Source organism: Papio anubis, chromosome 4 (assembly GCF_008728515.1).
Source record: "Papio anubis isolate 15944 chromosome 4, Panubis1.0, whole genome shotgun sequence".
Lineage (NCBI taxonomy): Eukaryota > Metazoa > Chordata > Mammalia > Primates > Cercopithecidae > Papio > Papio anubis.
In genome coordinates, this window is record NC_044979.1 from 140,175,635 (window position 1) to 140,247,723 (window position 72,089).

General features: G+C 40.5%; 1 protein-coding gene across 2 annotated transcripts; it reads left to right on the forward strand.

Moving 5' to 3' along the window:
* Nucleotides 1–28,504: 28,504 nt before the first annotated feature.
* On the forward strand, nt 28,505–58,870 carry LOC101026757 (cytochrome P450 3A8). 2 transcript variants are annotated; one of them, XM_003895756.3, is made up of 13 exons: nt 28,505–28,790; nt 33,029–33,122; nt 35,034–35,086; nt 43,120–43,219; nt 45,604–45,717; nt 45,983–46,071; nt 47,342–47,490; nt 48,607–48,734; nt 49,420–49,486; nt 52,416–52,576; nt 54,644–54,870; nt 55,929–56,091; nt 58,304–58,870. In XM_003895756.3, exons 1-13 carry the CDS (start codon nt 28,720–28,722, stop codon nt 58,397–58,399), a joined length of 1,512 nt encoding a protein of 503 aa, XP_003895805.1. In that variant the 5' UTR covers nt 28,505–28,719; the 3' UTR covers nt 58,400–58,870. The 2 variants fall into 2 exon arrangements, with proteins under 2 accessions (XP_003895805.1, XP_021790870.1); XM_021935178.1 differs by lacking the exons at nt 45,604–45,717; nt 45,983–46,071; nt 47,342–47,490; ... (4 more) ...; nt 55,929–56,091; nt 58,304–58,870 and adding an exon at nt 43,584–44,644.
* Nucleotides 58,871–72,089: the final 13,219 nt, after the last annotated feature.

Here is a 72,089-nt window from a genome sequence, read left to right on the forward strand (position 1 = left end):
TCCAGCACTTTGGGAGGCCGAGGCCAGGAGTTCGAGACCAGTCTGGCCAACATAGTAGAAACCCCGCTTTTACTAAAAATACAAAAATTATCCAGGCATGGTAGCATGCACCTGTAGTCCCAGCTACTTGGAAGGCTGAGGCAGGAGAATGGCTTGAACCTGGGAGGCAGAGGTTACAGTGAGCTGAGATCATGCCATTACATTCCAGCCTGAGCAACAGAGCCAGATTTTGCCTCAAAAAAAAAAAAAAAAAAAAAAAAAAAAGTCTCACTTTCACTGTTCTTCATGTCTCCAAGTCCATTCTTTGGGTTTGGACAGGTGAATGTGTTTACCACAAACTTGTGGACCCACCTGGTATCTCTGTGCCTGTGTGGAGTGGGACTCTGGCAGAGGTAGGAGACACATCTCACCTGATTTAAATGGCCCGCTCTGTTTAGGCATCCCGGCAGAATATGGTTGGATCATGTTTTAATCCATTCCACCAATCTATGTATTTTAAGTGGAACATTTAATCTATTTACATTAAATGTTAATGTTGAAATGTGAGGTTTTGTTCCTAATTTAATAGCAGTTTTCACCTAGTTGCTTTTTAGTCTCAACTGTGTAACTATAAGATCTCTGAGCAATATGGTTTGGATCTGTGTTCCACTTAAATTTCATGTGCAATTATAATCTCCAATGTTGGAGGTGTGGCTTGTTGGGAGGTGATTTGATCATGGGGGTGATTTCTCATGGTGTAGCACCATCTGCTTTGGTCCTGTTATTGTAATAGTAAGTTATCAGGAGATCTGGTTGCTTAAAAGTGTGTGACACCTCCCCCTTCTCTCTGTTTTTCCTGCTCCAGTCAGGTGAAGTGCCAGCTCCAATTTACCTTCCATCATTATTGTAAGTTGCCTGAGGCCTCCCCAGAAGCTGAGCAGATGCCTGCATCATGCTTCCTGTAAAGTTTGTAGAACTGTGAGCCAATTAAACCTCTTTTCTTTATAAATTACCCAGTCTCAGTTGTTTCTTTATAACTGTACAAGAATGGACTAATACAGTGAAATTTATATTTTTTTTGTGTTTTTATGATGGTGAGGATATACCTTACATGTCCATGTTTAGAACTTCTTTGAGTATTCCTTGTAGGGAAAGTCTAGTGGTGATAAATTCTTTTAGTGTTTGCATGTCTAGGAAAGACATTACTTCTTCATTTATGAACTCAGTTTAATAGAATACTAAATTCATTTTTTGACAATTTTTTTTTTTTTAAGAAATCAGAAAATAGGACCCTAATCTATTTTGCCTTGTAAGGCTTCTCCTGAGAAGTTCACTGTTAGTCTGGAGGGACTTCCTTTATAGGTAATTAGACATTCTTCTGTTGGTGATTTTAAGACTTATCCTTTATTGTGACTTCAGGTAGTCAGATGACCACAGGTCTTAGTGACATTTGTTCTGCATTATATCTCCCTTGAGTTCTGTGATTCTATTGCATCTGGATTTCTAAGTCTCTAGGAAGACTAGAGACATTTTCCCTAATTATTTCCTCAAATCGAATAGGTTTTCCAAACTTTCAATTTTTAATTGTCTCTCAGGAACACTTATGAGTGACAGGTTTGGACATTGTACATAACACCATACTTCTCAACAGCTTTGTCCAGTTATAAAAATTATTTTGCTTTATTTTTGCCTGACTTGATAAATTCAAAAAATCTGTCTTCATGCTCTGAGATTCTTTCTTCTGCCTGGTCTCGTCTATTGTTAGAGCTTTCAACTTATTTTGTATTTGCTTCAATAAATTTTTTATCTCTAGATTTTTTTTATACCCTAAGTTCTGGGATACATGTGCAGAATGTCCAGATTTGTTGTGTAGGTATACATGTGCCATGGTGGCTTGCTGCACCCATCAAACCATCATCTATATTAGGTATTTCTCCTAATGCTATCCCTCCCCTAGTTCCCACCCCTGACAGGCCCTGGTGTGTGATGTTCCCATCCCTGTGTCTATGTGTCCTCATTTTTCAACTCCCACTTATGAGTGAGAACATGCGGTGTTTCATTTTCTGTTCCTGTGTTTATTTGCTGAGAATGATTGTTTCCAGCTTCATCCATGTCCCTACAAAAGACACAAACTCATCCTTTCTTATGGCTGCATAGTATTCCATGGTGTATATGTGCCACATTTTCTTTATCCAGTCTATTATTGATGGGCATTTGGATTGGTTCCAAGTCTTTCCTATTGTGAAGAGTGCTGCAATAAACATATGTGTGCATGTGTCTTTATAGTAGCATGATTTATAATCCTTTGGGTATACCCAGTAATGGGATTGCTGGGTCAAATGTTATTTCTGGTTCTAGATCCTTGAGGAATCACCACACTGTTTTCCACAATGGTTGAACTAATTGACACTCCCACCAATAGTGTAAAAGTGTTTCTATTTCTCCACATCTTCTCCAGCATCTATTGCTTCCTGACTTTTTGATGATTGCCATTCTAACTGGCATGAGATGATATCTCATTGTGGTTTTGATTTTCATTTCTTTAATGACCAGTGATGATGAGGTTTTGTTCATATGTTTGTTGGCCATATACATGTCTTCTTTTGCAAAGTGTCTGTTCGTATCCTTTGCCCACTTTTTGATGGGGTTGTCTGTTTGTCTTTTGTAAATTTGTTTAAGTTCCTTGTAGATTCTGGATATTGATATTACCCCTTCGTCAGATGAATAGACTGTAAAAATTTTCTCCCATTCTGTAGGATGCTTGTTCACTGTGATTTTTTTTTTTTCTTTGCAGAAGCTGTTTAGTTTAAGATCCAGTTTGTCAATTTTGGCTTTTGTTGCTTTATTCGTAAAGTCGTTGCCCATACCTATGTCCTGAATGGTATTGCCTAGGTTTTCTTCTAGGGTTTTTATGGTTTTAGGTCTTACATTTAAGTCTTTAATTCATCTTGAGTTAATTTTTTTATAAGGTGTAAGGAAGGGTCATTTCAGTTTTCCACTTATGGCTAGCCAGTTTTCCCAACACCATTTATTAAGTAGGGAATCCTTTCCCCATTGCTTGTTTTTGTCAGGTTTGTCAAAGATCAAATGGTTGTAGATGTGTGGTGTTATTTCTGAGGGCTCTGATCTGTTCCACTGGTCTATATATCTGTTTTGCTACCAGTACCATGCTGTTTTGGTTGCTGTAGCCCTGTAGAATAGTTTTAAGTCAGGTAGCGTGATGCCTCCAGCTTTGTTCTTTTTGCTTCGGATTGTCTTAGCTATATGGGCTCTTTTTTGGTTCCATATTACATTTAAAGTAGTTTTTTCTAATTCTTTGAAGAAAGTCAATGGTAACTTGATGGGAAGAGCGTTGAATCTATAAATTACTTTTGGCAGTATGGCCATTTTCACGATATTGATTCTTCCTATCCATGAGCATGGAATGTGTTTCCATTTGTTTGTGTCCGCTCTTATTTCCTTGAGCAGCAGTTTGTAGTTCTCCTTGAAGAGGTCCTTCACATTCCCTGTAAGTTGGATTCCTAGGTATTTTATTCTCCTTGTAGCAATTGTGAATGAGAGTTTGCTCATGATTTGGCTCCGTTTGTCTATTATTGGTGTATAGGAATGCTTGTGATTTTTGTACATTGATTTTTATCCTGAGACTATGCTGAAGTTGCGTATCAGCTTAAGGAGTTTTGGGCTGAGAGATGGGGTTTTCTAAATTCATAATCATATCATCTGCAAATAGAAACAATTTGACTTCCTCTCTTCCTGTTTGAATACCCTTTATTTCTTTCTCTTGCCTGATTGCCCTGGCCAGAACTTCCAATAGTATGTTGAATTGGAGTGATGAGAGAGTCATGTGCTGGTTTTCAAAGGGAGTGCTTCCAGCTTTTGCCTGTTCAGTATCATATTAGCTGTGGATTTGTTATAAAGAGCTCTTATTATTTTGAGATATGTTCCATCAATACCTAGTTTATTGAGTGTTTTAGCATGAAGCAGTGTTGAATTTTATCAAAGGCCTTTTCTGCATCTATTGAGATAATCATGTGGTTTTTGTCATTGGTTCTGTTTATGTGATGGATTATGTTTATTGATTTGCATATATTGAACCAGCCTTGCATCCCAGGGATGAAGCCGACTTGATTGTGGTGGATAAGCTTTTTAATGTGCTGCTGGATTTGGTTTGGCAGTATTTTATTGAGGATTTTCGCATTGGTGTTCATCAGGGATATTGGCCTGAAATTTTCTTTTTTTGTTGTGTCTCTGCCAGGTTTTGGTATCATGATGATGCTAGCCTCATAAAATGAGTTAGGGAGGAGTCCCTCTTTTTCTATTTTTTGGAATAGTTTCAGAAGGAATAATACCAGCTCTTCTTTGTACCTCTGGTAGAAATCAGCTGTGAATTTGTCTGGTCCTGGACTTTTTTTTTGTTGTTGGTAGGCTATTAATTACTGCCTCAATTTCAGAACTTGTTATTGGTCTATTCAGGGATTTGAGTTCTTCCTGGTTTAGTCTTGGGAGGGTGTATGTGTCCAGGAATTTGTCTATTTCTTCTATATTTTCTAGTTTATTTGCATAGAGGTGTTTATAGTATTCTCTAATGGTAGCTTGTTTTTCTGTGGGATCAGTGGTGATATCCCTTTTATCATTTTTTATTGTGTCTATTTGATTCTTTGCTCTTTTTTTCTTTATTATTCTGGCTAGCAGTCTATCTATTTTGTTAATCCTTTCAAAAAACCAGCTCCTGGATTCATTGATGTTTTTGATGAGTTTTTTTGTGTCTCTATCTCCTTCATTTCTGCTCTGATCTGAGTTATTTCTTGTCTTTTGCTAGTTTTTGAACTTGTTTGCTCTTGCTTCTCTAGTTCTTTTAATCATGATGTTAGGGTGTCAATTTTAGATCTTTCCTGTTTTCTACCATGGGCATTTAGTGCTATACATTTCCCTCTAAACACCGCTTTAGCTGTGTCCCAGAGATCCTGGTACGTTGTGTCTTTGTTCTCATAAGTTTCAAAGAACATCTTTGTTTCTGCCTTCATTTTGTTATTTACCCAGTAGTCATTCAGGAGCTGGTTGTTCACTTTCCATGTAGTTGTGTGGTTTTGAGTGAGTTTCTTAATCCTGAGTTCTAATTTGATTGCACTGTGGTCTGAGAGACTGTTTATTATGATTTCTGTTCTTTTGCTTTTGCTGAGAAATGTTTTACTTCCATTTATGTGGTCGATTTTTGAGTAAGTGTGATGAGGTGCTGAGAAGAATGTATATTCTATTGATTTGGGGTGGAGAGTTCTGTAGATATTTATTAAAATCTCTTGGTCCAGAGCAGAGTTCAAGTCATGAATATCTTTATTTATTTTCTGTCTCATTGATCTGTCTAATATTGACAGTGGGGTGTAAAAGTCTCCCACTATTATTGTGTTGGAGTTTAAGTCTCTTTGTAGGTCTCTAAGAACTTGCTTTATGAATGTGAGTGCTCCTGTATTGGGTGCATATATATTTAGGGTAGTTAGCTCTTCTTGTTGCATTGATCCCTTTACCATTATGTAATGCCCTTCCTTGTCTTTTTTGATCTTTGTTGGTTTCAAGTATGTTTTATCAGAGACTAGGATTGCAACCCCTGCTTTTTTTTTTGTTTTCCATTTACTTGGTAAATCTTCCATTCCTTTATTTTGAGCCTTTGTGTGTCTTTGCACGTGAGATGGGTCTCCTGAATACAGCACACTGATGGATCTTGACTCTTTATCCAATGTACCAGTCTGTGTCTTTTAATTGGGAGATTTAGCCCATTTACATTTAATATCAATATTGTCATGTGTGAATTTGATCCTATTATTATGATTCTAGCTGGTTATTTTCCCCATTAGTTGATGTGGTTTTTTCATACTGTTGATGTTCTTTACATTTTGGTTTGTTTTTCAGTGGCTGGTACCAGTTTTTCCTTTCCATATTTAGTGCTTCCTTCAGGAGCTCTTGTAAGGCAGGCCTGGTGGTGACAAAATCCCTCAGCATTTCCTTGTCTATGAAGGATTTTATTTCTCCTTCACTTGTGAAGCTTAGTTTGGCTGGATATGAAGTTCTTGGTTGATGTGTAAAACATTCTAATTAAAATTTAAATTTTAGTTTCAATTTTAAAACATAAAATACGTTTTAATTTTTAATTTTTTGGGGCACATACGTTGGGTAAATACTTATGGCATAAATGAGACGTTTCAGTATGGGGATGCAATGCATAATAATCGCATCATGGAAAATGGGGCATCTACCCCCTTAAGCATTTATCCTTTGTGTTACAAATTATCCAATAATATGGTTTTAGTTATTTTTAAATGTGTGATTGAATTAATATTGATTATAATCACCCTGTGTGCTATCAATTTTTTTGTGCCCAGTAACTATTCCTACTTTACTCTCAACTATGTTTCTGAGTCTCTGTTTATCATCTTTCTACTCTCTATCTCTATGGGTTCGATTGCTTTTACTTTTAATAAATGTACACATTAGAACAGACACTGTGCTATTTCAGTATTAGTTATAAAATTCTACCCCAAACCATATAGGTGGGTACTCTCATCTTACTTAGAAAGGCTTACAGAGATGAAATAAATTTATACAAATGTAGGAATTTTATGTTTGAAATCACACAGAAGGAAACAAATCATATGGAAAAAGATAAATTGGTTCAAAGTTGTTTATTGAGACACCATCTTTAAATTTAAAAAACGTTGAGACACCCAAGTGTCCAAAATAATGGGAGAACTGCTTGCAAACTATGACATATCAATGATATGGAACACTATACAGAGAGTAAAAATGAAATACCGTGTCGATGTCTAGATATGTGCCTAGGATGTAGATTTTCACAACAGAATGCGTAATAGCCTTTACATACAGATGACATATTTGTCAGAATGTTTGTGCACATGTCAACAAACATAAGATGTTAATTTGGAGGACGATGAGAACACTTTGAGGTTTAACTTCCACCAGACTTTTCCCTGATAAGTGGCTTACATTCTTCACGATGTGACAATGAGGCCATTGCAGTAGTCACCTGCTCTGCTTCTGGGCCTGTCTTTGCACCAGCAAACATTTTCTGATGTCTCTGCACAGATTAAACATTAGAAGGGGCTGGAATTGATGGGCAATGAAATTGCTGAAGAATACCTCATTGTAGGGATGAGATCAGGGACTGAGAGAGGTTGTCCAGGAATTTAATCCTGTGTGGTGTGGCAAGTCTGTACTCTGCTAAAATAATGAGGTTGGATCCCTAGATGGTTTCCAGGGTCCCTTCAGGGTCAGGTTCCGCTAGCCTTTGAGAAGTGAAGGAGAAAGAGATGTCTTTGGCTAAGGCATTTAGGGACTTTGGGAAGGAGTGTCTCTTCCTTCTCCTATATGGGCAGTGTCCTGTCCAGTTGATTTGATTTCTGTTAGCCCTACATGAGGCCTCTGCCTCCTCTTGAGTGGCTTCTCTCTTAAGAGGGTGGAAAGATCACAAGCAGCCTGGGACCTGGGACATAAGCCTGGGCTCCATGGAAAGCAAGATGAGAAAGAAGGTTGTGGGAGGCAGGGAGAGGAAGGTGGCTGGGGACAGCAGAGCCTCATTCCCTGGTGGGCAGGCCAAGGAGAGGTGACTGGGCTCACCCTCGGCTTATTTGCAGGGCTGCTCTTGGACTCTATGGAGTAACCTCCAGTGGGCATCATTAGAAATAACCGTGCAGTAATTGCTTGGGGTCCTGCTGGGCCCGTTTCTCCTGGGCTCCAGACATACCATCCCCTTAGGTTTTCCCCCATCTACAGCCTTCAGAGGTTTGATTTGCTACTTTTGTCTCCAGGGGAAATCTCCACAATTTCCTGCTTTTTTCTTCAGTCCTGGGAATTCATCTTGTTGATTGTATGAGATCAGAACTCCAAAGTTCATGTTGATGGCCCCTTTTTAAATTGAGGTAAAAATACACAAAGCATAAAATTCACCATCTTAACCATTTTTAAGTGGGATAGTAAACGCTGTTAAGTACATTCACATTGTTGTGCATTGTGTTCCATCTCTATAATTTTGACTTCTCTATGTACCTCATATGAGTGGAATCATACAGTATTTGTCCTTTTGTGTCTGGCTTATTTCACTTAACATAATGTCTTCAAAATTCATCAATTTGTATCAGATATCAGACTTGTCTTTCTTTTAAGGCTGAATAACCTTCCTTTGTGTGTATGTATCACATTTCTTTTACCCATTCATATGTCAATGGACACTTGGGCTGTGTCCACCTCTTGGATGTTGTGAATAATGCTACTATGAACATGGCTTTAAAAATATCTTTTTGGATCCCAGTTTCAGTTATTTTAGGTATATATCCAGAAATAATATCACTGGATCATACAGTAATTGTATTCTTAATTTTCTGAGGAACCACTACACCTTTCCATAGTAGCTGCACCATTTTATATTCCCAACAAGAAGCCACAAATGTTCTAATTCTTCCATATCTTCACCAACATTTGCTATTTTTTAGTTGTTTTTAAATAGTAGCTATCCTAATGGGTGTGAGGAAATATCTCATCATGGTTTTGATTAGCATTTCCCTAATGATTTGTGATACTAAGCATTTTTTTCATGTGCTTTTTGGCTATTTGTATATCTTCATTGGAGAAATCTCTGTTGAAGTCCTTTGCCTATTTTTAAAGTCAGGTTATTTGTTTTTGTTGTTGCTGAATTACAGGAATTCTTTATATATTCTTGATATTAACCTTTTTTCAGATATTTAACTTGAAAATATTTTCTTATATTCTATAGATTGCTTTTTCACTTAGTTGATTGTGTCTTTTGTCACACAGATTTTAATTTCAGTGTAGTCCACATTATCTATATTTTCTTTTGTCGCCTGTTCTTTTGGTGTCATATTCAATAACTCATTGCCATATCCAATGTCATAAACATTTCCCCCTATGTTTCTTTCTAAGAGTTTTATAGCTTTAGTTCTTTTACTTAGGTCTTTGATCCATTTCAGTGTTTTTTTGTATATGGTGTAAACTAAGTTTCATTCCTTTGCAAGTAGATGTCAGTTTTCCCAACACTATTTGTTGAAAAGACTATCCATTCCCAATTGGTCTTGGCACCCTTGTCAAAAAGCATTTGACCATGTATACAAAGTTGATTTCTGGGCTCTCTGTTTTGATCCATTGATCTCTGCATCTGTCTTTATGCCAGCACCATACTATTTTGATTACTGTAGCTTTGTAGTAAGTTTTGAAGTCAGGAACTATAAGACCTCCAGCTTTGTTCTTTTTTCAAGATTATTTTGGCTATTTGGGGTTCCTCGAGATTCCACATGAATTTTTTTATTTCTAACAAAAAACCCACCATTTGGATTTGGACAGAAACTGCATTAAATTTACAAATATCTTTGAGTAGTATTGACATTGTAAGTATATTAAGTCTTCCAATTCATAAACATGAAATGCCTTTCCATTTATTGGTGTCTTTAATTTCTTTAAGCAATGTTTTGTAGTTTTCAATGTATGTCTCTTCCCTTCTTGGTTAAGTTTATTCCTAAGTATTTTATTCTTTTCGATGTTATAGTAAATGGATTTTTTTTCTTAATTTCCTTTTCAGACTGCTCATGGTTAGTGTATAGAAACACAACTGATTTTTGTGTGTTGATTTTGCATCTTGCAACTTTGCTAAACTTGTCTTGAACTCCTAATCTCAGGCAATCCTCCCAGCTCAGCCTCCCAAAGTGCTTGGGATTATAGGCATGAGCCACCATGCTCAGCCATGCCAAATTTGCTTATTAGTTCTAGCAGCTTTTCTTGTGGAATCTTCAGTGGTTGTTACATATAAAATAATGCCATTTGTGAACAGGGATACTTTTACTTCTTCCACTCTAACTTGGATGCCTTTTATTTATGTTTCTTAGTTAATTGATTTGGCTAGTGCTTCCAGTATTATGTTGAATAGAAGTGGTAAAGTAGATATCCTTGTCTTGTGCCTGATCAAGCAGAAAAAGTTTTCAGTCTTTCATCAATGGAAATGATGTTATATGTGGCTTTTTCATATGTGGCTTTTATTATGTTGAGCTAATTTCCTTCTATTCTTAATTTATTGAGTGTTTTCATCATGGAATGGTGTTAAATTTTGTCAAATACTTTTTTCTGCATCAATTGAAATCATCAATGATGTAGTCTTTTTTTTCCTCTTCATTCTGTTAATATGGTATACATTGGTTGATTGTCATCTGCTGAATCGCCCTTGCGTTCCAGGAGTAAATCTCATTAGTTTGTTCAGAATGATGGTTTCCAGCTTCATCCATGTCCCTACAAAGGACACGAACTTTTTAATGGCTGCATAGTATTCCCTGGTATATATGTGTCACATTTTCTTAATCCAGTCTATCATTGATGGACATTTGCATTGGTTCCAAGTCTTTGCTATTGTGAATAGTGCTGCAATAAACATACGTGTGCATGTGTCTTTATAGTGGCATGATTTATAATCCTTTGGGTGTATACCTAGTAATGGGATGGCTGGGTCAAATGGTATTTCTAGTTCTAGATCCTTGAGGAATCGCCACACTGTCTTCCATAATGGTTGAACTAGTTTGCACTCCCACCAACAGTGTAAAAGATTTCCTATTTCTCCACATCCTCTCCAGTGCCCTTTTTTTCCTGACTTTTTAATGATTGCTATTCTAATTGGTGTGAGATGGTATCTCATTGTGATTTTGATTTGTATTTCTCTGATGACCAGTGATGATGAACATTTTCTCTTGTGTCTGTTGGCTGCAAAAATGTCTTCTTTTGAGAAGTGTCTGTTCATATCCTTTGCCTACTTTTTGATGGGGTTGTTTGATTTTTTTCTCATAAATTTGTTTAAATTCTTTGTAGATTCCGGATATTAGTCCTTTGTCAGAAGGGTAGATTGCAAAAATTTTCCTCCATTCTGTAGATTGTTTGTTCACTCTGATGGTAGTTTATTTTGCTGTGCAGAAGCTCTTTAGTTTAATTATATCCCATTTGTTTATTTCGGCTTTTATTGCCATTGCTTTTGGTGTTTTAGTCATGAAGTCCTTGCCCATGCCTATGTGTTGAATGGTATTTGCCTAGGTTTTTTTCAGGGGTTTTTATGGTTTTAGGTCTAATATTTAAGTCTTTAATCCATCTTGAATTAATTTTTGTATAAGGTGTGAGGAAGGGATCCAGTTTCAGCTTTCTACATATGGCTAGCAAGTTTTCCCAGCACCATTTATCAAATAGGGAATCCTTTCCCCATTTTTTGTTTTTGTCAGGTTCATCAAAGATCAGATAGTTGTAGATGTGTGGTGTTATTTCTGAGGCCTCTGTTCTGTTCCATTGGTCTATATCTCTGTTTTGGTACCAGTACCATGCTGTTTTGGTTACTGTAGACTTGTAGTATGGTTTGAAGTCAGGTAGCATGATACCTCCAGCTTTGCTCTTTTTGCTTAGGATTGTCTTGGCAATGCGGGCTTTTTTTTTGTTTCATATGAACTTTAAATTTTTTTTTTCCAATTCTGCAACACAGGCTTTTATAAGCAGTTTTTAATCCATAAGTACACTAGGCATTTTGATACTGAGATGTCTCACTTCTGTAGATTCAATTCAATGTATTTAAGGTTACCTAAAGTTGACATTGAAATTTTAAAAATAGGCCAAAAAATCACAATAAAAACCTACATATTTTTATATGGAGTAACAGTAGACAACCTGATTCCAGAAATTAAAAATTATTTCACAGCCTGTGGCTTCAGCTTGGCAAGTGGCCTAGGTTCCAACACTGTTTTGATTCTATCAAAATGTAAGTACCAATAAAAAGAATGTGTCTGTGTATACATGGACATATCTTTTAAAGAAATTGGATAATCTATGAAGCCTCCTTAGTGCTTCCTTTAAATTTGCTTGAAAATGACCATTGTGGCCGGGCGCGGTGGCTCAAGCCTGTAATCCCAGCACTTTGGGAGGCCGAGATGGGCGGATCACGAGGTCAGGAGATCGAGACCATTCTGGCTAACACAGTGAAACCCCGTCTCTACTAAAAAATACAAAAAACTAGCCAGGCGAGGTGGTGGGCGCCTGTAGTCCCAGCTACTCGGGAGGCTGAGGCAGGAGAATGGCGTAAACCCGGGAGGCGGAGCTTGCAGTGAGCTGAGATCCAGCCACTGCACTCCAGCCTGGGCGACAGAGTAAGACTCCGTCTCAAAAAAAAAAAAAAAAAAAAAAGAAAATGACCATTGCATTAGCTTCATGGAAAGAACTAGCCAGCTTCTTGTTGTAAAGCTAACAAGGTCATCATTTGTCTAAGGCTACAAAAGTACCCACAAGATGTAAACTGTAGGGAGAGAAGGAGGAGATGAGGCCTTTCCTTGGCATTTGGTAGATAAAACTCAAGAGATTCTAGAAAAATGACATGATGTCAGCCCTTCTTGCCTTTTTCTTCCTATGTTGGTTCCAGTGAAAGAAGACATTTTGCTCTTGAAATTTCCTTATAATCCAGACATGTTCATAGAAAGCTTGAGACCAGTCATGGTGGCTCATGCCAGTAATCTCAGCACCTTGGGAGACCAAGACAGGAGGATCACTTGTGCCCAGGAGTTCAAGACCAGCCAGGGCAACATAGAAAGACTCCATCCCTTAGAAAGACAAATAAGTTGGGCCTGGTAGTCTGTGGTTCCAGCTACACTAGAAGCTGAGGCGAGAGGATCACTTAAGCCCAAAAATTCAAAGCTGCAGTGAGCTGTGATCACACCACTGCACTGCACTCCAGCCTGGGTGTCAGAGCAAGATCTTGTCTCAAAAAAAAAAAAAAAAAAGGCACCCTCTGCATTCATCCTAATCTTTGCTGATACCTCCATGTATATTACCTTACCTTGCTGTGCTAAATGTTGTTTTTCCTGTGTTTCTTGTCTTTCATGATCCAGAGCTGCTTTATTACCCATAAAAATCATTGGAAACTCACCATGCTCCTTCACTCTGAGGAGAATCTGTCTTTGGAATTTATAGGTTTCTTCAAAACCGCCTCATCTGTGCCTGAAAAGATCAATAGGAAACCCTCACCAGTCCTCATACACTGTTCCTTCATGGCTCCAAACTCTTCTTGCTCTGTTGTCTACAAAACACCTAGCCAGGCTGCTCTACCATCTGGGACACACTGCTTTGTGTTGGTATCTTCAATGGGTGTGGATCATAATCCATTAAAAAATAGGACTGGAAGAACTGTGTGCATCAACTTACAGCAGGGGAGGGGGTCTTGGGTGCCAGGAGTTGTCAGAAGGTCTGGTCCTAGGGCAGCATGGTGCCTGGGGCTGGCTGGGTCTTGCCCCAGGCACAGAGAAGTGGGGTGATTACAAGGGTCCGGGGCAGTGGGTGAGGGTGGGGGTGCTCCTCTATGCCTCTCTGCAGCACAGCTACATATGGCCATCTGGGAGCACTGTTTTCTTAAGTTTTAGCTTAGATTCAGGGGTACATGAGCCTAAAGTTTGTTATATAGGTAAATTATATAACAGATTTGTTATATAAGTAAATTACATGTCCCAGGTGTTTGTTGTGCAGACAATTTTGTCACTGGGACAATAAACATAGCATAGGATAGGTAGTTTTTTTTTACCCTGACCCTTCTCCTACCCTCTACCCCCAAGTAGGCCCCAGTGTCTGTTGTTTTCTTCTTTGTGTCCATATATACTTGATGTTTAGCTATCACTCATAAGTGAGAACATGTGGTATTTAGTTTTCTGTTCCTGTGTTAGTTAACTTAGAATAATGGCCTCCAGCTCCACCCATGTTCCTGCAAAGGACATGATCACATTCTTTTTTAATGGCTGCATAGTATTCCATGGTGTATGTGTGCCACATTTTTTTTTTTTACCCAGTCTGTCATTGATGGGCATTTAGGTTGATTCCATGTCTTTTCTATTGTAAGTAAAGCCACTGTGGAAAGGAGTTTGGCAATTTCTGAAATAACTTAAAACAGAATTGCCATTTGACTCAGCAATCACATTATTGGGTATTTACCCAAAGGAATGTAAATATTCTGCCATAAAGACACACGCACACAATATATTCATTGGGGAACTTCTTTTTTAATGGAAATGTTTATAACTACAAGTTTCCCTTTTAGCATTGTTTTGCTGCATCTCATCAGTTGGTTTTTTTTGTTTTCATAATAATTTGTCTCGAGATATTTTCTAATTTCTCTTGTGATTTATTCTTTGACCCATTGGTTGTTTAAGAGTGTGTTGTTTAATTTTCATATATTTGTGAATTTTCCAGTTTTCCTTCTGCTGTTGATGTCTAGTTTTACTTAATTGTGATTGGAAAAGATACATTACATGATTTCAATCTTTTTAAATTTATTAAGGCTTGTTTTGTGGCCTAATGCATGGTATATCCTGAACAATGTTTTATATGCACTTGAGAAAAATGTGTCTTCTACTATTGTTGGGTGGAATGTTCTGTATATGTCTGTTGGGTCTAATTGGCCTACAGTGTTGTTCTTGTCCCCTATTTCCCTATTATCCTCTGTCTAGTTGTTCTGTTTAATATTGAAAGTTGACTATTGAAGTCTCTTACTATTATTGTAGAGCTATTTATTTTCTCATTCAATTCTATCAATGTTTGTGTCATATACTTAGGAGCTCTGATGTTCAGTACATATATGTTTATAATTATTGTATCTTTTAGGTTAATTCACCCTTTTGTCATTATGCAATGTTCTTTGTTTCTTGTAACAGTTTTTGAACTAAAGTCAATCTTGTATGATATTAGTGTTAGTATAGCCACTCCTTCTATCTTTTGATTATTATTTGCAGGGAATATCTTTTTCTATTCTTTCACTTTCAACCTATGCATGTTTTTAGATCTAAAGTGAGTCACTTGTAGACAGAATATAGTTGGATCCCATTTGTTTTATTCCCTCTGGCAATCTGTGTCTTTAGAGGGGTCTAATATATTTAATATATTTACATTTAAAACATACTGATAGAAGGACTTACTATTGTGATTTTGTTGTTTGTCCTCTGCATATCTTACAGCTTTTTTGTCCCTCATTTTCTTATTGCCTTTCTTTGTGTTTGGTTGATATTTTACAGTGACATGTTTTGATTACCTTCTCATTTTCTATTGTGTATATTCTGTAGATACTTTCTTTGTGGTTACCATGGTGATTACATAAAACCTCTTAAGGTCATAACAATGTATTTTAAATTGATAACAATTTAACTTCAATTTCATTAAAAACCACTACTCCTTTACAGCTCTGCACTCCCTCCTTTATGTTATTTATGTCACAAATTACATCTTTATATATCATGTACCCATTTACATAGACATAGTCTTTTGTTATGCTTTGGTCTTTTATATCCTATAAAAGTATTAGAAGAGGAGCTGCAAGGCTAAGTTTCAATAATCCAGGTTTTACATTTGTACATATATTTACTTTTACCAAAGAACTTTATATTTTCATATTTTTATATGGTGTCAAGTCACTTTCTAGCAAAAAAAATGAAAAATAAAAAAAGGAGAATCCGTCTCTACCAGGCTGTCACAGTACTAAAAGAATACCACACAGTCCCCGCCTCTTTCCTAAAAATATTTTTTAAATTTTGGCTTTTGTTGTTATAACTTTACCAAAATTATTTAAGGTAACTTTACCAGCATTGAGTTTTATTGACTAAAGTCCCCTGGATTATTTCATGGGTATAAATCCATTTTGTTTCAGCCAGTTTGCATGGGGCCTTTTCTTTGGAAAACATAATTTCTGGACTGCTGGCAAGATGGACGAATAGAAACAGCTCCAGTCTGCAACTCCCAGTGAGATTGACACAGAAGGCAGGTGATTTCTGCACCTGAGGTACCTGGTTCCAACCGAGGTACCTGGTTTATCTCATTGGGACTGGTTGGACAGAGGGTGCAGCTCAGGGAGCGTGAGCCGAAGCAGGGTGGGGTGTCGCCTCACCCAGGAAGCATAAGGGACTAAGCCTGAGGAACCGTGCTCTCTGGCCCAGATACTGCGCTTTTCCCGTGGTCTTCGCAACCCACAGACCAGGAGATTCCCTCTGGTGCCCATGCCACCAGGGCCCTGGGTTTCAAGCACAAAACTGGGCAGCCATTTGGGCAGACACTGAACTAGCTGCAGGAGTGTTTTTTTTTCCATACCCCATTGGCACCTGGAATGCCAGTGAGATAGAACCATTCACTCTCCTGGAAAGGGGGCTGAAGCCAGGGAGCCAAGTGGTCTGGTTCGGCGGGCGCCACTCCCTTGGAACCCAGCAAACAAAGATCCACTGGGCTTGAAATTCTGGCTGCCAGCACAGCAGCAGTCTGAGATTGACCTGGGACACTCGAGCTTGGTGGGGGGAGGGGCATCTTCCATTGCTGAGGCTTGAGTAGGCGATTTTACCCTCACAGTGTAAACAAAGCGGCTGGGAAGTTTGCACTGGGTGGAGCTCACCACAGCTCAGTAAGGCCACTGTAGCCATATTGCCTCTGTAGATTTCTCCTCTCTGGGCAGGACATCTCTGAAAAAAGGCAGCAGCCCCAGTCAGGGACTTATAGATAAAACCCCTGTCTCCCTGGGACAGAGCTCCTCTGTGCAGTGTGGCAATTCCTCACGGATTTAGAACTAGAAATATCATTTGACCCAGCCGTTCCATTACTGGGTATATACCCATAGGATTATAAATCATTCTACTATAAAGACACATGCACACGTATGTTTATTGTAGCACTATTTACAATAGCAAAGACCTGGAACCAACCCAAAAGCCCATCAATGATAGACTGGATAAAGAAAATGTGGCACATATACACTGTGGAATACTATGCAGCCATAAAAAAGGATGAGTTCATGTCCTTTGCAGGGACATGGATGAAGCTGGAAACCACTATTCTCAGCAAACTAACACAATAGCAGAAAACCAAACACTGCGTGTTGTCACTCATAAGTGGGAGTTGAACAATGAGAACACATGGACACAGGGAGGGGAATGTCACACACTGGGGCGTGTTGGGGAGTGGGGGCCTAGGGGAGGGATAGCATTAGGAGAAATATCTAATGTAGGTGACGGGTTGATGGGTGCAGCAAACGACCATGGCACATGTATACCTACGTAATAAAACTGCACGTTCTGCACGTGTACCCCAGAACTTAAAGTATAATTAATAATAATAATAATAATTTCTGGGCATGGAAGTGGCTGTCTTTCAGGTTCTACTTCGATGTACATATTCTGAGAGAATTAAACCTGTCAAATAAACCTTGACTTTCAATGGCAGTCACTGGAATTGACCCTAATAATGTGTTTTGGGGTAAGCCTACTTCATATTCTCAACCTGTCTGCAGTAGTCATTATCATCTGAACTTCCTAAGGTTCATGTGCAAAGTTGAGTTCATTGTTTAATATTCAACAAAGATTACGCCAGTAAGACAGTGCTGTAGGAAAATATCAGATATGTGTCATCACTGGTGGTATTACTTAAATTGCAACATATTTTAGCTGGCTGCTGATTTCAGCCACAATGACTGCATTTTATTTCTGTCTCGTGATCTGCAGCCTCGGAAGCTTTGAACTCAGCTCACAGAATCTTGGACATCAAGAACATGTGGTTCTAATGGCTAGATAGGGAATGAGAGTAAAAGGATTTTGCCCATGGTCAAGTGAGTAAACAACAGATTTGGAGGGGTCTGGACTCCTGTGATGACTTCATTCTGACAATACTGTTCTAATTGTCCCTTCATTTCCTCCTAATCCTACATGTCTGGTCTGATCTGGCTGTTTCCCACCTTCCAATTCGTGCCTTCTCCAATGCTCCCTTCCATAGGTCACTCTGTGGCTCAGAGACCCTGCTTAACAAATGCCCAACCTTTTAATTATTTGTTCAGTAAAATTTGAACTCATGTCTCCCCTTCTGATAAAAAGAAAATACATTGTGTAATGTAGGGTTACTCTATAACTTTTGTCCTCTCTCTCGGCAACTACTGAACTGTTTTCATATTGAGCAAACGTTTATGGAAAGACTGCCAAGAATCAGGTACCAGGCTTGGTAATATCCTCCGTTCTCTCTAGTCAAAGCCAGCACCAGCCAGACTCACAGATCTAGGTCCCAAGCCCACTGCAGATCACAGGCCAGGGTCTGGTCTCCTCTGGGCTCCTTTGGGAGGGAAAGACAGAATCATTAACACCCATTTTATAGATTAGGCAACTGAGGCTGAGGAAGTTTAAATAACTCATACAGGGCCTGCAAGTCAGTTATATTCCAAGGATCCCTACTCGCTGTCTTCTCTCTACAGAATGAGATGTCTCTGGAGTCCATAGAAAGTCCAGGAACCTGGCTGGGCTTGGTGGTCCATGCCTGTAATCCCAGCACTTTGGGAGGCTGAGGCAGGCAGATCACCTGAGCTCAGGAGTTCAAGATCAGTCTGGGCAACATGGCAAAATCCCATTGCTTCTGAAAATACAAAAAATTAGCTAGGCATGGTGGTGCATGCCTCTAATCTCAGCTACTTGGGAGGCTGAGGCACAAGAACTGCTTGAGCCCAAGAGGCAGAGGTTACAGTGAGCCAAGATTGTGCCAGTGCACTCCAGCCTGGGCAACAGAACAAGACTCCATCTCGAAAACAGAAACAAACACAAACAAACAAAAATAGAAAGCTCAGGGGCCACCTTTGTCAGCTTCCCAGCCACACCTTTTTCTTGTCCTCCTCTGTCTCTGGCATCTTCTCGCAGGTTCTTAATTCTTTGTGGTTGCACAAAGTCAAAATCCCAGAAAAGTTACCACTTCACAGCCACTCAGATGGCTATTTTTTTTAAAAAGGAAGATAGGAAGTGTTGGCAAGAACGTGGAAAAACTGGAATTCTCACCTACTGCGGATGAGAACGTAATATGGTGCTGCCACTATGGAAAACAGCTTGGAGGTTTCTCAAAAAGTTAAACAGAATTTCTATGTGACCCGGCAATTCCTCTCCAAGTTATACATCTAAGAGGATTAAAAACGGTTACTTAAATATATGGACTCACATATTCCTAACAGTCCAATTCACAATAGCCAAAAGGTGCAGATAGTCCACATGTCCATTGATGGATGGATAAATAAATTGTGGTCTATCCATTCAATGGAATATTATTCAGCCATAAACGCAATGAAATATTGACACATGCTACAGAACAGATGAACCTCAAAAATATTCTATGAAGTGAAGGCCGGAAACAAAAGTCCATATATTGCATCATATAAAATATCCAGAAGAGGGAAGCCCAGAGAGACAGAATGTGCCACCGTGGATGCCAGGGTCTGGGGAGAGGCGAGACTGGGGAGAAACTGCTCAACTGGTACAGGCCTTATTTTGGAATGATGGGAATGTTTTGCAACTAGATAAAGGTAGTGGTTGCAGAACACAGAATGTACTGAATCCCACTGATTTTTTTCACCTTAAAATGGTTAATTTTCAGTCCTCAGATTGGACAATCATTAAAAAATGGTTAATTTTATGTTATGTGAATTTCACCTCTATACATGTTTTACATCTCAGAAATATACACTAACAGGCATGGGACAGGTCACTATGGTGCCTGCCAAACCCAGCGATGTTGTCTGGGGTCTCCGCTCAGCCTCAAGCCTCTTGCTGACCGGTGGAGGGCAGAACCTTTGCCCTGCAATATAAGATCCACATGCTGGCATGATGCCTGGCCAGATAGCTTCTTTATTAGCAGTAATTAAAATTGCCTCAATACAGACACTGTACCTTGCAACCAGGAAATGACAACAATGATAATAAGGGTTAAGCTGGGCCATTCTCTCTTTGCCAGTTAAATTATATTTATTATAGCTTGACATGAAAAACAAAGCAATTCCAACAGGTATCACAAGGGCAAAGGACATGAACATTTTATCAAAGAAGGAACACAGCTATCAAAAATACAGAAATATTCAACCTTGTTAATAATAAAGTGGCTGAGCTCAGCAGTTCATGCCTGCAATCCCCGTGCTTTGCAAGGTTGAGACAGGAGGATCATTTGAGGCCAGAAATTCAAGACCATTCTACCAAGTCAGTTCAAGATCAGACTTCGTCTACAAAACATCAAAAAATTTGCCACACATGGTGATACATGCCCATCGCAGGAGGCTGAAGCAGGAGGATTGCTTGAGCCTGGGAGGTTGAGGTGGTAGTGAGCCAAGATTGTCCCATTGCAATCCAGCCTGGGCAATGCAGCAAGACTCTGTCTAAACAACAATAATAATAATAAAGAAAAAGGGTTGGGATGCCATTTCTTGCTTATTCAATACACAAAGTTAAAAGCAATTTCTACTTTTTCTATTTTTTTATTACTAAAAAAAGCTGGAGCATTCTCACAGCCTGAAATGCTTCTCACCTTCCCTTCTTCTGTCCAAACACTTCTCTGTCTATGATAATGCAAACAGTCACTCCTTTAGGAAGACTTCACCCCAGGTTGTTCCAGGTCCCCTTATCTCTGCCTTCCCAGAACTCCTGGTGTCTCTCCAGTTCCCTCCATGTGGTGAAGTACCCCCACCTAGGGTTTTCGTATGGCTCTGTCTGCAAAGGTCTTGTTCACACCTTCCCTTACAGTTCTGTTCCCCGGTGTTGTGTCATAGCACTGGGCAGAGTGGAGACCCATTCACACTGATAGAGAGGGCCCATGGTTCTGGAGATAACCATGTAACTGATCAGAATAGGGCATTGAGGGCTGGGTGTCAGGCATGGGCTGCACTTGGGTGGGCAGGCCCCCTGGAAAGTCACTGGGTTTGGCAAACTTCCTAGTAACATGTCTCCCTGGGGTCCCCTTGGAACTGCATGCAAAAATGCTGGATGCTGGTTTATCCTGGGCACACGGTTCATTCCTTTCATTTGATAATCAAAGAAACTCATGTCCCAACTAAAGGTCATAAACTCAGTTTGTAAACTGAGGTTATCTCAGCTAAATGAATTTGCTGACCCTCTGCTTTCCCCCAGCCTCTCGGTGCCCTTGAAATCATGTCAGTTCAAGCAGTCTCATGAGTCATTACAATGTTTAATTATTTCAGTGATTATTAAACCTTGTCCTGTGTTGACCCCAGGTGAATCACAAGCTGGACTTCTGACAAGGACAAGCTGTCATATTCTTTTCAATTACAGAAAAAAGTAAGTTAATTGATAGGTTTTTTTTGTTTAAAAAATGTTACTAGTTTTGAAAAGGTAATATGTGCACATGGTAAACATTAAGAAGGTGTAACAGGATAATTCTTTTATACTCCTAAGAATAATGTTTTATCTAAGTTTTTTTGGTAGATGCTTTCATCAGATTAAGAAAATTTCCTGCTATTAGTTGTTGAAGGTTTTTTATATCATAAATGAGAGTTGAATATTATTATCACATGTCATTAATATATTATTATTGAACTATCGAGGGCTTTTCCTAAAACCATTGAGATGGTCTTATAACCATTCTCCTTTAACCTGTTGACGAGATCATTGGTATTTATACTTTTCTCTGTTAATGATTCTTGAGTCGTTAACTCAAGAATCTTGAGTCGTTGAAACAACTTGGTCATGGTGTATCATCTTTGATCACTGCTGTCTCTGGCTTGCTACTATTTTGTTCAGGATTTTTGCACTGATGCTCATGAATGAGACTGGCATGCCATCTTCCTTTGTGGTCCTGATTTTTTTCTGATTTGGATCAGTTGCCCTCATGGAATGAGTTGGGCATGATGCGTTCTTTTTCATGTCTCTGGATTGAGGGGACACTTTGGATTCTCTCCAGATGGCCCTCAATGGTCCCTGCCTCCTCATTGTTAGGCCCCTGGGCAACTCCTTCTCATTTCTGTTAGGCCCAGGAACCTGTCGGAGTTTTGTTTGTTTGTTTGTTTTTTGAGTCGGAGTCTCGCTCTGTCACCCAGGCTGGAGTTGGAGTGCAATGGCCCGATCTCGGCTCACTGCAACCTCCACCTCCTGGGTTCAAGCGATTCTCCTGCCTCAGCCTCCTGAGTAGCTGGGATTACAGGCACCCACCAACATGCCTGGCTAATTTTTGTATTTTTAGTAGAGATGGGGTCTTACAATATTGGCCAGGCTTGTCTCTTGGCCAGGCTGGTCTCGAACTCCTGACCTCATGATCTGCCCACCTTGGCCTCCCAAAGTGCTGAGATTACAGACATGAGCCACCACACCCAGTGGACCTGAGGTTTTTAGAAGCTCCCCAGGCATGTGAATGTTGTGAGCATCCCAGGATGACAGTCACTGTGAGTCTGGCTGTTAAAACTGTGAGAAAGCACCAGTGGGACCCTCTCCAGCACTTGCCTGCTGAGGTCATGGAAGAGGCTTGTTGGGGAGATGATGCGCTGGTTGACTCCTGAAGGATGGTTAGGAATGCACCAGATGGAAGCTGGGTTGGACCCACTCTATGCTAAAGAACAACGTGTGGACACAAGGAGACACGGACATGTCATATTTGTAGAGCCTGGAGACTGGCCAATCACACCATTTGCTTAAAACATCATGTACATTTGGAGAAGTGGACTGAGACAGACTGAAGAAGCTAACAGTGGCCAGATGAGAAAGGGTCTTGTGTTACTTCCTAGAGATACTTAGATTTTATCCTGTGTGTGACAGGAGCAGTTGGAGGGACTGAAGCAAGGAAACATGTTTCAAGATCTATATTTTTTGAGATGCTGTCTGGTGACTGAGTAGGAAATTCCCTGGATAAGGCCTGCCCAGGGTCAGGCAAAACAAGTTAGGAGGTTACTGAAATAAGGAGTATGAGAAACAGTGTAGGTTTTGCCGACGTTTTGTAACACATCTCGTGATGATCTTCATTTCCTTCACCAATTTCCTGTTTCATTAATTCCCTTCCACGTGCTCTTCTGAAATTTGCCTCACAATCTTTGAATTCTCTTTTACATGTTGGTTTCCTCACCTTTTACTTTTTACTTTCCTGCAAACACAAATGATTCTGATTGCGACATGTCGGAATTATTTGCAACATTATCCTTTCTGCTGAAACCATGAGTTCACTGAATACGCAATTTAGTAGGATGCACATGTTGTTTTCATGGTCACGACCAGCTCTGTAGCATTTTATAACTACATTGGCAGTGTACTGGGAGGTGTAGAGGGAAATATTTATCTCATGTGTGGCTGACACAACCTGCCATGTTGTTTTAGGAGCCTCCTTGGAATCCCAGCAAGAATGCCACTGGCACAATTTGTAATCCCAATGTCCTTCTCCATGCCCTGGCTTCATGGCTTAGTCGCTTCTGAAGTCTCTTTCTCACTGTCTGTTTCCACATCTATAAAGTGTGAGTTAAATCATCCTAACACTACTCATCTTACAAGGTTTTCTTGCTGATCATTAAAAGAGTTGGGAAAGAACTGTGTAAATTGTGAATTTCCATGGAGATGTTAGTTGTTACTTCATCAAGAAATAGAGACTCTAGAATGGAGTAGAAAGCAAACGGTCATGGTTAAGTTCTCCTCCTCTTCTTCTTTTTATTAATTTTTAAAGAAAAGACGTTTAATTGACTCACAGTTCCATATGGTTGGGGTGGCCTCAGGAAACTCTCAATCATGGCAGGAGGCAAAGGGGAAGAAGGCACCTTCTTCACAAGGCGGCAGGAGAGAGAGAGCCCCTCTTCTTTTTTGTCATAAAGTCTACAGACGTGCTTATGCTTCAGGGAAGGGTGGGAAGAGAGAAGGAAGGACATTGCTTCACTGCAGCCCTCACTGATGAGTTTGCTAAGGCACCTCACTTTGTCCCAGCGTATGGGCAGAGCTCTGGCCACTACCTGTTCAGAAGGCCGGGACTGCATTGCTAGTTCCCCACTAACTCTGTGTGACCTTGGGCAAGGCTGGGCCTGTGTCAAAAGATTATGACCCTGGGCTCTCAGGCTAGAGGATCTAAATATGAATCCTGGCTCTGCTAGAGCAAATTAGTGATGTAACTTTGGATGGGTCAGTTAACCTTCCTGTGGCTTAGTTTGCTCATCTGTAAAATAAGGATCATAACAATATCAATACCATGAGGCTGTTGGACAGATTGAATCAGTTAATGCAGGGCAAGTACTTAGCATGACACATATTCATTATTGTTTCCTGGAGTAAGAGCTGTGTGTGAGTGGGTGTGAGCATGTGTGAAACCCTTTCTCTGCAATCTCAGTTAAGAAACCAATCCAGAATTTAAAGTTCAGGGCCTAAGTGGGTGGTTATCTTCTCCCAGTTCCATGCTACCCTACCTTTGTTCTTTCTCCTGCCCATAGGTGGAGCCTAAGCGATCGATAAGAGAAGGAGAATAGAGGACAGGGAATGCCTTCGAAAATCCTAGAGGGACACAGAGGCTGAGAGGCAGGCAGTCCTGAAAGGGTCTTCTAATTTGGACAAGGAGAACCTTGGTCTTCATAAGCCAATTCTGGTCAGTTTCCCCATGGACAGATGAGGAAACAGGCCCAGGAATATCCAAGGTCTCACACTTCCCATCCGTCAAGTCTTGTTGATTCAGTTGCATTCATATCTTTCAAAGAGAGATGGAGTTTAGGGAAAGAAAGAAGGATCAACTGTGTCTGATACCGCTGGGAGCTTAAGTAAAGGATTCTTTTACTTCATAGCATTTATCCTAATTTGTAATTCAGTATTATTTGTGTGGCTGTTTGGTGTCTCTTTCTCTTATATGGGTGCTAGCTTCATAAGGGCAAAGATTCCGATTCTTTAATATTTAGTGCTTGCCACATGCTCTGAACACAGTAGGCATACAGGCTAACCAACATACAGAGGCATCAAAGTGAGACACCTACCTCCTCCAGTGCCAAGAGAGCATGTCCATGCACCTGTCACTCTCCTCAACACCACCCCCAAGCATGAGGCCCAAAAGCATTAGCTATGCCCCTCTTCCAGCCACCAATATTTAAAGGCCAGGTATGGTGGCTCCCATCTGAAATCCAAGAACTTTAGGAGACAGCAGCAGGAGGTCACTTGAGACCAGGAGTTTGAGACCAGCCTGGGCAACATAGCTAGACCCCATCTGTACTACAAATTAGCTGGCCATGGTTGCATGTCTGTATTCCCAACTACTAAGGAGGCTGAGGTGGGAGGATCACTTGTGCCCAGGACGTGGAAGCTACAGTGAGCTATAATCACAGCAGTGAACTCCAGCCTGAGCAACAGAGTGAGACCCTGCCTCAAAACAATTTTAAAAATAAATAAATAAAAACAAAACTTAGATACCACCTGGTCACCCCGACCTGCAAAATCAAGTTTTCCCCTACTGAGAAGAATGGGGACCTGAGAGCTGAGTTACAGAGAGAGAATTGTTCCTTTTTTTTTTTTTTTTTTTTGGTTTACATCCTCAAGATCATGACCTGTGAAATTTGAATATAATACACATATAATTCCAGAGCAGTGTTGCCTCCCCTTACCACTAGCAATTCACTTGGCCACTGGAGGTCAGGACAAGCTTCCCAGAAGAGAGGTACCACTTGGGCTACCAATATAAAAGGATGAAAACATTGGAGTGATGGTGTTCCTTGCATCATTGAGTCCCTGGACAGCCTGTCCACTGATGCTGATATCTGAGACTAATGCTTCTCTGAATGTTGAGATTAAACTTTGATCCAATGAAACCAGACTGAGAAAGAAGATAAGTCTTTCATTGTTGATAAGGACCTTGTATTTCTTATAATTGTATGATTATTTTTCCTTAGCTGTACTATAATTATCCGCTTGTTTGTCTCTGCTCTATGTGCTTAGGGTACAAAGTTGACGAAGACCAACTTTGGTTGGGAGCACAGTACTGAGAGCACAGTACTGAGAGCTTTAAAAAACATGATGAATGCTTTAATACAGGAAAAGAGTAGGGGAGAGGCACGTGGTGGTTGGGTGTATTTTCCTTGACACATTCAGTGCAGTTGTCAGTAGTCAAGTTCCTGCATGTTAGAAGATGTTACCTTCTGTGGAATTAAGTGGCAGAACATGCCTTCGATTATCTTCCTTTGCAGAGTAACACCAATTGCATTAGTTAGGACACAGTGCCGGCTGCATTTGAGTCCCAAGCAATGATTAGTCTATCACCGTTGGTATAGATTCCAACCAGTCAGACCACCTCCTGAAGTTTGTAAGGCAGGTAAATCTTCATTTTAAAATAAAAATCATCTTAGCCTAGTATGTGTTTTAGAGGAAAGAAGAAAACATATTTATTTCCATAAGAGTTTTGTTTCTAAAAAATCAAATAAGAAAGGCTCTGGGTTTAGGTCAGCTAATGAAGTTGTTGATAATCATCAGATGACACTGGAATCTTTACTTGTCTGAGTGTGTTCTGTGCACCTCTCAGTGTGGGAACATAGGGAGATCCTCCAGCAATGCTACTGATATGGTCAGAAAATGCATCTTTCCTCCTCCCTGCTGAGAGGAGATGGAGTCCTTTGTTCTAGAAGACCCATGGGGGTGCCGCTGGGAGTAACCCTTGAGACAGGAACACACATCTCAACCAATTTGTGGTTGCAGCCTTGAGTCTCACTATTTCCCATGGTGACGCTTAGTAGGGAATGGCAGGTGCACCAGAGCAGCAGAGGACCTTCTATCTCCCTTCCTGTTAGCTTTTAATAATGTTTTATTGTGATCAGTAGCAGCTGGGAAGCTACTTGCAATCACTGAGCCTCAGTTTCTACATCTGTAAACTGGGGATAGTAGCATGGCCCTATGTCATGTGCTCAGTGAAGTCACTGAAAGGAGATAGATATGTATCAGAATTCCCTGGACTTTAATCCTACTTCTCCTGGGGATTGTCACCCACCTTCCCATGTCTGTCCTTTGTTGACACTTGCTGTCACTTCTTTTCTTAGGTACCTCTCTGTAGGGCTCCATCATTCTAGGGATTCCAGAGTTATGGCACATGCATACCTCCATCCAAACATGTTTATGTGTCTCCTGCTTCACTAGGCTGTCCCCAAGGAAGATGTGGCTCCCAGCATACACCTGGCGCAACACTGCACATGACATTCGCCCACTTTGCCTTGAGTCTGACATGGAATCTGGTGTGAATGTCACCCACTCAGGCCAGGTGCTGAGCAGCCCTGGAGGTTTAGGGGCCACAGGGATGGGAAAACGTGCCTTTCTGGGGTGAGTATCAGTTTCTGCAGGAGGGCTGAACGTGAGAAAGAATAAAGAGAGGAGAAAGTGCACAAGCACAGCTTAAACATCATCTATTTCTATTGAGTTTTAAGAACTCTGAGATTTTGTTTGTAATGTAATCCATTCATCAGGCCAAGCAGACACAGAACTTGGGTCTGAGTGATGATAATGAGCTGATATGATTTTCACACCCTCATCACTGAGATCTCTCCCATCAGGAATGGGTCAGGGGGCTCACAGGTGGCAGCAACTGCTGTTACAGGCCTCATCTCTAGCAGCTCCTGGGACCTGCTCTCCTCGCATTAGGAAATGCCCCGCTTGTTAAAAAGGAAGCCATTTGCTTTGAATTCCAATTCCACCTGCAAGAGGTTGGGACCATCTTATTGGAGTCCTTGATGCTTTGTGAGGCTGCAGTGACTGCTGCCCCATTATTGCTGGCTGAGGTGGTTGGGGTTCACTTGACCATCTGGGCAGCTGTTCTCTTCTCTCCTTTCTCTCCTACTGTTTCCAGACATGCAGCATATCCAGAAAGTAGGGACCACTCTTTGGTAAAGAACCTGTCTGACTTGCTGTCTATGGCAGGACTTTTGAAAGGTTCACAGGAAGCAGCACAAATTGATACTGTTCCACGAAGCCATCAGCTCCATCTCATCCACGCCCTGTCTCTTTTGTAGGGGTCCTCTTGCCAACAGAATCACAGAGGGCAAGCCTGAAAGTGCAGAGACAGCAGCTGAGGCACAGCTAAGAGATCTGGCTGTATTAATGACCTAAGAAGATGGAGTGGTCACTGGAAGTCAGAGGGGATGACACACAGGGGTACAGCAATCTCAGCCAAGTCAACTCCACCAGTCTTTCTGGTTGCCCACTGTGTGTACAGCACCCTGATAGGGACCGGAGCCATGACAGTGAATAAGACCAGACTATGCCCTTGAGGAACTCACCTCTGCTAAGGGAAACAGGCGTGGAAACACACAATGGTGGTGAAGAGGAAAGAGGACAATAGGACTGCAAGAAGGGGATGGAAAGTACCCAGGGGAGGAAATGGTTACATATGTGTGAGGAGGTTGGTGAGGAAAGACTCTAAGAGAAGGCTTTGTCTGGCTGGGTTTGGAAGGATGCGTAGGAGTCTTCTAGGGAGTGCAGGCACACTCTAGGCATAGGTAAAGATCTGTAGGTGTGGCTTGTTGGGATGGATTTCAAGTATTGTGGAATGAGGACAGCTATGAAGACAAAGGCAGGAGAGAGGATATTTAATAGATTTCATGCCAATGGCTCCATCTGAGTTTCTGATAAGGACCCAGAACCCTTGGACTCCCCAGTAACATTGATTGAGTTGTTTATGATTCCTCATAGAATATGAACTCAAAGGAGGTCAGTGAGGGGTGTGTGTGTGTGTGATTCTTTGCCAACTGCCAAGGTGGAGAAGCCTTTTCCAACTGCAGGCGGAGCACAGGTGGCCCTGCTACTGGCTGCCACTCCAGCCCTGCCTCCTTCTCCAGCATATAAACAATCCAGCAGCCTCAGTGAATCACTGCTGTGCAGGGAAGGAAAGCTCCACGCACACAGCCCAGCAAACAGCAGCACACAGCTGAAAGGAAGACTCAGAGGAGAGAGATAAGGAAGGAAAGTAGTGATGGATCTCATCCCAGACTTGGCTGTGGAAACCTGGCTTCTCTTGGCTGTCACCCTGGTGCTCCTCTATTTGTGAGTAACTGTCCAGGCTCTTCACCTCTGTTTTCTTGAACTTGGGGTGCTAATCAGGCTTCTATTTCCCTTATCTGTTTTGAAGATCAAAAAAGATGGTCAGGCTGGGCATGGTGGCTCACACCTGTAATCCCAGCACTTTGGGAGGCTGAGGCAGGTAGAATGCCTGAGGTCAGGAGTTCGACCAGCCTGTCTAACATGGTGGAACTCTGTCTCTACTAAAAATACAAAAATTAGCTGGGACATGATGGTGCATGCTTATATTCCCAGCTACTCGGGAGGCTGAGGCAGGAGAATCGCTTGAACCCAGGAGGCAGAGGTTGCAGTGAGCTGAGATCATGCCACTGCACTTCAGCCTGGGTAACAGAGTGAGACTCTGTCTAAAAAAAAAAAAAAGAAAAAAAAGATGTTCAAAGAGAAGTAGCTTAAGTGTTGGATGCTACAAACACATAGAGGTTATTATAGATCTTATGCAGATGTATAAAGGAATAAATAAGCATCTCCCCTGTCCATCTTTAGTGGCAAGAAGGGTTTAGGGACAGCATTGATTAAGGATGATCTACTTGACAATAGTTTGGACCGAAGGAAGGGTAAGGAAGGAAAGAGTGATGGATCTCATCCCAAACTTGGCCGTGGAAACCTGACTTTTCCTTACTAAACCAGAATTTGGATTTTACATTTTCCCCTTTACACTGCAGGAGAAGAGGATGAATCTTCTCACCGGTGGGATCCTGGCATCCTAGAGCAGGTGGAGGGAAGAGTCACTCCCCACTGTGGGTAGTGAGGCTTCTTGCCTGTCACATTGCACTTCCACCTCAATTTCACACTTACTAAGATTCGGGAATCATGATGACAGGAACATAGAAAATATAGACGTCATTTTAATTCTTTCACAGAAACGTTAGAAATTCGGTGAGTTGTGGCAACGTATTTTCCATCTTCTGACATTTTAACACGAATTGATACGGCTTAAATTCATTCTATTTAAAATCAGATTTTTTTGGAGATAGCCTATTTCCAGCATGTTCCTCCTAGGTGATAAATGAGGGCTGTTAGTTCAGTATTTGTTACAATAAATGTGTGTAAAATAATCTCACCATTCCAGAATAATGTCAGGAATATGAATCTAATGCACAAATGTGTAACTCTATGACAAGATTGCATATGTCTTTTAAAATATATCTTCCCAACAGTTTATTTTAATACCCCTATTTCAAATAAACCTGCTTAACAGGTTATCTTAAACTGTCAGGGCAGGGGAGTAAGCAAGACTGTGAGCCAGTGATGACAGCAAAAGCATCCAGGTAGGATCAAGGTGAAGTGAGAATATTCCTCATCCTTCACGGTAGAACTCCAAAGAGATATTCATAGGTCCTGGCCCCCTAGTGGAGGTCACTCAAAGGACAAACATGTTCGCATCTCATCTGCTTCAAGCCTGGACACAGGGGCACCATCTGTGTCAATCTGTTTGTGGTCGGCCATGTTGTGGGGCTGTCACTACAGATTTGGGCAGCCAGGCAGACAATACCTTAGCCTTAGATGATGCTGGTGCAGCCCAGGAGTCAGAAGCTGTAGTGTAGACCATGCCCTCCTTAGGCCAACACAATTAAGTGCACTAGATGACTGGCTTTTCTGTTAGCCTCTTCACTGGAACCAAAAGCAGCATTACTCTACCAAACAGAGGGAGCTGGAAAGAAACTGAACAGTTTGCCCAGCCTAGCCTCTGCCTTGACATGGAACCATGTGAGTCTAGACATTCACCTAGATCTTTCCTCGGGGGCCAATGCTGCTGACACATTAACTCAATAGTTTGTCCTGGCCTGAGAGACCATGTAACTTGTAGAAAGTTTAGAAGCAGACATTAGTGTCACTGATTTGTCATGGCTGTGACAACAAAGGAAGGAACTGGAGTGGGAAAACCAAAGGCCACCCTGGTTTTGGCAGATGGTGCACACACTTCCACTAACTGTTCTGGGGGCAAGGATCCAAAAAATGCACTATTGGGCCTGGCTATGCTGCCTCTGCTGGGTCCTCCAAACATAAGCCTCCATGCCATTTCTCAGTTGTATTTTACCGTATATCATCAGAGTCACTGGGTTTGCACAGAATGTTTGGAACCTATACTGTCTTAAGGGCTACCCTTTAAATAAGAGAAAGCAAGGTCTTAATTCAACTGTCTGGAACATTTTATGTTTACTTATGTGGAATACTACATCTTTTGCTATCATCAGGAGGGTACGTGGACATTAGAAGGCCCTTGCCTTTCAGCTGAAAGCACATATGAGGCATATGGATCCATTTATATACACTATGCTTTTCAGCCACATTTTCCTAATTTGTCTCTCTGGGGTCAACGTTGTGGGACTAGCAGATTTGTGGTTGAATTGATGGATGGTAACCTCTTCCATCAGCTTTTCTTTTTCTTTTTTGAGGCAGAGTCTTGCTCTGCCACCTAGGCTGGAGTGCAGTGGCACGATTTGGGCTCACTGCAAGCTCCGTCTCCCGGGTTCACGCCATTCTCCTGTCTCAGTCTCCCAAGAAGCTGGGATTACAGGCGCCCGCCACCACACCCGGCTGATTTTTTGTATTTTTAGTAGAAACGGGGTTTCACCATGTTAGCCAGGATGGTCTCAATCTCCAGACCTTGTGATCTGCACACCTCGGCCTCCCAAAGTGCTGAGATTACAGGCGTGAGCCACGGCGCCCGGCCTCCATCAGCTTTTCTTCTTCCTCCAGTTTCCACTCTTCAGTTACGTCAGACGGGGAAGGTCTTCAGACATCCAGAACCCCTGGTTGGGGGAGTCCATACATGACCCATCAAAGATGAGTTGCAAGCAGGCCTGCCATAGGGAGCAGCAGCCTTAACGGGTTTTCCTACAGAGACAGTTGATGTGCAGAGGCAATAAACTGACTGCTTTGTGATTGATCACCTTGAGAAAAATGAGCATGTCTGGCTGTATTAGTCCTTTCTTGCATTGCTATAAAGAAATACCTGAGGCTGGGTATTTATAAAGAAAAGAGATTTAATTGTCTCATGGTTCTGCAGGCTGTACAGGAAGCATAGTGACTTCTGCCTCTAGGGAGGCCTCAGGAAATTTACAATCATGACAGAAGGTGAAGGAGAAGCAGGCAGATCTTTACACGGCTGGAGTAGAAGCAAGAGAGAGTGGGGAGGAGGTGCCACACACATTTAAACCACCAGATCTCATAAAAACTCATTGTCATGAGGACAACACCCAAGGCAGGATGGTGCGAAATCATGAGAAACTGCCCCTAGGATCCAATCACCTTCTACCAGGCCCAACCTCCAGCATTGGGGACTACACTTCAACATGAGATTTGGGTAGGGGTACAGATTCAGACCATGTTGCTGACACTGTGCTTATCAAATGAATATCACCAGTTGGAAGGCTAGATTCCACAAGAGGAGGAATGACCTGGAAATTGGTTCTTTAGTTGTGATTCTTCTGCACACTGTCATTCAGTGACCTATGAGTCAATCATCTTTACCAATAGGTCAAATCAACCAGATCATCTGACCACAGAGACTGAGTTGTAGCTGAAAGCTGCTCACATTTCTATGAGGCCAATGGAAGCCTTGAGCACAGTTGTCAGTCTGTAGAAATAAGGACTCTGTGACTCCTCCAAGACTTCTCTGTGAATGATGGTTTAAGAAGGGCCAGATCCTAAAACAGGGTCAGAACTTCGAGGGAAGGGAAAGCATAAAAGCCTCTAGGCAAATTCTAAAGACAGGGTCACCATAGGCTCTCAGTGACCCTCTGTGACCGAGTGGATGCAGTGATGCAAAATCTCATCATCACGGCTGAAGACAAAAGAAAAGTCACCCTTTCTACCTAGGATGAGACTCCCCAAATTTGGGAAGAGGCCACTTACTAAACAGACATAAGGGAATAAAGAGACCTGGAAGAATTCCTACCTGAACCTTTCAGGAGCACTCACGTTTGAGGACATTTTTCAAGTATTTGCTTCAGGATTGGGACCTTGAAGGCTTCAGCTGCTTTTAGCTAATCAATTGTAACTTTTTGGGATCTCACAGTGGGGGTGGGAAAGGACCTGATGAAGAAATATAATTATTGCCATCAGAGTTACTGTTATTATTTATTGCCTTAATGTTACCTCCTTCTCTTGAGCATTCCAGTTCCTCTGTCAGTGACTCATCAACCCCTATATCTATAAAGTCACAATCCCTGTGACCTGATTTCTGTTTCACTTTGTAGATATGGAACCCATTCACATGGACTTTTTAAGAAGCTTGGAATTCCAGGGCCCACACCTTTGCCTTTATTGGGAAATGTTTTGTCCTACCGTAAGGTGAGTGTTTTTGAGCTCCCTCTTTTGCTTCTCATGATTGCAAAGAGCAGCTTAGTTCCATCAGTGAAAATGCTTCTCCTCAGGAGGAAAGTCTGAGGTTTTACACTTTCAGAAACAGTGTGTAGGCATCACCCAGAGCATGGCAAGGTTTACACCGGGACTCTCTTGCTAACTCTCAGGAACCTCAGGTTTGCTTCAGTTGAGCAGCCCAAATCTCAGGTAGATCAGCAACCTGATGTTGAGAACTTGATGTGCAGACTTTGTGAGCAACATAAAGAAGATTTTCTTTTTGCTCCATGCAGGTTCCCAGGAAGGTACAGTCATACTTAGTTAGTATTAAAAGTAGGAAAAGGACCTCCTGATTGTGGCTTGTAATCTGTGTACATGAGAGTCAAACTTTCCTCTCTGTAGCAAGGGCTCTTGAGTAACCTTTTTTCCCTTCCTTCTGGACAGGTTTGAAACTCAGTTTGTTAGGGAGCCCAAGTATTTACCACTGGTCATTTGCACCTGCTTCAATCCTCTCCAAAAAATGCTAAATTCCCCAAGGGTATCTCCATGGTTCTACCCCAGCTCTTACTCCCCATGACATCTTTTGCAGCTTTGAGGGTCAGAACAAAGGGGTTCTGCTTTACTTCTTTTCCTTCAAAGGCTGCACCCTAGGGGTAAGTCTGATCAAGGAGTGGATATAACTGAGATGAGATAGTGGTTGTCTATGAAACTCAGATATTTAAGCACCAAATGAATGTGTGGGGTTTTGTTTTACATGAAGATGGAATCACATTCAAAATCACTAGAAAGGGGATGATTTGATGAAATTATTAAATATTTAATTTTGCTGAATAGAATATCATATGTGCCACGTGGACCGTGAACTTTGGCCGAGCCTCTGTGCCTAACCTGGTCTGATGCTCTGCCCAGGGCCTGGGCCCTGGATGGAAAATTAGGAGCCCATGTCCACATGGCCAGCAGCAGCAGTCAGCTCTCTGGCTTACATCATCTTTCCCGCATACCTGAGACTTGTTTCTCAGATTCTGATTCTCTCAGGTGAGGGCTTTGTTGTCTAATTACTACCCAGGAATTTCATATTTTTTCCCTGTGCAAAAAAATAATTTCCCCACCACCTTCTCCAGGTCAGCTCTTTAGTAGATGTACCCCCAAGATACACATTCCTGGGACCTTTGTTTGCACAGTGAAAATGTCACCCCTGAAATGTAGATACAGGAAGATTTGTTTTTAAGTTTCAGTGAAAACTCCGAGCAAGTGTTGTAATTGGCTGTGTACGATGTGTAGAGGGGACATTTTCTCAGAACTTCCATGTTAAGCTGGAAAACTGGAAAGCAAGTCCACTTTGTCATTCTGTCACTCACTCATTTCTCATTCAACAACATGCCTCATATTTATCTAAATCTACTAGACTAAAAGAGGTCCCTGGTGTCTGTAACTTTCTAATTCTGCTAGAACTCTAGAGTGAGCTCATGAAATAAAAGAAAAGGATGACGAACAAGGAGATGAAAGACTGCGCATTCTCTTCTGATGCTCATTCACTTTCCCTCAGCCTCAGTTTCCCCACATGCCCCTGGAGGTGATCATTCACGGATTCATGAGATTTTAGAGACAACACATGAAAAAGCAAAAAGACATCAGAAAGACAAGGAGGTACTTAGTATTTATACACAAGGATAAGTCATTCAGTATCCACAACACTTGGAGAAAATTCAAGAGTGATTTTAAGTTTCCCATTTCAAATACTTCCTCTGTTTTCTCTTATTTCCTTTTTGATGTCTCTAAATAAGCTTCCTGTAACTGCCAGCAAGTCTGATTTCTTTGGATTCAACTGTTTTCATCTCAATTAGAGGCAGGGTTAAGTACATTTAAAATAATAATCAAATATCATTTTGTTTCTCCTCCCAGGGCTTTTGGACGTTTGATATGGAATGTTATAAAAAGTATGGAAAAGTGTGGGGGTGAGTATTCTGGAAACTTCCATTGGATAGACTTGCTCATATGATGAGGTTACCCCACTGCACAGAGGACAGTCTCAGCCCAAAGCCTCTTGGGATGAAGCTCTTGTCAACATGACTACAAAGAGAGTTCTCTAGAAGAACAGGATATTTACTTGGGAGTAGAGTATTGCCATGGGAATCTGCATGCCATTATAAACTATGTGCAAACTCACGGAAGTAAAGCAAGACAAAGAGTCTCCAAGGAAAATATGAGGAGGATTTCATATCAGTTTTGAAATAATTATCCTTCGCTACAAAGATCAATAGCAAGGGTGGCACCATACCAAGGTTGGACAGGCAGTTGCTGATTAGATGCCCTTGTAGAAATCTTTTTGTTTAATGTTGGGATGGCCTTTGTGCAAGCTTGTAGTTTTGCAAAGTCTTTTGTGATAGTTTTGTTATCAGGCATACAAGCATGAGAATCCTCTCTTCATAGCCTTCTTTGATTTATTTGTCAGAATTTTTAAACACACACACACACACACACACACAAAAAACATCATTTTGCTTCTGACAACATTCACACTCGCTATTGTAAAACTTTTCAAAGCTTGTCCTACCAAGGATCCCATGTGTCACCAGGTGTCCAGTTCTACAGTCTGAACTAGACTGGGAGCATTGTGGTTACCACTTTTCTCCAGACTTTGGTGGCCCAGGGACTCACAGCATCACGCTCTGTCCAGTGTCTGCCTATTTCCCTCTTCTTTTTTTCTTCCTTAGGTGCCCTCTTATTACATGCATTGTCTCAAATACTTCTAATACGTGCTCATAAACGCATGGCATCATCTCCTTCCCACGTCGATTCACTTTCAATTAAAAACCAAAACCCTTTCATTTACACTTTGGATTTAAAGTGCTTTTGAATGAAGGGTGAGAGACAATAGAGAAACAGATTGGCAAATCACTTATGCTCTGCTGTTGTTGTTTTTGTAATTTTCTCTGCAAGTGTGGAACTTTTCATTCTGTTTTGTTATTAAATTTAAGTCAAGACTTTTTAATAGAAGGGTATATAAGCATTTCTTTGTCTATACCTTTCTGCTGAATTTGAAGAAATGCTGAATATTCTTAATCACTGTGTTCCCTGGCAGGCTGATGGACTGTGATTTTATTTTTTTATTTTTATTTTTATTTTTTAAATTATACTTTAAGTTCTGGGTTACATGCATACAATGTGTAGTTTTGTTACATAGGTATATACGTGCCATGATGATTTGCTGCACCCATCAACCCTTCACCCACATTAGGTATTTCTCCTAATGTTATCCCTCCCCTAGCCCCCCACCCAACAACAGGCCCCAATGTGTGATGTTCCCCTGTGTCCATGTGTTCTCATCATTCAACTCCCACTTATGAGTGAGAACACGTGGCGTTTGGTTTTCTGATCTTGTGATAGTTTGCTGAGAATGATGGTTTCCAGCTTAATCCATGTCCCCGCAAAGGACATGAACTCATTCTTTTTTATGGCTGCATAGTATTCCATGGTGTATACGTGCCACATTTTCTTTATCCAGTCTGTCACTGATGGACATTTGGGTTGGTTCCAAGTCTTTGCTATTGTGAATAGTTCCGCAATAAACATACGTGTGCATGTGTCTTTATTGTAGAATAATTTATAATGCTTTGGGTATATTCCTGGTAATGGGATTGCTGGGTCAAATGGTATTTCTAGTTCTAGATACTTGAGGAATCGCCACGCTGTTTTCCGCAATGGTTGAACTAATTTACACTCCCACCAACAGTGTAAAAGTGTTCCTATTTTTCCACAACCTGTCCAGCATCTGTTGTTTCCTGACTTTTTAATGATCACCATACTAACTGGCATGAGATGCTTTCTCATTGTGGTTTTGATTCGCATTTCTCTAATGACCAGTGATGATGAGCATTTTTTCACATGTCTGTTGGCTGCATAAAAGTCTTCTTTTGAGAAGTGTCTGTTCATATCCTTTGCCCATTTTTTGATGGGGTTGTTTGCTTTTTTTCTTGTAAATTTGTTTAAGTTCTTTGTAAATTCTGGATATTAGCCCTTTGTCAGATGAATAGATTGCAAAAATTTTCTCCCATTCTGTAGGTTGCCTGTTCCCTCTGATGATAGTTTCTTTTGCTGTGTAGAAGCTCTTTAGTTTAATCAGATCCCATTAGTCAATTTTAGTTTTTGTTGTCATTGCTTTTGGTGTTATATACATGAAGTCTTTGCCCATGCCTATGTCCTGAATGGTATTGCCTAGGTTTTCTTCTAGGATTTTTATGGTCCTAGGTGTTACACTTAAGTCTTTAATCCATCTTGAGTTAATTTTTGTATAAGGTGTAAGGAAGGGGTCCAGTTTCAATTTTCTGCATATGGCTAGGCAGTTTCACCAACACCATTTATTAAATAGGAAATCTTTTCCCCATTGCTTGTGTGTGTCAGGTTTGTCAAACATCAGGTGGTGGTAGATGCGTGGTGGTAGATGCATGGTTTTATTTCTGAGGCCTCTGCTATGTTCCATTGGTATATATATCTGTGTTGGTACCTGTACCATGCTGTTTTGGTTACTGTATCCTTGAAGTATAGTTTGAAGTCAGGTAGCGTGATGCCTCCAGTTTTGTTATTTTTGCTTAGGATTGTCTTGGCTATGTGGGCTCTTTTTTGGTTTCATATGAACTTTAAACTAGTTTTTTCCAATTCTGTCAGGAAAGTCAGTGGTAGCTTAATTGGCATAGCATTGAAACTATAAATTACCTTGGGCAGTATGGCCATTTTCATGATATGGTGTCTTCTTATCCATGAGCATGGAATGTTCTTCCGTTTGTTTGTGTCCTCTTTATTTTGTTAAGCAGTGGTTTGTAGTTCTCCTTGAAGAGGTCCTTCACTTCCCTTGTAAGTTGGATTCCTAGATATTTTCTTCTCTTTGTAGTAATTGTGAATGGGAGTTCACTCATGATTTGGCTCTCTGTTTGTCTATTGTTTGTGTATAGGAATGTTTGTGATTTTTGCACATTGATTTTGTATCTTGAGACTTTCCTGAAGTTGCTTATCAGCTTAAGGAGTTTTTGGGCTGAGATGATGGGGTTTTCTAAATATACAATCATGTCATCTAATTTTCCTAATTGAATATCCTTTATTTCTTTCTCTTGCCTGATTGCCCTATTCAGAACTTCCAACACTGTGTTGAATAGGAGTGGTGAGAGACGGCATCCTTGTCTTGTGCCAGTTTTCAGAGGGAATGCTTCCAGTTTTTGCCCATTCAGTATGATATTGGCTGTGGGTTTGTCATAAATAGCTCTTACTATTTTGAGATATGTTTCATCGATACCTAGTTTATTGAGAGTTTTTAGAATGAAAGGCTGTTGAATTTTGTCAAAGGCCTTTTCTGCATCTGTTGAGAAATTATGTGGTTTTTGTCATTGGTTCTGTTTATGTGATGGATTACCTTTATTGATTTGGTATGTTGAACCAGCCTTGCATCCCAGGGATGACGCTGAGTTGATCCTGGTGGATAAGCTTTTTGATGTTTTGCTGGATTTGATTTGCCAGTATTTTATTGAGGATTTTTGCATCGATGTTCATCAGGGATATTGGACTAAAATTCCCTTTTTTGTTATGTCTCTGCCAGGCTTTGGTATCAGGAGACACTGGCCTCATAAAATGAGTTAGGGAGGATTCCCTCTTTTTCTATTGTTCAGAATAGTTTCAGAAGGAATGATAACAGCTCCTCTTTGTACCTCTGGTAGAATTCGGCTGTGAATTCATCTGGTCCTGGACTTCTTTTGGTTGGTAGCCTATTAATTATTGGCTCAATTTCAGAACCTGTTATTGGTCTATTCAGAGAGTCAGCTTCTTCCCTGTTTAGTCTTATGAGGGGGTATGGGTCCAGGAATTTATCCATTTCTTCTGGATTTTCTCGTTTATTTGCGTAGAGGTGTTTATAGTATTCTCTGATGGTAATCTGCATTTCTGCAGGACCAGTGGTGATATCCTTTTCATCATTATTTATCGCATCTATTTGATTCTTCTCTCTTTTTTCTTTATTAGTCTTGCTAGCGGTCTATGTATTTTGTTGCTCTTTTCAAAAAAACAGCTCCTTGATTCATTGATTTTTTGAAGGGTTTGTTGTGTCTCTATCGCCTTCTGTTCTGCTCTGATCTTAGTTATTTCTTGTCTCCTGCTAGCTTTTGAATTTGTTTACTCTTGCTTCTCTAGTTCTGTTAATTGTGATGTTACTGTGTTGATTTTCGATCTCTCCTGCTTTCTCTAGTGGGCATTTAGTGCTATAAATTTCCCCCTACACACTGCTTTAAATGTGTCCCAGAGATTCTGGTACGTTGTATCTTTGTTCTCATTGATTTCAGAGAACATCTTTATTTCTGCCTTCACTTCCTTATTTACCCAGTAGTCATTCAGGAGCAGGTTGTTCAGTTTCCATATAGTTGTGCAATTGAGTCACTTTCTTAATCGTGAGTTGTAATTTGATTTCACTGTAGTCTGAGAGACAGCTTGTTGTGATTTCTGTTCTTTTACATTTGCTGAGGAGTGTATTACTTCCAATTATGTGGTCAATTTTAGAATAAGTGTGATGTGGTGCTGAGAAGTATATTCTATTGATTTGGGGTGGAGAGTTCTGTAGATGTTTATTAGCTCTTCTTGGTCCAGAGCTGAGTTCAAGTGCTGAATATCCTTGTTAATGTTCTGTTTTGTTGATCTGTCAATATCAACAGTGGAGTATTAAAATCTCCCATTATTATTGTGTGGGGAGTCTAAGTCTCTTTGTAGGTCTCTAAGAACTTGCTTTATGAATCTGGGTGCTCCTGTATTTGGGTGCATACTTATTTAGGATATTTAGCTTTTCTTGTTGAATTGATCCCGTCACCATTATAAATCCCTTCTTTGTGTCTTTTGGTCTTTGTCAGTTTAAAGTCTGTTTTACCAGAGACCAGGATTGCAACCCCTGCATTTTTTTTTTTTTTGGTTTCCATTTGCTTGGTAGATCTTCCTCCATACCTTTATTTTGAGCCTATGTATGTCTTTGCATGTGAGGTGGGTTGTCTGAATACAGCACACAACAGGTCTTGACTTTTTATCCAATTTGCCAGTGTGTGTCTTTTAATTGGGGCATTTCTCCCATTTACATTTAAGGTTAATAGTGTTATGTTTGAGTTTGATCCTGTCATTATGATATTAGCTGGTTATTTTCCTTATTAATTGATGCAGTTTCTTCATAGCGTTGATGGTCTTTACAATTTGGCATGTGTTTGCAGTAGCTGGTACGGGTTGTTCCTTTCCATGTTTAGTGCTTCCTTCAGGAACTCTTGTAAGGCAGGGCTGGTGGTGACAAAAATCTCTCAGCATTTGCTTGTCTGTAAAGGATTTTATTTCTCCTTCTTTTATGAAGGTTAGTTTGGCTGGGTAGGAAATTATAGGTTGGAATTTTTTTCTTTAAGAATGTTGAATATTGGCCTCCATTGTCTTCTGGCTCATAGGGTTTCTGCCAAGAGATCTGCTGTTAGTCTGATGAGTTCCCTTTGTGGGGAACCTGACCTTTCTCTCTGGCTGCCCTTAACATTTTTTCCTTCATTTCAACCTTGGTGAATCTGATGATTATGTGTCTTGGGGTTGTTCTTCTCAAGGAGTATCTTTGTGGTGTTCTCCGTATTTCCTGAATTTGAATGTTGGCCTGCCTTGCTAGGTCGGGAAGTTCTCCTGGATAATATCTTGAAGAGTGTTTTTTAACTTGGTTCCATTGTCCCCATCACTTTCAGGTACACCAATCAAACATAGATTTGGTCTTTTCACATAGTCCCATATTTCTTGGAGGCTTTGTTCATTTCTCTTCTGTCTTTTTTCTCTAATCTTGTCTTCTCACTTTTATTTCATTAATTTGATCTTCAGTCACTGATATCCTTTATTCCACTTGATCAGATTGGCTACTGAAGCTCATGTATGCTTCACGAAGTTCTCTAACTGGTTTTCAGCTTCACTAGGTCATTTAAGCTCTTCTGTACACTGGTTATTCTAGTTAGCCATTCGTCTAACCTTTCTCCAAGGTCTTTATCTTCCTTGCGACTGGTTAGAACATGCTCCTTTAGCTTGGAGAAGATTGTTATTACCATCCTTCTGAAGCCTACTTCTGTCAACTTGTCAAACTCATTCTCCATCCAGTTTTGTTCCTTTGCTGCCAAGGAGTTGTGTTCCTTTGGAGGAGAAGAGGTGTTCTGGTTTTTGGAATTTTCAGCCTTTCTTCTCTGGCTTCTCCCCATCTTTGTGGTTTTATCTACCTTTGGTCTTTGATGTTGGTGACCTACATATGGGGTTTTGGTGTGGATGTCCTTTTTGTTGTTGTTGATGCTATTCCTTTCCATTTGTTAGTTTTCCTTCTAACAGACAGGACTCTCAGCTGCAGGTCTGTTGGAGTTTGCTGGAGGCCCACTCCAGACCCTGTTTGCCTGGGTATCACGAGCAGAGGCTGGAAAACAGCAAATAGTGCTGCCAGATCCTTCCTCTGGAAGCTTTGTCCCAGAGGGGCACCTACCTGTATGAGGTGTCTGTTGGCCTCTACTGTGAGGTGTCTCCCAGTCAGGCTGCCTGGGGATCAGGGACCCATTTGAGGAGGCAGTCTGTCCATTATCAGAGCTTGAATGCCATGCTGTGAGAACCACTGCTCTCTTCAGTGCTATCAGGCAGGGATGTTTATGTCTGCGGAAGTTGTCTGCTGCCTTTTGTTCAGATACACCCTGCCCCCAGAGGTGGAACCTAGAGAGGTGGTAGGCCTTGCTGAGTTGCGGTAGGCTCTTCCCAGTTTGAGCTTCCCTGCCACTTTGTTTACACTGTGAGCATGGAACTGGCTACTCAAGCCTCAGCAATGGTGGATGCCCCTCCCCCCGCCAAACTCTAGCATCCCAAGTCAAGCTCAGACTGCTACACTAGCAGCGAGCAAGGCTCCATGGGCATCAGACCCACCAAGCCAGGTACGTGAGGGAATCTCCTGGTCTGCCGGTTGCGAAGACCATGGGAAAGGTGCAATATTTGGGCAGGAGTGCACCACTCCTCCAGGCACAGTCATTCACTGCTTCCCTTGGCTAGGAAAGGGATATCCCCTGACCCCTTGCACTTCCCGAGTAAGGTAATGCCCCGCTCTGCTTTGGTTCACCCTCCATGGGCTGCCCCTACTATCCAACCAGTCCCAATGAGATCAACAAGGTACCTCGGTTGGAAATGCAGAAGTCACCCATCTTCTGCATAGATCTCACTGGGAGTTGTAGACCGGAGATGTTCCTATCTGACCATCTTGGAAGTGACCTGGACTGTAATTTTATAAGGTGGCCTCAGCCAATTGCAGCAGCTGTTCCGTGTCAGAGGGACTAGAGGTTTGGTGAGAGGAGTGGAAGAGGTGCAGTGCTGTGTTTGTTCACTAGAAGCAAGTGGGAGAAGTTTTTGCCTCTTTGTACTTCATCTTCTTTCATCGATTCATCAGAAACTGCAGTGCTGGCTGCAGGGTGCTGTGGAGCTGGCATGGCCCACACAGGCAATGTAACTAATAGAAAGAACACACAGCTCTGGATGTCAATAGGGCTTACACCAATGGCCATTGAAACCCTTAATCCCTGTGAGCATTTGATGATTTACTTGCCTTCAATTTGTCACGGACCTAATATTCTTTTTAAAAATAAAATATTTTAAACATATGAAACATTATGGAGAATGGCATGGGAAATACCCATGTATGCACCACCCAGCTTAACAAATGCTCTACTGTCATTTCTAACCATGGTCTCTTTGAAGAGCTCTTTTGTCTTTCAATGTCTCTTCCTTGTTTGGCCCACATTATCCTTCATCATATGAAGACTTGGGTGACTCCTGTGTCAGTCTCTTGCTGTGTGTCATACCTAATGAACTAGAACCTAAGATTGCTGTGTATTGTACAACTAGGGTATTATGTAATGTCAGGATCAAAGTCTGGCTTCCTGGGTTGGGCTCTAGCTGTAGAATAAGGCTGATCAACTCTGTGTTTTCCACACAGCTTTTATGATGGTCGACAGCCTGTGCTGGCTATCACAGATCCCAACATGATCAAAACAGTGCTAGTGAAAGAATGTTATTCTGTCTTCACAAACCGGAGGGTAAGCATTCATGTGTTGAAATTAAAATACTGATTGATTGATTAAATTTATATTTTGAAATTCTTATCTATTCATAGACAGTTGCCTAAAAAATGTACAAGAAGGTTCCATGTCCACTTCATCCCGTCCCCACCAATGGTAACACCTTGCAATCTTGCATAACTATAAATACAGTATATTCACATTCTATAGTACAGGAAATTGACATTGATAAAGTTCACAGAGCTTATTCAGATTTCACCAACTTTATGTGCCCTCATATGTGTTCTATGCAAATTTATCACAATCATAGATTTGTGCAATGACCAGCATGATCAAGCTGCAGAACCCATTTGCATTCTATGCAAATTTATCACATTAGTAGATTCGTGCAACGACCAGCATGATCAAGCTGCAGATCCACTCTGTCTCCATGTGGCTCCCTCCTGCTTTCCTACAGTGACAAGTCTTTTTCTTTGACAGGGTCCATATCAGAGCAAACTTTTTAAAATTTTGAGGTGGCCAATGTATTAATATTTCCTTTTCTGGATTGTGCTTTTGGTGCCAAGTTTGAAAGTTCTCTGCCTAGCCCTCCTTCCTATATTGCTGTTTTTTTCTAAAAGTCATAAAATTTAATGCTTTACTAAATGTAGCTCTTTTATCCATTTTGTGTTTTTTTTGCATAAGGTATGAGATTTAGATCAAGCGTCATTTTTTTGTGTGTGTGGCTTATGGCTGTCCAATTCTTCCAATGCCATTTTTGGAAAGGTGGGCATATTGTTAAAAATCACCTGGGCATACTTCTTTGCATCTCTCATGTACTACTCTGTCCCATTGATCATTGTGTTTATTATTCCACCAATATCACACTGTGGTGACTCTAATAGCTGTACAGTAACTCTTAACATCATGTAGAGTGATTCTTCCCACTTTAATTGACTTATTTTTCTCAGATTTGTTTTAACTCATCCTGGTCCTCTGCTTTTCCATACAAATTCAGAATGAGTTTATCAGTGTCTACAAATAAACGTGCTGTTATTTTGACGAAAATTGAATTAAATATGTAGACCAATTTATGGAAAATCTGTATCTTTACTGTTTGGTCTTTCAATTCATGAACATAGTATGCCTCTCCATTGCCTTAGGTTTTCTTTGATTGCTTATAACATTTTGTAGTTTTCAGCATAGAGATCCTGTACATGTTTTGTTAGATTTACAGCTAAATTATTTCATTTTTGTTGGAATGACTGTAAATGATATTACATTTTTCTTGTATTTTCAGATATTGATTGTTGTTACACAGAAATGTGCTTTGTTTTTGTGTGTTGATCTGGTATCCTAGAACCTTGCAGAACTGGCATGGTAGTTCTAGAAGTCGTTTTGTATTTTCCTTGAGATTTTACACATTGTCAATTATGTCACTTGAAAATAGAGACAATTCTCTGATTTCCTTTCCAATCTGTATGCCTTTTATTTATTTTCTCTTGTCTATTGCACTAGGACTTCCCAGTATAATGTTGAGTAAATGTGGTGAATTTTTGAATTGTTCCTAATCTTAGGAGGGAAGCCTTTGGTCTTTGATCATTAAGCATGATTTTGATGAAGTGGGCTGTTTTTTTTTTGTTTTTTTGTTTGTTTGTTTGTTTGTTTTTTGTAGATTCTCTTTATCAAATTGAGGAATTTTCTCTCCCTAGTTTCCTGAGTTTTTATCATAAATGAATGCTGGAAGTACTCATTATAAAAAAATATGGTTATGGAAGATGAAAGAAAGTTTCAACGTGTTGGCTTGATAGGCCAGTTCCAAGTTGGCAAAAATAATTATCTCTTTTTTTTTCTTTCTATCAATGGAATAAAAAATTAAGAGAAAAGAATGTTTATGAAATCATGTTATTTCTTCAAAATATGTTCCTAGTTTTAAAGGTATTACCTACTATTTTTTTTTAAACCACCACATCGAGGCACCTCTTTTTCACATTGCCCATGCTGTAGGAGAACATACTGACAGCTCGTCTGAGGCAACATACAGTCCACCAAAGTCACCTGCTTGTCTGTCTCCCCTCCTTCTCTACACCGCAGAAGTGCTAGGTCTTGATTCTGTCTGTTCTACTGGAAGAACACGTTCCCTACTATGTGGATAATTTGCATGTAAAAGGTGACTGGGATATACAGGCTGGAGACCACATCAGGTGGCTGGGTCTCCCGAATGCTGCCACCTCACACAAATACATCCCAGGACACTGGGCATCTGGGATAAATCTGTATTGAGCATCTAGCATAGGGCCTGTTACCTAGTAGATGGTCACTAAATAATTGTTGAATATGTGATGCCTGTTTAACACATTTTCTACAACCATGGAGATCTCCACAACTGATGTAGGACAGAATGTTTCTGCTTTGAACTCTAGCCTTTTGGTCCAGTGGGATTTATGAAAAGTGCCATCTCTATAGCTGAGGATGAAGAATGGAAGAGAATACGATCATTGCTCTCTCCAACTTTCACCAGCGGAAAACTCAAGGAGGTATGAAAACAACATGAGTTTTAATAAGAAACTTAAAGAATGAACCTGGTGGGGACAGGTATAAAGTAAGATCACAGTCCCTTTCCAAGGGGTAGTCCACTGAATTTGAGCTTCCTAAAAATGGTCTTTTATCTTTATGTACAGAAAAGACATCACAAAATTCATTATAAAATGTCACTTACTGCTCTGTGCTGGGGAAAGCCATGTCCTTCTGGGACTAGAGTCTGCACATTTAACTACGGGTGGTGTTGTGTTTTGTGCTTAGATGGTCCCTATCATTGCCAAGTATGGAGATGTGTTGGTGAGAAATCTGAGGCGTGAAACAGAGACAGGCAAGCCTGTCACCTTGAAAGAGTAAGTAGGAGCACAGCCTTGGGGTTCTGAGCTGTCATGATCCCCTCCAGCTGCCTGCCATGGAGCTGATATTCCCACTGTTGGGTTATTCTATGACCAGACAAAAGGAGGGCTGTGGTAATGCAACTTCAATGGGTCTCCCAAGATGGGGAAGCTCCAATGAGATGGGGCAGCTGGAGGAAAAGGATCTTCTCCCCTGTGCACAGGGGCCAGGGTTTACATATCCATTAAATCGTCACCTTGGATATTCTGGAAGACTAAATACATCCATTGGGGGGAAAAGTGTGATTGTACCAAATTTTTAAGCATGGAGTGTATGGGATGGTGGAAGGCGAAGGCACTTGGTATCTGTTGGTTGGCAGTGAGTAGGGTGGGAAAGTTATAATGGAGAACTTAGAATAACTTTGATCCTTTCATGTTTTTTTCTGAGGATATCAGTAGAATACTAAATATTAACAATTCCCACCACTTCTGCTTCCTCTGGTCTCAAGGAGAAAAGGTGGTAAAAACGCTAGAGGTAGGGCAAGTCTATTTTTTGCTGTCTACACTTATGCAGGAACAACAGGTGTAATCTGAGCCTGTCCTGGGCAGACCGGAATATGTGGTCACTTACTATAGAAATTTCCAAATCAAATTTTGAGAGATTCTTTTTTTTTTAACCAGAACATTCTTGGTCATTATATTTTACAAAAATAATTCTGCCTTCAGGGCAACCTCAGCTCACCACAGCTGGGGATAGTGGAACTTTCCAAAGCTTGAGCAGGGAGTATAGAGAATAAGGATGATATTCCTAGGAACTCAGAACAGGGTGTTGTTGCTTTGTAAAGTGCTGAAGAGGAATCAGCTCTGGGCATAGAGTCTGTAGTCAGGCAATGCCACCTTTCTTGAGCCCCTTAGGAAGAGTTAATTATTCTACTCTTGTCCTGCTGAAGCACAGTGCTTACACATCTTGTATCATCCACACTCAACATCTGCTACTACAGTTTTCTGATAATGGGTCTCTGTCTTCCTATGACTGGGCTCCTTGACCTCAGAGGTAAGTCTAATTCGGTCAAGTATCTCCATCACCCCCAGCATAGGGCCAGGGGCATCACTGGCACCCGATAACCACCTTCTGATGGAGAGTGATGGGACATGATCCAGTAGATAGTTCTGAAAGTCTGTGGCTCTTTATCTGTCTTGACTGGACATGTGGGTTTCCTGTTGCACGTATAGTAGAAGGATGGTAAAGAGGTGCTGATTTTAATTTGCCACATCTTTCTCCACTCAGTGTCTTTGGGGCCTACAGCATGGACGTGATCACTAGCACATCATTTGGAGTGAATATCGACTCTCTCAACAATCCACAAGACCCCTTTGTGGAAAACACCAAGAAGCTTTTAAGATTTGATTTCTTAGATCCATTCTTTCTCTCAATAAGTATGTGGACTACTATTTCCTTTTCTCTCTTCCTCGCTTAAAAATAACTGCTTTATTGAGATGTAAATCACCATGTAATTCATCCACTTAAAACATACAGTTCAGTGATTTGTAGTACATTTGAAGATATGTGTGACCATCACCATTTAAAACTTTAAAACTTTTTTTGTCAATCTAGAGACCTCATACATTTTTAGCTATCAACCACCTGCCACAAACCCTGTCATCATATGCAACCGCTAATCAACTCTCTGCCTTTATAGATTTGCCTATTCTGGACACTTCATAGAAATGATATTCATTTGTCAGGGTTTTTTTTTTATTCTCTAGTTCATGAATTTGTACTTTAGTCTGTATTATTTTCTTTCTTCTGCTGGCTTCAGACTTAGTTTGCCTTTCCTCATTTACTGTGTTGTGGCATGAATGTAGATGATTGATTTGTGATTTTTTGTTCTTCTAAATGTAGACATTACAGCTACAAATTTCCCTCTGAGCAATTTCTTTGCTAAATCCCATGAGATTGTGGCCTATCACATCTTAATTTTTGCTCACCTCAAAACAGTTTCTATTTGCCCTTTTGGTTTCTACTTTGACTCATTGGTTACTTAAACGTTTATTCTTTAACTTCCACATATGTGTGAGTTTCCCAATTTTCTTTCCCTTATTGATTTTAGCTTTATTCCATGATAGGTGACAGAGATATGCTGTGAGGTGACAGAGATATGCTGTGTTATTTCTATCTTGACTACCTACTATTTCTTGAACAGCAAGATTAATTTTGAGCTTCAGATTATGATTCGGGTTATTCTAGGAGACTCTAGTCCAATAGATAAAGGCAAAGAGATTAAGGCATTGAATTTTGTTCCTTTTATCATTCAAAAGATGCACAAGGGGCTGCTGATCTCACTGCCGTAGTGATGGTCCCTATGCATAGACCTGCCCTTGCTCAGCCACTGGCCTGTGAGAGGGCAAAAGTTATAGAAGGAATGGCTTCCACTTGAGAACCTTGATGTCTTTTACTCTTCTGATTGGTAGAGAAAATTAGAATTGCTCCAGATAAATTTTGCATTTTCACAATGGATTTCTTTTTCTGTTTTTGTTTTGGTTTTCCTACAGCAATCTTCCCATTTCTCATCCCAATTCTTGAAGTATTAAATATCTCTATTTTTCCAAGAGAAGTTACAAGTTTTTTAAGAAAATCTGTAAAAAGGATAAAAGAAAGTCGCCTCAAAGATACACAAAAGGTAAAATCTGGTGGCAGTTATAGGAGGATGCTTAGTTTTTCATAATTTTTTAGATAATATACATATGATTGGTGCACTTACCTGTATGTTTTTAAAGAATGATTTTAACATAAAGACTACTCATGTTTAGAGCAAGAGAATTCATTTGGTAGGAATGCAGAAAGTGGAGTTTGGGGAAGGAGATATGAGAATGAGTCAGAGATAGCACATAAAATTTGATATCAGACACGACAGTTAGTATGCCTTGGCATAAATTTTATTGAGATAAAACTTTACCACTTTATTTCCTTTCAATAAATTGACAGAGGATAAACATTACTGTTTGGAAATATATTTTACTGGTATTATGCTTTCCCCAGATCATAGATTGGTGGACTCATTTCAAGTACAAACCTGTTATTTTGCCCATTCTCCAATGAAAGGCCCTGTTGGGCCACCTGCTGAAGTGTAGTGTGGGTTAAATTTGAGCCATCTCACATGATAGCCAGATTTGTTTCAGGAAAACATCCTGCTTTCCAAGGATTTAGAAGGGTATTTTTTTCACTAGTGACTCAGGCAACACCCATCAGATTTCTGGTCTTCAAGGACCCATACTCTGGGAAGGGAGATGGAGGACTGCTCTTCTGATTTACTTCTGACTTCAGGAGCCACTTTCTGTCAATGAAATTTCTCTTTTTGCTTCTAGCACCGAGTGGATTTCCTTCAGCTGATGATTGACTCTCAGAATTCGAAAGAAACTGAGTCCCACAAAGGTAACCAGAGTGCTTCTGGGGGCTACTAGTGGGGCACTCAGAGGGAGGGCCTTGTTCTGAAAATGTGCAGGAAGTATTCCAAGAGGATGAGAATTTCTGCCACATAGCAAAACGACACATGTTTGGATGTTACAAATGGTAGCTGGAGGCACTTTCTAGAGGCATACAGGCATAGATAGCCATGTTCTAAGATTAAAGGGCAACCTAAGCAAACCTGGCATGCTAGAAAGTCAGTCGGCGGTCTGTGGATCACCTACATCAGATCAAATGCCAGTTCTCGGCCTCCTCCAGATCCAATGAATCAAAACTTCTGCCTGTAAATTTATTAGGTTGCTGAAAAAGTACTTTTCATTGCAGAAAAAAGCAATGAAAAGTAATGGCAAAATCCCACAATAACTTTTGCAGCAACCTAATACATCTAACATCCAATCAGGAGCCACACTGTTCCAATCAGGGGGATTTTAGCTGGCAGTGCTTGTTGAAAGTATGTTCATCAGGTTAATCTACTGCAAAGTTATTTTCTCCTTTGGAATGGCTTAGCAACTTGTGGGGATAACCTCTGAGATCGTGTAAATATCCTCTTTGTCTTCAATGTTTCACCTAGTAATTTTACAACCCATGTATGGTTTTTTTTTTTTTTTTTTTTTTTTGAGACGGAGTCTTGCTCTGTCGCCCAGGCTGGAGTGCAGTGGCCGGATCTCAGCTCACTGCAAGCTCCGCCTCCCGGGTTTACACCATTCTCCTGCCTCCGCCTCCCGAGTAGCTGGGACTACAGGCGCCTGCCACCTCGCCCGGCTAGTTTTTTGTATTTTTTTAGTAGAGACGGGGTTTCACCGTGTTAGTCAGGATGGTCTCGATCTCCTGACCTCGTGATCCACCCGTCTCGGCCTCCCAAAGTGCTGGGATTACAGGCTTGAGCCACCGCGCCCGGCCCACAACCCATGTATGGTTTTTACTGAAGTCACTGTGACTATGACAGTGGCGAAATGATGACCATGGTCAATTTCAAGCCACCAAGACTTGGCAACCATCTCATAAAATTCCTGAATATTTAACTATTGGTTCTAGAGAGCAGGACTGGACTGACTCCAGCATACTGCTTTAAATATGTCCATATCTACATCTACTTTTGTCTGTATGTCTATCTACGTATCTATCTATGTATATATCTATCATCTATCTATCATTTATCCATCTATCATCTATCTACTTATCTATTATCTATCTATCATCTATCTATTCATCTGTCTATCCCAATACAACTTGCTGTAATAAAGGAAATAGTCTATTGTTTTACTGTTTCATATAGAAATCAAAGACACATACGGCTTTTTAGCACTGGATATATGGCTAGTGCCACTGAAGATCAATTTTAAATGGTATTTCAGTTTAATTGAATACAATTTGATTTTCAATAGCCACTAGTGGATAGTAGCTACCATATTGGACAGCAGAGCTCTAAACTTTGAGATTATAGTTCAATTTCACATCAGTATCATCAGGTTCATGATAACTGAATGCAATGATTAGGTAGTTGAATTTACCCACAACTGCATCACAGAAGTCTTCACTGGTAAATCACAGCTCTGTCAACCTTTCTCACACTCCTTTCATATTGGTTTTAGTTGTGAATTACATGGTTGGAGCAGGCACCATATTTATTTCTGTGTTCTAGGTCTTTAAAAGTCCTAATCCAGTCCTGATCAAACAGACCAGTGATAGACCACCCTGACCTTCCCTCAGGAGAAAACCAGAAGGGAGGCCAACCTGTCATCATAGGAGCTTATGCTATGTTAATGCCATTCATCAGATTGCAATCAACACCACTCATCTAGCTTTTTGTCCATCTCTCATCTTTTTTTTTTTTTTTTCTGAGACGGAATCTCACTCTGTTGCCCAGGCTGGAGTGCTGTGGCTGGATCTCGGCTCACTGCAAGCTCTGCCTCCCAGGTTCACGCCATTCTCCTGCCTCAGCCTCCCCAGTAGCTGGGACTACAGGCGCCTGCCACCACGCCTGACTAATTTTTTGTATTTTTTAGTAGAGACAGGGTTTCACCGTGTTAGCCAGGATGGTCTTGATCTCCTGACCTTGTGATCGGCCCGCTTCGGCCTCCCAAAGTGCTGGGGTTACAGACGTGAGCCACCGCGCCCGGCCCCATCTCTCATTCTTGTACATCCTGAGATAGTCAATTCTGAGAACTGTAGCCTAGATCTATCACCTGATGCCTCTCAAAGATGTAATCCATGCTTCTCAAGCTAGGCTATGCACACAAATCACCACATCTTGTGAAAGTTCAGATTTTGAATCAGTAGTTCAAGGGTGGGGTTTGAGATTTTGCATTTCTAATGAGCTCCCAGATGCTTCTGACCCCTGGACCACACTTTGGGTACCAAGAGATGGTCTGTAGTCCAGCATTGGTCCCTTAAGTTCCCTCAAACATATCTACGGGAAATATCCTTTAATTTTCCCTACGTTTAACCATTAATATTGCAAATTCTCTCAAAGTTCGTCAAGGTATATCGTAGCTAAAATAAATTACATTTTTCTTGGGGGAGAAGACTACCTCATATTAACTTACAATAAAGTATTTTTAGGATCATTCAAGGAGCACACCCATAACACTGAGTATGTTAGGAAGAAATGCTCTCTCTGGAAATTACACAGCCATGCAGGTGGCGGGGATGGCATGAGGAGGAATGGATGGCCCACATTCTCGAAGACCTTGGGGAAAACTGGATTAAAATGATTTGCCTTATTCTGGTTCTGTAAGATACACATCAGAGTGAAACCACCCCAAGTGTACCTCTGAATTGCTTTTCTATTTTTTTCCCTTAGGGATTTGAGGGCTTCACTTAGATTTCTCTTCATCTAAACTGTGATGGCCTACATTGACCTGATTTACCTAAAATGTCTTTCCTCTCCTTTCAGCTCTGTCTGATCTGGAGCTCGTGGCCCAATCAATTATCTTCATTTTTGCTGGCTATGAAACCACCAGCAGTGTTCTTTCCTTCATTATGTATGAACTGGCCACTCACCCTGATGTCCAGCAGAAACTGCAGGAGGAAATTGATGCAGTTTTACCCAATAAGGTGAGTGGATGATACATGGAGAAGGAGGGAGGAGGTGAAGCCTTAGCAAAAATGTCTCCTCACCACTCCCCAGGAAGATTTTTGTAAAAAGCATAATCACTGATTCTTTCACTGACACTCTGTAGGAAGACTCTGAAAAGAAAAGAAAGAAACATAGGGAATTGTTGCTACTGGCAGAATCATAAGACCTTTGTAAAACAGTGCTGTACTTGGTTCATCTGCTTTCTGTTACTACAATAATGCTAAGGAAAAAACCTCAAAAAATCTCAGTGGCATCTAACAATAAGCATTTATTGCTCACACTCATTTCACATCGGTTTTGGTTGTGAATTTTGTGGTTGGAGCAGGCACCATAGTGGTATGTGATGTTCCCCTCCCTGTGTCCACACATGGACACAGGAATTTGCTCTTTTTATCTGTTTTCACTTTCTTGGTTACAGACGTGTGACCTTTTTTTTTTGAAAGGTGCCAATCACTTTCTCATATTTTATTTGATGCTAGTGGTCATAGCCTATTAGTCACGTTTGTTTCCATGAGAAAGAAAAACCACTACATGGTTATGCTAAGGATTTCAGTTCCTGGGGTGAGAGCCTTTCCGAGTATCTCCCCACGTCTTGACTCTTCCACACATCATGGTTGGATAGTGAGCTCTGCTGATATTGACAGGACTTGCTCTGGTCTGGCTGGGATCTGACAGAGCCTGGCCCTGGGTGTGCTGTGCAGGCTGACCCAGCTCTCCCCACACCTATCTTATGTTCCAGTCAGGTAGTAACTGGTGAAGAAGCCAGGCTAGGAACCAGGGTATCTGTCTCCTGAGCTAGTCTTAAAACTCAATAATATTGCTTTCCAAATATAACACCAAACACTAGGTGCATATCACCTCCACTGTTTTCAGACCTCTGCCAAAACTGGGATTCTTTGTGGCATGAAGAGACACGGCTTTGGGGCTGGCAGTGAGGTGAACACAAAGGAATGTTCTTTAGAGATTATAGTCCATCCCTGAAGCAACAACTAGGAGACTGTTTCAGCAAGTGAGGACAGGGCTGCGTGGGGTTCTATCCTCCTTATAACTTCCACTAGCACTGAAATCATGTGCTCTGGTTACATCCAACCAGAACCTTCTTTGTCATTTTTGGGATAGAAAGGGACTAGTTTGTCCTCAAATTATTTTATAGAGATTTTATATAATATAGTGTTTCTCTCCACATTTTACGTATATAACAAAAGTCCTCCTTTTATAAGTGTGTATATATAAAATACAAATCCTGCTTTGTAACTCTTTTGTTTTATATATATAAGCAGGACTTTGCAACCAATAATCCTTGTGTAGCACAAATAATTTTTTTTTTTTTGGTTTGAGCATATTTGTATAAACACACACACACAAGGCAAACGCTAAAAATATTCCATGAATTGACTGTAAATCTTTCTTTTTTTAAATTATTGTTTTACTTTAAGTTCCGGGGCACATGTGCTGAATGTGCAGATTTGTTACATAGGTATACATGTGCCATGGTGGTTTGCTGCACCCATCAACTCATCATCTATATTAGGTATTTCTCCTAATGCTATACCTCCTCTAGGCACCCGCCCCCCCCCACCTCCAACAGGCCCCGATGTGTGATGTTCCCCTCCCTGTGTCCACACATCAACACAGGAATTTGCTCCTTTTATCTGTTTTTACTTTTTTGATTACAGACGTGTGACCTGCTTTTGAAAGGTAACAATCACTTTCTCATATTTTTTTGATCTTAGTGGTCATAGCCTATTAGTCACATTTGTTTCCATGAGAAAGAAAAACCACTACACGGTTATGCTAAGGATTTCAGTCCCTAGGGTGAGAGCTGTCCCAAATGTCTCCCCTCTTCACAACACCTCCACGCATCTCAGTGGGCCATTGAGCACATCAACGGGCATGACAGTTATTAAAACACTTTATAAATGCTTCGATCCTTTACCAGTATGAGTTATTCTCTGGAGCTTCTAACACTTCAACAGTACTGCATGGACTGAGTTAAAAGTTAATTCAAAATCTCAGTTTATCCAAATCTGTTTCTTTCTTACCAGGCACCACCCACCTATGATACTGTGCTACAGATGGAGTATCTCGACATGGTGGTGAACGAAACGCTCAGATTATTTCCAATTGCTATGAGACTTGAGAGGGTCTGCAAAAAAGATGTTGAAATCAATGGGATATTCATACCCAAAGGGGTGGTGGTGATGATTCCAACCTATGCTCTTCATCATGACTCAAAGTACTGGACAGAGCCTGAGAAGTTCCTCCCTGAAAGGTACAAGGCCCCTGAGAAGGGAGCCTTCCCTGAACCAGCCTGGTTCAAGCATATTCTGTCTCTCTTAATCTATAGGACGGTCATGGGCTTATATAATTATTTGCTTGTCTTTTTACATTTAGAAGTTTTCTTAAATCATCAAATTGATTATTGTCACACTTTTCAAACCACAGACTAGAAAAAAGAAAACTACAGCCATCCACAGTCCCAAAAACTTAAGATGAAGGTCATCAATTATGTCCTTACGGGTCATAAGTGTCCAAAATATAAGGACTCTTTTAGAAACACATGATCACAATGCTATTATTACATCCCCCAAATGAATATTTTTTCATAAATATAATCAAATATTTAGGAATAAAATTTGAATAAAAAACATGGGTCTAATCTTCAAAGAATTTATAGCTTAGTGGAAGAGACAGACAAAGAAAGCAGTGATGATACCGTGTTACCTTGGTATAGTAGCATCGTATGCCTGTGTAAATTATCTAACTTCAATTATTCTATAGAGGTGTTGGGGAGAAAGAGGGAGAGATGGAGAGAAGAAGAAGGAGGAGAAGGAGGGATAAGACAAGGTAGGGAGGAGAAGGAGGAGGATTAGAAAAAACAAGAGAGGAGAGGAGAAGGAAAGTGCAAAATAACAATTTTGAAATAGTGCAAGACAGTTTCCCCTTCTCCTTCCTCATGACCAACGTAAGTGTGACTTGAGGCAGGAACCTACTTTTCCATTACTCAGTCTTATCACTTATGTGCCTTTTATAGTGTGAACACATCACCACCCTGAATATAATTTCAGTATTTGGAAATAAGTATTCTTTGCAACAGTGTTTATCTCATCTCAACAAGACTGAAAGCTCCTATAGTGTAGGGAGAGTAGAAAGGATCTGTAGCGTACAATTCTCATAGCAAAATAAGCATAGCAGGATTTCAATGACCAGCCCACAAAAGTATCCTGTGTACTACTAGAGGAGGGGTGGGCCCTAAGTAAGAAACCTTACATGTAACTCTTAGGGGCATTATGTCATTAACTTTTAAAAAATCTACCAATGTGGAACCAGGTTCAGCAAGAAGAACAAGGACAACATAGATCCTTACATATACACGCCCTTTGGAAGTGGACCCAGAAACTGCATTGGCATGAGGTTTGCTCTCATGAACATGAAACTTGCTCTAATCAGAGTCCTTCAGAACTTCTCCTTCAAACCTTGTAAAGAAACACAGGTTAGTCAATTTTCTACAAAAATAATGTTTTATTAAGAATTCTTTTAACTGAAAGGTCTATATTTTTAAAAAGAATATGCTTGTTTACTAATTTGTCCTATGGGCCAAGGGATCAATTTGGACCCATCTGTGATCTTTGAGGGCGCTTCAGTTCTGGAGGTCAAAAGCTGTAGCATTAAAAACATCATGTGAAGTCCATGTAGATTAGCATGGCATGATTATCTGCAGTCTCCTTGAACTTGAGCAAAGTTTAAGTTCAGTTTCAAGTCGATTGGAAAGATGGGGAAGTATTTTGCACAATCATAAAGTGCAATGAATACCTTGTTGTGACTTTTGAATGCTGCTCTCCCCTACCAGAACTTACAGAAACTTTCTTATGACAGTGGCTCCCAACCACTAACTGTACCTTGGAATCACCAGGGAGCTTTAAAAATTCATAATGCCTGGGATATCACAGAAATTCTAAACTAATTTGCCCAGAGTGTAGCTTTAAAAGCTCCCCCATTGTTTCTTATCTGAAGACAAGGTTGAGAATGACTAATTTAAGGCATTTCTGGTGGACATGAAGGGCTACCACAGTCCAAGGCCATCCTGACTGACCTCATTTTCCAGGTGCTTAGCTCCATTCAGTTGGGCTCCATTTCAACCCAGTTATAACTCTATTAATGTTGTTCCCTTTCTCCTCATTTTGTTCTTATCTTTCAAGTCCTAGTTCAATTTCCAAGCCCCTCCAAAGTGTCTTCTCCTCCTAGTCCAGGGCCCATTTACTTCTCTGCTCTGTTATTGGATACTGGAGGCTATTACCGTATAATTTCACAATTTGCCATTGAATCATTGAGTTTTATTCTCTATATTTTCTCTGTATCTAAGAATGTCTTCCCACCTCCATTAACAATATCCTCTCATTTTATTTCTTTTAAAATATCCCAGTGGTGCCTTGCAAGGGACTGTATCTAACGCAAGCATTTGGTCAATGTTTAAGGAGTGATGTGCAGTTGATGGCTTGCATACATATATTAAGCTACTTAATGTGAACCTTTAACAAATGCTATTCATGCATATGTGTGTGTGTGTGTGTGTGTGTGCACATGTGCGCATGCATGTCTGTCTGCAGTGAAAACATTCTTGGGTTTTGAAAATTTTTAAATAATAAGGTGTTATATTTATAGAAAGATTTGAAATATTTTCTCTGAAGAAGTTAAAGAACAGATGTCACTGATTCATATTAAACAAGACCCTATAAATCTTATTTCTAAGTCTCACGTATTTATTATTCAACTCCACCCCTTAAGTAAGTAGGCTTTCTATATAGGAGAGGAAGAAGATAGAAATAGTTTCCATATTATTTTCATATTCCGTATTATTGGTGGCTTTAGGCCAGCTGTGTAGCTATCCTATATGTGCTCAGACAGGGTACCCAGCCCTGAATAAAAGTGGTCCTCTGGCACACCGGGGATGGGGAAGGTATTCCTTGGTAAGCTCCCAAGCTGGCACTTCTTGATCTCCATGGCCATTTTCATGCCCATTACTCCATGGTGATCAGAATATCACTCTGTTGTGTCCCCTCAATACTGAAGCAGTGTCTCAATAAGAATAGGGCTAAAAGTTGAGTCAAAACACTGTAGGAATTGAGAGGTTCCCCACTTGCACTACCCTTAGGAGCCAAGAGGAGATGATAAAAAATAAAACGATGATGTTTCCTGAAGGTGTCTTCCCATCTTTACACTGGACAGGTTCAACTGGGAGGAATTACTGGACTCTGGAAGTTGAAGACTGTCCATATAATTAAAATGTACAATAACTACTTAGGATTACCTTGCAAGTTTCAACATACACAAAATTAACTTTATATGACTCTTCAAAAATAGTTTGCCATCATGCTTAATAATCTGGTTTAAATTTTAAAAACTCATCCATTTTACTTAAAATTTAAATCAATAAAGAACACAGGTTCCCATGAATTTGTCTCAGGCCTGGCACAGAAGAGTACTCCATAAATATTTTGTTAAATGATAGATGATGAATGCTCTCACTATCCAATCTTCACACATCTTATAGAATAAGTATAAAGAATCCAAGATTTATAGTGCTGAAAGTAGTTTTTATATGTTTACAAGCATTATTGTCATTAATGCATTTTTTTACTTTGATGCTATACTTTCTACTTTGGCTTTATTTAATGCTACTCAATATGCTTTTTTAACTGTTGCAGATCCCGCTGAAATTACGCTTAGGAGGACTTCTTCAAACAGAAAAACCCATTGTTCTAAAGATTGAGTCAAGGGATGGGACCGTAAGTGGAGCCTGAATTTTACTAAGGACTTCTGCTTTGCTCTTCAAGAAAGCTGTGCCCCAGAACACGAGAGACCTCAAATTACTTTGTGAATAGAACCCTGAAATGAAGATGGGCTTCATCCAATGTACTGCATAAATAACCAGGGATTCTGTACATGCATTGAGCTCTTTCCCTGTCTGTGTATAGTGTTATACTTGGGAATATAAAGGAGATGACCAAATTAGTGCAGGGGAGATAGATTTGGCTCCTCTGCTTCTCATAGGACTATCTCCAGCCTGGTTCAAGCACCCCTAGTTAGCACCATTAACTCCTCCTGAGCTCTGATAAGAGAATCAACATTTCTCGATAATTTCATCCACAATTATTAATGAAAACAAGAATTATTTTGATGGCTCTAACAGTGACATTTATAGCTCATGTTTTACCTGGAGTATTCTATAATAAGTTTTATATTAAATCAATAAAGACCACTTTACAAAAGTATTATCAGATGCTTTCCTGCATATTAAGGAGAAATCTATAGAACTGAATAAGAACCAACAAGTAAATATTTTTGATCATTGTAATCACTGTTGGTATGGGGCGTTTGTCAGAACTAGAATTTGATTATTAACATAGGTGAAAGTTAATCCGCTGTGACTTTACCCATTGTTTAGAAAGAATATTCATAGTTTAATTATGCCATTTTTGATCAGGCATAGTGGCTCATTCCTGTAATCTCAGCACTTTGGGAGGCTGAGCCAGGTGGATCGCCTGAGGTCAGGAGTTCAAGACCAGCCTGGTCAACATGGTGAAACCCCATCTCTACTAAAAATACAAAAATTAGCTAGGCATGGTGGTACATGCCTGTAAACTCAGCTACACAGGAGACTGATATTTGGAAAAATCTAAAGACTCCAAAGAACTATTGGAACTGATAAACAAATTCAGTAATGTTGCTGGATACAAAATCAACATACAAAAATTAGTAGCATTTCTATATGCCATAGTGAACAATCTGGCAAAAATAAAAAAGTAATCCCTTTTACAATAGTCACAAATAAAACTAAATACCTAGAAATTAAGTTAATCAAAGAAGAGAAAGATCTCTACAGTGAATATTGTAAAACACTGATGAAAGGAATTGAAGACACAAAAAGGGATATTTCATGTTTATATATTGTAAGAATCAATATTGTTAAAAATGTCCACACTACCCAAAGCAATGTACAGATTCAATGAAATCCGTCAAAATACCAATGGCATTCTTCAAATAAATAGAAAAAAATCCTATAATTTGTATGGAACCACAAAAGACCCAGAATAGCCAAAGCTATCTTCAGCAAAAAGAATAAAATGGGAGGAATCATATTACTTGACTGCAAATTATACTACAGAGGTATAGTAACCAAAACAGCATGGTTCTTATATGAAAACAGACACATAGACCAATGAAATACAATCGAGAACCCAGAAACAAATGCAAACACCTACAGTGAACTCATTTTTGACAATGCTACCAAGAACATACATTGGGGAAAAGACAGTCTCTTCAATAAATGGTGCTGGGAAAACTGGATATCCATATGCAGAAGAATGAAACTAGACCCCTATATCTCACCAGACACAAAAATCAAATCAAGGTGGATTGAAGACTGAAATCTGGCTGAGTGGGGTGACTCATGCCTGTAATCTCAGTACTTTGCAGAACTTTGAGAGGCCAAAGTGGGCGGATCACTTGAGGTCAGGAGTTAGAGACCAGCCTGCCAACATGGTGAAACCCCATCTCTACCAAAAAATACAAAAGTTAGCTGGGCATGGTGGTGCATGCCTATAGTCCCAGCTACTCAGTAAGCTAAGGTGGGAGTATCATTTGGACCTGGGAGGTGGAAGCTACAGTGAGCCGAGATCATGCCAATGCACCCCAGCCTGGGCAACAGAGTGAGACAGACTGAAATCTAAGACCTCAAGCTATGAAACTGTTACAAGAAAACATTGTGGAAACTCTTCAGGACATTGGTCTGGGCAAAAATTTCCGAAGTAATACCCCACAAGCACAGGCAACCAAACCAAAAATGGACAAATGGAATCACATCAAGTTAAAAATCTTCTGTGCTGCAAAAAATGTAATCAACAACATGAAGACACAAACCACGGAATGGGAGAAAATAGTTTCAAACTAACACTCTGACAACAGATTAATAGCCAGAATATATAAAGAGCTCAAACAACTCTGTAGTAAACAATCTAATAATCCAATCAAAAAATGGGCAAAAGATTTGAATAGACATTTCTCTCTCTCTCTCTCCTTTTTTTTTTTTTTTTTTTTTTTTGAGATGGAGTCTCTGTCGCCCAGGCTGGAGTGCAGTGGCACAATCTCGGTTCACTGCAAGCTCCCCCTCCCGGGTTCATGCCAATCACTTGCTTCAGCCTCCCAAGTGGCTGGGACTACAGGCGCCTGCCACCACACCAGGCTAATTTTTTGTATTTTTAGTAGAGACAGGGTTTCACGTGTTAGCCAGGATAGTCTTGATTTCCTGACCTTGTGATCCACCCGCCTGGGCCTCCCAAAATGCTGGGATTACAGGTTTGAGCCACCGCGCCCAGCCTGAATGGACATTTCTCAAAAGAAGACATACAAATATCACGTAGACATATAAAAAGGTGCTCAACATCATTGATCATTAGAGAAATGAAATAAAAAACTACAGTGAGATAACATCTCACCCCAGCTAAAATGGCTTTTATCCAAAAGACAGGCAACAACAAATGCCAGCGAGAATGTGGAGAAAAGGAAACCCTTGTACACTGTTGGTGTGAATTAGTACAACCACTATAGAGAACAGTTTGGAGGTTCCTCAAAAAATTAAAATAGAGCTACCATAAGATCCAGAAATCGCAGGGCTTGGGTATATACCTGAAAGAAAAGAAATCCATATACTGAAGAGATATCTTCACTCTCATGTTCACAATAGCCACTATTCACAAATGCCAAGATTTGGAAGCAACCTAAGTGTCCATCAACAGATGAATGGATAAAGAAAGTACTCCAATTATACACAATGGAGTACAATTCAGCCACAAAAAAAGCATGAGATCCTGTTATCTGTAATAACATGGATGGAACTGGAGGTCATTATGTTAAGTGAAATAAGCCAGGCACAGAAAGACAGACATTGCATGTTCTCACTTATTTGCAGGATCTACAAATAAAAACAACCGAACTAATGTCTGGGTCTTAGTCAACTTTGTACACTAAGTACTGGGAGCACAGCTTTTAAAATACATGATGAATGCTTTCATGCAGGAATGAATAGAGGAGAGGCACAGGGTGCCTCTGGGTGTTCTTCCGATACATAGTATCTTCCTTGACACATTCAGTACAACTCTCAACAGGTAAGTCTCTTCATATTGTGTTACCTTCTGAGGAATTAGGTGGCAGAACATGCCTTCTATTATTTTCCTTTATGGAACAAGACCAAATGCATTAGTTGGGACACAGTGCTGGCTGCATTTGAGTCCCAAGCACGATTAGCCTATTGCTGAGAGTAATTAGTCTATTTCTACAGAGTCAGAGGGGATGACATGCAGGGGCCCAGCAATCTCACCCAAGTCAACTCCACCAACGTTTCTGGTCACCCACCATGTGTACAGTACCCTGCTAGGGACCAGGGTCATGACAGTAAATAATACCAGACTGTGCCCTTGAGGAGCTCACCTCTGCTGAGGGAAACAGGCACAGAAACCCACAATGGTGGCAGAGAGGGAAGAGGACAATGGGACTGTGTGAGGGGGATAGGAGGCACCCAGAGGAGGAAATGGTTACATCTGTGTGGGGAATTTGGTAAGGAAAGGCTTTAACAGAAGGGGTCTGTCTGGCTGGGCTTGGAAGGATGTGTAGGAGTCATCTAGGGGGTGCAGGTACACTCCAGGCAGAGGGAATTGCATGGGTAAATATCTGTAGGTGTGGCTTGTGGGGATGGATTTCAAGCATTCTGGAATAATCTCTAGAGCAAAGGAGACTTGGAGGAAGTTCTGAAGATTTATTCTTTGCTTTAATCTTTTTTCTCTGGTCTCTGGGAGGCTAGGATTAATATACAGCTTTGTTTCTCACCTAATGGGAATCTGCCAGCAGCCTGAAAAGGCAGGAGCCATGAAAGCCAATTTGGATTTTACACATATTTTCTCCTTTATGTTACAGTACAGGAGGATGAACCCTCTCACTGGTGGGATTCCTGGCATCCTAGAGCAGGTGGAGAGGAAAGAGTTACCTTCCACTGTGGGTAGTGGAGGCTCAACCTGTCACATTTGACTTCTACCTCAAGTTTGTTTTTATTAAGAGTAGGGAACCACAATAACATGAAAATAGAAAATATAAACCTCATTTTAATTCTTTCACAGAAAGCTTAGGAATTCAGTGAGTTGTGGCAACATGGTTTCCATTTTCTAACATTTTTAAATGAATTGATTTGGTTTAAATTTATTCATTTTTAAACCAGAATTTTTTGGAGATAGACTATTTCCAGCATGTTCCTTCTGGATAATAAAAGAGGGCTGTTAGTTCAGTATTTGTGACAATAAACGTGTATAAAATAACACCACCTTTCTAGAATAATGTCAGGAATACGAGTCTAATGCACGAATGTATATCTCTAAGACAAGATTGCATATGTCTTTTTAAATATACATGCCCAACAATTTATTTTAATACCTCCTTTTTGAATATACCTGCTTAGCAGGCTGTGTTAAACTCTCGGGGCAAGGGAGTAGGCAAGATTGTGAGCCAGTGACAATAGCAAAGGCATCCAGGTAGGATCAGTATGAAGTGAGAAAATATTCCTCAGCTCTCAGGGTAGAACTGCAAAGAGATATTCATAGGTCCTGGCCCCACAGTGGACGTCACTCAAAGAGCAAACCGGTTGGCATCTCATCTGCTTCAAGCCTGGACACAGGGGCACCATCTGTGTCACTCTGTGTGTGGTCCGCCATGTTGTGGGGCTGTCACTACAGATTTGGGCAGCCGGGCAAACAATACCTTAGCCTTAGATGATGCTGGTGCAGCCCAGGAGTCAGAAGCTATAGTGGAGACCATGCCCTACTTAGGCCAACACGATTACATGCAATAGATGACTGGCTTTTCTGTTAGCCTCTTCATTGAAAACGAAAGCAGTATTACTCTACCAGAGGGGAGCTGGAAAGAAACTAAACAGCTTACCCAGCACAGCCTCTGCCGTGACGTGGAACCATGTGAGTCTAGACACTCACCTACATCTTTCCTCGGGGGCCAGTGCTGTTGACACATTAACTCAATAGTTTGTCCTGGCCTGAGAGACCATGTAACTTGTAGAAAGTTTAGAAGCAGACATTAGTGTCATTGATTTGCCATGGCTGCAACAACAAAAGAAGAAACTGGAGTCAGAAAACCGAAGGCTGCCCTGGTTTCAGTATATGGTGCACACACTTCCACTAACTATTCTGGGGCAAATATCTAAATGCACTATATGCTGCCTCTGCTGGGTCCTCCAAACATGACCCTCCATGCCATTTCTAGTTTTATTTTACCACATATTGTCAGAGTCACTGGATTCGTACAGAATGTTTGGAACCTATACTGCCTTAAGTGCTACCCATTCTAGAAGAGAAAACAAGGTCTTAATTCAACTCTCTGGAAAATTTTATGGTTACTTATGTAAAATACTACATCTTTTGCTATCAACAGGAAGGTACGTGGACATTAGAAGGCCCCTGCCTTTCAGCTGAAAGCACACATGAGGTATATGGATCCATTTATATACACCGTAATTTTCAGCTGCATTTTCCTAATTTGCCTCTCTGTAGCCAACCTTGTGAGACTAGCAGATTCACAGTTGAACTGGCGGCTGGCGACCTCTTCCGTCAGCTTTTCTTCTTCCTTCCATCCTCCACCCCTCAGTAACATCAGACTGGGAAGGTCTTCAGACATCCAGAACCCCTAGCTGGGGGAGTCCATACATGACCCACCAAAGATGAGTTGCAAGCAGGCCTGCCATAGGGAGCAGCAGCATTAACGGGTTTTCCTACAGAGACAGTTGATGTGCAGAGGCAATAAACTGACTGCTTTGTGATTGATCACCTTGAAAAAAAATGAGCATGTCTGGATATAGTAGTCCTTTCTTGCATTGCTATAAAGAAATACCTGAGGCTGGATAATTTATAAAGAAAAGAGATTTAATTGTCTCATGGTTCTGCAGGCTCTACAGGAAGCATAGCAACTTCTGCCTCTAGGGAGGCCTCAGGAAATTTACAATCATGCAGAAGGTGAAAGAGAAGCAGACGGATCTTACATGGCTGGAGCAGAAGCAAGAGAGAGTGGGGAGGAGGTGCCACACACTTTTAAGCCACCAGATCTCATAAAAACGCATTGTCACAAGGACAGCACCCAAGGGGGATGGTGTGAAACCATGAGAAACTGCTCCTAGGATCCAATCACCTCCTATCAGGGTCCACCACCAGCACTGGAGATTACATTTCAACATGAGATTTGGGTAGGGGCAGATTCAGACCATATCACTGACACTGTGCTTATCAGACGAATATCACCAGTTGGAAGGCTAGATTCCACAAGAGAGGAATGTCCTGGAAATTGTTTCCTTAAGTTGTGATTCTTCTACACACTGTCATTCAGGGAACTGTGAGTCACTCATCCTCCCCAGTGGCTCAAATCAACCAGATCATCTGACCACAGAGACTGAGGTGTAGCTGAAAATTTCTTGCATTTCTACAAGGCCAATAGAAGATTGGAACACAGTTGTCAATCTGTAGAAATAAGGACTCTGTGACTCCTCCAACACCTCTCTGTGAATGATGGTTTAAGAAGGGCCAGATCCTAAAACAGGGTCAGAGCTTAGAGAGAAGGGAAAGCATAAAAGCCTCTGAGCAAATTCTAAAGACAGGGTCACCATAGGCTCTCAGTGATCCTCTGTGACTGAGTGGAAGCAGTGATGCAAAATCTCATCATCACGGCTGAAACAAAAGAAAAGTCACCCTTTCTACCTAGGATGAGAATCCCCAAATCAGTGTAGTCCACTTACTAACTAGACATAAAGGAATGAAGTGCCCTGAAATAATTCCTGCCTAAACCTCTCAGGAGCACTCATGTTTGAGGACATTTATCAAGTATTCACTCCAGGATTGGGACCTTGAAGACTTCAGCTGCTTTTAGCTAATCATTGTGACTTTTGGGGTCTTGGTGCAGGCAGGAAAGGACCTGATGAACAAACATAATCATTGCCATTGGAGTTACTGTTATTATTTATTGCCTTAATGTTACCTCCTTCTCTTGAGCATTCCAGTTCCTCCCTCAGTGACTCGCCAGCCCCTATATCTATAAAATCACAATCCCTGTGACCTGATTTCTGTTTCACTTTGTAGGTATGAAACTCATTCACATGGACTTTTAAAAAAGCTTAGAATTCCAGGGCCCACACCTCTGCCTTTTTTGGGAACTACTGTGTCCTACCATCAGATGAATGTCTTTGAGTTCGTTCTTTTGCTTCTTATGATTGCAAAGAGCAGCCTAGTTCCATGAGTAAAAATGCTTCTCTGAAAGAGGAAGGTCTGAGGTTTTACCCTTTTGGAAACAGTGTGTAGGCATCACCCAGAGCATGGCAAGGTTCACACAGGGGCTTTCTTGCTAACTCTCAGGAACCTCAGGTTTGCCTCAGTTGAACAGGCCAAATCCCAAGGTAGATCAGCAACCTGATGTTCAAAACTCGATATGCAGACTTTGTGAGCACCATAAAGAATATTTCTTTTGGTTCCATGTATGTTCCCAGGAAAGTACAGTCATACTTAGTTAGTATTAAAAGTTGGAACAGGATCCCTTGATTGTGGCTTGTTATCTGTGTACATGAGAGTCAAACTTTCTTCTCTGTAGCAAGAGCTCATGAGTAGCCTTTTGTCCCTTCCTCCTGGACGGCTTTGAAACTCAGTTTATTAGGGAGATCAAGTGTTTACCATTGGGTCATTTGCACCAGCTTCAATCATCTCCTACAAATGCTAAATTCCCCAAGGGTTTTTCCATTTCTCTACGTTAGCTCTTACTTCCCATGATATCTTTTGCCATTTTGAGACACACAACAAAGGGGTTCTGCTTTACTTCTTTTTATTCAAAGGCAGCACTTTATTAGTGAGTCTGAGGAGGGAGTGGATGTAACTGACATGAAATAGTCGTTGTTTATCAAACTTAGATCTTTAAGCAAAAAATGAATTTGTGTCTTTTTTTCCCAAAGGTGAAATCACATTCAAAATCACTAGAAAGGGGATAATTTGATGAAATTATTAAATATTTAGTGTTGCTGAATAGAATGTCACATGTGCCATGTGGACTGTGAACTTTGGCCAACCTTTGTGTCTAACCTGGTCTGCTGCTCTCCCTAGGGCCTGGCCCCTGGATGGAAAATTATGACCTCGTGTCCACAGTGCCAGCAGCAGTGGTCAGCTCTCTGGCTTAGAAAATCTTTCCATCATACCTGAGGCTTGCTTCTCAGATTCTAATTCTCCCAAGTGAGGGCTTTGTTGTCTAATTACTACCCAGAAATTTCATATTTTTCCCTCTGCAAAGGCAAAAATTTCCCCACCACCTTTTCCAGGTCAACACTTTAGTAGGTGTACTCCCAAGATAAACATTCCTGGGACCTTTGTTTGCATAGTTAAAACGTCACCCCTGAAATGTAGAAACAGGAAGGTTTGTTTTTAAGTTTCAATGAAAACCCCAAGCAGGTGTCAGAATTTGCTGTGTCTGATATGCAGAGGGGACATTTTCTCAGAACTTCCATGTTAAGCTGGAAAACTGGAAAGTGAGTTCATTTTGTCATTCTGATACTTGCTCATTTTCTTACTCAACAACATACCTCAGACTTATCTAAATCTGCTAAAGAGGTCTGCAGTGTCTGTAACTTTCTAATTTCACTAGAATTCTAAAGTGAGCTCATGAAATAAATGAAAAGGATGATGAACAAAGAGATAAAAAACTGTGCATTCCCTTCTGATACTCACTAACTTTCCCTCAGCCTCAGTTTCCCCACGTGCCCCTGGAGGTGATTATTCAGGGATTTATGAGATTTTAGAGACAACACATGAAAAAGCAAAAAGACATCAGAAAGACAAAGAGGTACTTAGTATTTATACACAAGAATAAGTCATTCAGTATCTACGACACTTGGAGAAAATTCGAGAGTGATTTTAAATCTCTCATTTCAAATCCCTCCTGTTTTCTCACTTTCCCTTTTGATGTCTCTAAATAACCTTCCTCTAACTGCCAGCAAGTCTGATTTCTTTGTATTCGACTGTTTCCAGTCCCAGTTAGAGGCAGGGTTAAGTACATTTAAAATAATAATCAAGGGGAACACTTCCAGTTTGGCTGAATAGGAACAGCTTCTGTTCCATTGGTCTATACATCTGTTTTGGTACCAGTACCATGCTGTTTTGATTACTGTAGCCTTGTAGTATAGTTTGAAGTCAGGTAGCATGATGCCTCCAGCTTTGTTCTTTTTGCTTAGGATTGTCTTGGCTATACGAGCTCTTTTATAGTTCCATATGAAATTTAAGGTAGTTTTTTGTAATTTTGTAAAGAAAGTCTATGGTAGTTTGATGGGATAGCATCGACTTTATAAATTACTTTGGGCAGTATGGCCATTTTCACAATATTGATCCTTCCTATCCATGAGCATGGAATATGTTTCCATTTGTTTGTGTCCTCTCCTACTTCCTTGAGCAGTGGTTTGTAGTTCTGCTTGAAGAGGTCCTTCACATTCCTTGTAAGTTGGATTCCTAGATATTTTATTCTCTTAGTAGCAATTGTGAATGGGAGTTTGATCATGATTTGGCTCTGTTTGTCTATTATTGGTGTATAGGAATGCTTTTGATTTTTGCACATTGATTTTTGCATCCTGAGACTTTCCTGAAGTAGCTTATTAGCTTAAGGAGATTTGGGGCAGATGACATAATTGCATATTATTATAAACAGAGACAATTTGACTTCCTCTCTTCCTACTTGAATACCCTTTATTTCTTTCACTTGCCTGATTGTCCTGACCACAACTTACAATACTATGTTGAATAGGAGTGGTGAGAGAGGCCATTTTTGTCTTTTGCTAGTTTTCAAAAAGAATGCTTCCAGCTTTTGCCCATTCAGTATCATATCAGCTGTGGATTTGTCATAAATATCTCTTATTATTTTGAGATACGTTTCATCAATACCAAGTCTATTGAGAATTTTTGGCATGAAGGAGCATTGAATTTTATCGAAAGCCTTTTCTGCCTCTATTGAGTTAATCATGTGGTTTTTGTCATTGGTTCTGTTTATGTGATGGATTACATTGATTGATTTACATGTGTTGAACCAGCCTTGCATCCTAAGTATGAAACCAACTTGATCATGGTGGATAAGCTTTTTATGTGGTGCTGGATTCGGTTTGCCAGTATTTTATTGAGGATTTTTGCATCAGTGTTTATCCAGGATATTCGCCTGAAATTTTCTTTTTTTATTGTGCCTCTGCCAGGTTTTGGTATCAGGATGATACTGGCCTCATAAAATGAGTTAGTGAGGAGTCTCTCATTTTCTATTGTTTGGAATAGTTTCAGAAAGAATGGTACCAGCTCCTCTTTGTACCTCTGGTAGAATTCGGCTGTGAATCCATCTGGTCCTGGGCTTTTTTGTTGTTGTTGTTGGTAGGCTATTAATTACTTCCTCAGTTTCAGAACTTGTTATTGGTCTATTCAGGGATTCAACTTTTTTCTTGTTTAGTCTTGGGAGGGTGTATGTGGCCAGGAATTTATCCATTTCTTCTAGGGTTTCTAGCTTATTTGCATAGAGTTGTTTATAGTATTCTTGATGGTAGTTTGCATTTCTGTGGAATCAGTGGTGATCTCTCCTTTATCTTTTTTTTATTGTGTTTATTTGATTCTTTGCTTTTTTCTTCTTTATTAGTCTGGCTAGTGGTCTATCTATTTTGTTAATCTTTTCAGAAAACCAACTCCTGGATTCATTGATTTTTTGAAGGAATTTTTGTGTCTCTATCTCATTCACTTGTGTTCTGATCTTAGTTATTTTTTGTTAGCTTTTGAATTTGTTTGCTCTTGCTTCCCTAGTTCTTTTAATTGTGATGTTAGGGTGTCAATTTTAGATCTTTCCCACTTTCTCCTATGGGCATTTAGTGCTATAAATTTCCCTCTAAATACTGCTTTAGCTGTGTCCCAGAGAATCTGGTATGTTGTGTCTTTGTTCTCCTTGGTTTCAAAGAAAATCTTTATTTCTGCCTTCATTTCGTTATTTACCCAGTAATCATGCAGAGCATGTTGTTCAGTTTCCATGTAGTTGTGTGGTTTTGAGTGAGTTTCTTAATCCTGAGTTCTTATTTGATTGCACTGTGGTCCGAGAGACTGTTTGTTATAATTTGCATTCTTTTGCATTTGTTGATGAGTGTTTTACTTCCAATTACGTGGTCAATTTTAGAATAAGTGTGATGTGGTGCTGAGAAGAATGCATATTCTGTTGACTTTGGATGGAGAGCTCTGTAGACGTCTATTACGTCTGCTTGGTACAGAGCTGAATTCAAGTCCTGAATAACCTTGTTAATTTTCTCTCTTGTTGATCTGTATAATATTGACAGTGGGGTGCTACAGATGACCACTATTATTGGGTGGGGGTGGGACTCTAAGTCTCTTTGTAGGTCTCTAAGAACTTGCTTTATGAATCTGGGTGCTCCTGTATTTGGTGCATATGTATTTAGTATAGTTAGCTCTTCTTGTTGCATTGATACCTTCACCTTTATGTAATGCCTGTATTTGTCTTTTTTAAAAATCTTTGTTTAAAGTCTGTTTTATCAGAGACTAGGATAGCAACCTCTGCTTTTTTTTTTTTTTTTTTCTTTCCATTTGCTGGGTAAATATTCCTACATTCCTTTATTTAGAGCCTATGGGTGTCTTTGCATGTGTGATGGGTCTCCTGAATACAGCACACCGATGGGTCTTGAGTCTTTATCTAATTTGCAAGTGTGTGTGTGTGTGTGTGTGTGTGCATGTGTGTATATTTGCGTGGTTTTTTTCCCTTTTTTTTTTTTTTTTTGGAGGGAGTCTTAGTCTGTCACCAGGCTGGAGTGCAGTGGCACGATCTTGGCTCCCTGCAATCTCTGACTTCCTGGTTCTAGTGATTCCACTGCCTCAGACTCTTGAGTAGCTGGAATTACAGGCATGCACTACCACTCCCAGCTAATTTTTGTATTTTCAGAAGAGGCAGGTTTTCACCATGTTGGCCAGCATGGTCTTAATCTCTTGACCTAGTGATCTGCCCTCCTCGGCCTCCCAAAGTGCTGGGATTACAAGCATGAGCCACCAGGCCTGGCTTCCAACTGGGGCATTTAGCCCATTTACATTTAAGGTTAATATTGTTATTTGTGAATTTGATTCTGTCATCATGATGTTAGCAGGTTATTTTCCCCATTAGATGATGCAGTTTCTTCATAGTGCCAATGGTCTTTAAAATTTGGTGTGTTTTTGCAGTGTTTAGTACTGGTTGTTCCTTTCCATATTTAGTTCTTCCTTCAGGAGCTCTTGTAAGGCTGGCCTAGTGGTCACAAAATCTCTCAACATTTGCTTGTCTGTAAAGGGTTTTACAATAATGAAGGTTAGTTTGGCTGGATATGAAATTCTGGGTTGAAAATTCTTTTCTTTAAGAATGTTGAATATTGGCTCCCACTCTCTTCTGGCTTGTAGGGTTTCTGCAGAGAGTTCTGCTGTTAGTCTGATGGGCTTCCCTTTGTGGGTAACCTGACCTTTCTCTCCGGCTGCCCTTAAGATTTTTTCCTTCATTTCAACCTTGGTGAATCTGACCATTATGTGTCTTGGGTTTGCTCTTCTTGAGGAATGTCTTTGTTGTGTTCTCCATATTTCCTGAATTGGAACGTTGGCCTGGCTTGCTAAGTTAGGGAAGTTCTCCTGGATAATATCTTGCAGAGTGTTTTCCAACTTGGTTCCATTCTCCCCATCATTTTCAGGTACACCAATCAAACATAGGTTTGGATTTTTGCATAATCCCATATTTCTGGGAGCCCTTATTCATTCCTTTTGATTCTTCTTTCTCTAATCGTGTCTTCTCACTTTATTTCATTTAGTTAATCCTCAGTTTCTGATATCCTTTCTTCCATTTGATTGATTCAGCTATTGATACTTGTGTATGCTTCACGAAGTTCTTGTGCTGTTGTTTTCAGCTCCATTGGGTCATTTATATTTTTCTCTAAACTGGTTATTCTAGTTAGCAATTCATCTAACCTTTTTTCAAGGTTTTTAACTTCCTTGCATTGGATTAAAACATGCTCCTTTAACTTCTGAAGCCTACTTCTGTCAATTCATCCTACTCATTCTCTGTCTAGTTTTTTTCCCTTGCTGGTGAGAAGTTGTGATCCTTTGCAGGTGTTTGGAATTTTCAGCCTTTTCACATGAGTTTTTCCTCATCTTCATGGATTTATTTACCTTTGGTCTTTGATGTTAGTGACCTTTGGATGGGGTTTCTGTGTGGACGTTCTTTTTGTTGATGTTGATGCTATTCCTTTCTGTTCATTAGTTTCCCTTCTAACTGTCAGGCCCCTCTGCTGCAGGTCTGCTGGAGTGTGCTGGAGGTCCACTCCAGACCCTCTTTGCCTGGGTATCACCAGTGGAGGCTGCAAAACAGCAAAGATTGCTACCT

What these genes read in the sequence shown, in the direction of transcription:
- LOC101026757 (XM_003895756.3), top strand. Translation starts at nt 28,720, where the DNA reads ATGGATCTCATCCCAGACTTGGCTGTGGAAACCTGGCTTCTCTTGGCT. An exon ending in AAGTATGGAAAAGTGTGGGG is followed by an intron (nt 35,087 to 43,119) that starts GTGAGTATTCTG and finishes TTTTCCACACAG; the next exon opens with CTTTTATGATGGTCGACAGC. An exon ending in CCAGCGGAAAACTCAAGGAG is followed by an intron (nt 45,718 to 45,982) that starts GTATGAAAACAA and finishes TTTTGTGCTTAG; the next exon opens with ATGGTCCCTATCATTGCCAA.